Source organism: Notolepis coatsorum (assembly GCF_963971535.1).
Source record: "Notolepis coatsorum genome assembly, chromosome: 8".
In the NCBI taxonomy this organism is placed as follows: domain Eukaryota; kingdom Metazoa; phylum Chordata; class Actinopteri; order Aulopiformes; family Paralepididae; genus Notolepis; species Notolepis coatsorum.
Window position 1 is genome coordinate 59,998,591 of NC_140172.1, and position 72,089 is coordinate 60,070,679.

Consider the following 72,089-nt stretch of genomic DNA (forward strand, 5'->3'; position numbering starts at 1 on the left):
ATGTGGACAAACGTGCACACCACGAGCAGAGTGGTGATGTACAACAAAAAATAGTGTACTGGAGGCGTTTAAACATATCCTTGTACCTTGTACACAAATGAATTGGTCTATATACGATCTTCCTCAAAAACAAACAAGTTAACTGCCTGTCAATCAAGGGAATATTTAATATTACAACTTAAAGTGAAACTTTGGCATATACACGGTTGGCATATATACATTGTGAGAGCAAAGAAAACTGTGAAAATGTAGGCTACTTTGCAAAGGTTATATGAGGTAGGACATTTATCCAGGCATTGTTTATTATGTCATTCTTGTAGTTTCAGCACAGCAGCTACAGTAGGTGTTGTCTGTGCTCCAGATACTGTGGTTCAATAGCAGCACCTATAGGTGTTGTGTCCAGACACTGTGGTTCAGTAGCAGCACCTAGGTGTTGTCTCCAGACACTGTGGTTCAGTAGCAGCAGCTAGGTGTTGTCTGTGCTCCAGACTAGGGCTGCAACGATTAGTCGACATAATCGACGACGTCGATTATAAAAAATCGGCGACGAGAAATTGTTGCGTCGATTAGTAATAAAAAAAAAAAAAAAAAAAACTTTATTTAATTTTTTTTTTGGTGCACTACCTATCTTTGTGAGAGTGGCTTCTCAGGGTTCCAGACAACATCATAACATGATGATCCCATAGCAAATTTTGGACATTGAAAACATTGTTCCCCTGCAGGAGATGATGATCAGACTAGACACACAATACATTACACACGTACTCCTCTCACTCACACACAGCGATCAGAGTAAGACACACACATACACACTCCTCTCACTCACACACAGCGATCAGAGTAAGACACACACACATACACACTCCTCTCACTCACACACAGCGATCAGAGTAAGACACACACACATACACACTCCTCTCACTCACACACAGCGATCAGAGTAAGACACACACACATACACACTCCTCTCACTCACACACAGCGATCAGAGTAAGACACACACACATTCACACTCCTCTCACTCACACACAGCGATCAGAGTAAGACACACACACATACACAAATTACACAGTACACACCTCTCACTCACACAGCGATCAGAGTAAGACACACACACAAATTACACAGTACACACACTCCTCTCACTCACACAGCGATCAGAGTAAGACACACACACATACACACACACACGGACTCCTCTCACACACAGCAAACGAAAGTTATTTAAAGTACACTTCCACTTTAATTTGTATTATTTAATTTATTTATCTTGTTATGAGTGATTGCTGTATTGTTCTTCAAATACATTTTCATTTAAAGTGGCTTAAAGATCCAAATTCAAATGTTTCATGAGTCATTATTTTAATTTGCTATGGGATCATCATGTTATGATGTTGTTGTTTGGTCCTGACAAGAGTCTCAAAGTCTGGGGTGATGGTAGACAAGCAACTCTGAGGTCATGCTCAATGTCCAATCTGTTCCTCTGCTCTGTCTTCAGCTGGACCAGAGCTGAGAAGCCACTTTCACAAAGATAGGTAATTAAAAAAAAAAAAAAAAAATCCTTTTTTTTTTTTTTTTTGGTTTGTTGTTGTTTACATTGGTTTTCGATTAGTCGACTAATCGAAAAAATAATCGGCAGATTAGTCGACTACCAAATTAGTCATTAGTTGCAGCCCTACTCCAGACACTGTGGTCCAGTAGCAGCTAGGTGTTGTATGTGGTTCAGTAGCAGCAGCTAGGTGTTTTATGCCTGTTTTATTACAACACTACTATCACCGACATCTAAGAAGGGAGATCCCCCCTTGAATGGCCCTTCTAAGGTTTCTCTCCTCCAAATTTCTTTTTTTTTTTCAAAAAAAATTTGACTTTATGGTGTTTTTGTTTTGTTCTTGATTTATTGTGATGTTTCTTCTTGACTTGTTTAAAGAAGACGTGTCCGGTCAATGGGGACATTAACGTGTGTTGTCGGGCCTTACAAATACATTTGATTTGATGTCTGTGGTTCAGTAGCAGCAGCTACTGTTGGTGTTGTCTGTGGTTCAGTAGCAGCAGCTAGGTGTTGTCTGTGGTTCAGACACTGGTTCAGTAGCAGCAGCTACTGTTGGTGTTGTCTGTGGTTCAGTAGTAGCAGCACCTAGGTGTTGTCTGTGGTTCAGTAGCAGCTAGGTGTTGTCTGTGCTGCAGACACTGTGGTTCAGTAGCAGCAGCACCTAGATGCACATATATTGCACATATATTTCACAACATATAGACACTAGGGATGGGTACCTTTCACATTTGAACCGATACCGGTACCGGTACCTGTGAATCGATACCGGTACCCAACGGTACCTTTTTTCGGTACTTTAGTCTCAAGAAATTTAATTTACAGTCGTACAAAAAATGTACAGTCGTAAAAAAAAAATCCAAACTTCAAATAACTACAATTTCGACAGTTTTCGGCTTGTCATTGCTCCGACTGCTTTGTTGTTGAATCAAGTCAAATCCTAGGTAAGCATATATTGTGCGTGTGAACGTTGACATGAAAAGAAAAAAGTAAAAAATAAAAAAAAGTAAAAAAAATAAAATTAATTAAAAAAAAAAAAAAAAAAAATGTTTCTCACTTGATTCGATACTCGGTAGTAATGACGTGTTTCGGTTCGGTACTAGGGGTGGGAATCACCAGTTTCATCACGATACGATACGATATCGATTCTTTGGACAACGATACGATATTTGCCGATATCACAAAGTCTGCCACGATACGATACATTTACATTTACATTTACATTTAGTCATTTAGCTGACGCTTTTATCCAAAGCGACTTACAAGTTCTGTGCGACAAGACAGCAAGAAGGGTATAACTCTATCAGCTGAGTAACAATGTTCATCAAAGTGTTGCGTGTTACAGTGTAGGTTAGTTTATTAGGACAAGTGCATGACATTAAGGTTAGTCGGGGTTAGATTTTTTTTTATTTTTATTTTTTTTTATATCATTTCAGATAATGGTTGAAGAAGTGAGTCTTTAGTCGACGGCGAAAGATTGGACGGGATTCGGCTGTCCTAACTGGGATGGGTAGTTCATTCCACCATTGTGGGGCAAGGACTGAGAATAGGCGGCTTCTCTTTGATGACCCTCCGGGAGCTTGGATAGGAGTAGATCTGAGGCGGCCAGAAGATGCAGAGCGTAGGGGTCTTGAGGGTGTGTAGTTAGAGACCATTGACCGGAGGTAGGCGGGAGCGGTTCCCTTTGCCGCACGGTATGCTAGGTCGAGGGCCTTGAAGCGGATACGTGCAGCAATGGGGAGCCAGTGCAGGTCCCTAAGAAGTGGGGTGACATTTCGATACGATTCGATTCAGGTGCCTGCGATCGATATGAGGCGATATTATGTGCCCATTTAACACAATCAGTCACATTTAGATCAACAAAAAAAAGGCTACGGAAATATCAATTGATGTTTTGATTTTTGAGCTCTTCCAGACATTTAAATGAAAAACAATCTATTGTTTTTAATACAAATAGACCTCCTGTTAACTTTTTATATATTGAGCTTTAAACTTTAAGTAAAATGTTTTGGAACTCACAACACGCAAGCTAAAACCCTTTCCTCTCCCAAACTTCCTACAATTGTTTTATGTTGCATGATGATCATGAATACATATATTATGTATTCATGTTTAAATATCAACATTATCTGTCCATCCTCAGTAACACACACACACACACACACAGAATGCCCCTCACGCAACCCAGTCCCCCACAGAAAGGTAGACTGCCCAGTGCCCCCACCCTTGCTCTTTCCCCAAGTCCCCTCTCCTCTCCTCTCATGGTTAGCTGCAGTGCTTAGCATAGTTAGCTCACGCTAACGCAACGTTCATTTCGGTATTTAACGCGACATATACGGGCATTAAGGAATGGAGAGGATGGAAAGCATGTTAGATGCATTTAATCCCTTGTGGGGAAAAAACAACAGGCACTTATTTCGGGCAAAATAGGCGGACTCTGAAGCAATACTAACGTCTACACAGGGAGCTGCGCTGAGCTAATGTTGTTCCGGCCGGGCGGATATGCTCACGAGGGGATTTTCAAAATAAGAGTATCGCAATATGAATCGATCTTTTTACGTTGCATCGATCCTATTTGATTATTGATAATAGATCGATATATCGATCTGGATCGATGTATCGTCCCACCCCTATTCGGTACCTCAAAAGTACCGAATTCGGTACCCATCCCTAATAGACACAATAATGGAGTGATGACTTAACGTTGACCAACTAGGCTGCAGTAAAAAACTTAAAACCAGATTCTCAAACATAAACATAAAGACGGACAACACGCTCATCACAGACAAGCTGGATGTAGCCAATTACTTAAATAATTTCTTCACAAACATAGCCACAACACTGGTAAACAAACTACCCTCCCACTCAGGGCATTATGGGGTAGAACACATAGTAGCATACTACAAGAACCTAGGGGTCCACAAAGACGACTTCAAACTGGAAATGGTAACAACAGATGAGGTACTCAAAAAACTGAGCGCCCTCCAACCTAACAAGGCCACTGGCCATGACAACATCCCCTCCAAATTCCTCAGAGACTCAGCAGCCGCCATCACCCCAGTCATCACACACATAATAAACATCTCCATAAAACAGGGACACGTCCCCAAGGACTTCAAAATTGCGAGAGTAACACCCCTGCACAAAAAAGGCAGTAAATTAGACCCAGGCAACTACCGCCCTGTTTCTATCCTTACCTCCATCTCGAAAGTCATGGAAAAAATTGTATACGAACAGATCGAAAAATCTAATCTACGAATTCCAATCTGGCTTCAGAACATCCCACTCCACTGACACATGCCTTCTCTATTTAAACGACCACATCAAACAAGAGGTGGATGCGGGCAAATACTGCGGCATGGTCATGCTGGACCTACAAAAGGCCTTCGACACTGTCAATCACACCATTCTGATTGACAAGCTAAAAGCAATTGGTTTTGATAGTTTATCAGTGAGCTGGATGCAATCCTACCTGGAGGGGAGAGAGCAGATGGTGGAGGTAAACGGTACCCTATCCCCCCCCCCCCTCACAGTAAGCTGTGGTGTTCCACAAGGAAGCATACTAGGTCCGCTACTGTTCCTAATTTATGCAAATGACATGGCCCCTGTAAATTTCCTAACACAACCCCCTCCAATGTACAGTAAAAATTACCAAGTATGGTCTTGTCTAGGCCTGCCACGATAACACATTTTGCTGGGCGATTAATTGCCCCCGAAAATATCGCGATAAGCGATATTATTGCGACCGGTTAGAGAATTTTTTTTTGAGAAATGTATTTCCCAAAACTTTTATTTTGAAGCCCACCGCTCCGTCTTTTCCGGTTTTAGACTTTTATTTTGAAGCCCACCGACCGGAGCGGAAGTATTGTTGTTATTATCCTAGCAGCATCTCGTCCGGTTCTGTGTTTTTGAGCTAATGATAAAACAAATGTTGAGATTGTTGGTGAGCAACTAACTTTAGGTTAGTTTTAACGTTAGATACTAACGTTAGATGCAGCTACTACAGGCAATCAACGATGAGGAGGAAGCGTCAAAGCCGTATAGAATAGAATAGCCCTGTGGTGCGTAGGCACGGGAGCGCAACTCGATTACCTGTTATAATAAATGTATTCATGTTTAACTTGTCCCCGTGTCCAGTCCTTTGACTAGTCCCACCCGTTCATTGTAAACAATGATGCATGTAATTGTATTAACGTTATTCTGTGTTGTAGCTATGCTATACGTTGTATTTTGTTTGTTAGTTATTTAGCTAATGTTGTTGGCATTGAATGAGCATCAACACTAGATCTTTAATCTTTATTTAGCAGTCCAGTTTCTCCGGGCAGTAGCGAGTAACTACTTGGGTCTAAAAATAGCTAACGTTACACTACAAAGAACGCTATTTGGTTAAAAGGAGCAACACTATTGAGAAATGTAGTTAAGCTATATGTGGCGTTGCTAGTGCCCCACGGAGCTCCCGTGCTGTGCTCTGTAGTAAGGCCAGCGGCCCCCCACACGGAGTGACTGACGAGGGGTACTGGACTGGTTCCGCCTCATTAAAACAAACGCGCAAATAGCAATTAATCGCGCCCGTCAAAATCATTGCATTCATTTTAATTATCGCGGCAATTAATCGATTTATTGCTTATCGCGGCAGGCCTAGTCTTGTCAATATTCCAATGTACAGTTTTGCTTGTACAGTTGTACAGTGTCCCCCACCCACCCCTCCTACCCAACCTCCCCCCCACTCCTACCCAACCTCCCCCCCCCCCACCCACCCAACCACCTCCAATGTAAAGTACCCCCCCACCTACCCAATATGTCAAATGTATACTTTTTCTCTGGACTCTTTTCGTATCACAAACAGTACTATATTTGCAAATCTGGTATGTCATAAATGTATAGATGTAGCAGTACTGTCTATCTGTATGTCATATATGTCATATATGTTACGATGAATTGAAAATGGGGGACCCTGATGTAAACAAGACGAAAGTCTTTCTCTGGTCTGCATCCCCTTAACAATTGTATGTATTGAGCTGTACTGTACTGTACCCATTCTGCAATCTGTTAATAAAGTTTTCAATCAATCAATCAATCAACGTGTACCAGCCCACTAAACTTTCTTTGACTGTCAGACCAAAGGACACATAAGCCAGAGAAGCGGTTAGGTCAGCCAGAGGCAAAGCCCAGTGGAGTCTCTAGATGCTGGTAGATGCTGCTTAATATTTCATAAAGCTGGAACCAAGAGCTGCAGGAGAATTTGGAAAAGGAGATTGGAAAAAAACTTTCCAATGCAAAACAGAATATTTCAATTCATAAAAACCTTTTTTTCTGTTTCTGATTGTTACAGTATATGTAACAGCTGGTAAAAACAAAATACAAATACACCAAAAAAGAGACAATTGAATTGCTAATGAATATTAGGTTAGAAAATACAACATTTGCCTGATTTAACATGACTTTCAGTAGCAAGCCCTTCCCCTATCCTCACTCCACTCCAATCCACAGATCCACAAAATCCACATAAAATGTAAACAAAGTGCAGTTACTTAAGTAGAATTTAGGACTTTTACTTTTACCAGGGTACTATTTCATCTGGGTATTTCTACTTTAATTAAATTAAGTCAAGGAATTCTGCACTCCTTCCACCACTGGGAAAGTGTGCATTCATATTCATCAAATGAATCATAATTTCTTGTGAACACAGAGCAATAATACCGCCGATGGCTACAATTGGGGAAATGGCCCAATTTACAACATCCCAGGCACAATTTAGTGAGTTGTCCTATTGACCTATCCCTAAGTATGGCAAGGAGGGTTTGTCATGTTTACCTCTTGTTCTTTTTCTAGGGCAACAGAAGAGGGACGCTGCTGGAAGGCTTCTGGAAGGCTGCCGCTCTACCCTCTCCCTTCCTTTATGATTCATGTTCCATTAAACTACCTCTGTGAAACATTTATGTCTCGTATCTGCTTTCCCCATTATCGCTGGAGTTCCCTTATCCAACTGCCTTTGTTTGTTCATTTTTTATTATTTTTTTCTAACACTGTTGCTGTGCAGAAATGCCATGTAGAATCCATGTCTTGTTGAATAGGGATTTGAATATATAGGCCTATTCAGAACATACTGTATAGGTTTTGCATTGCTTTGCTCGTATTGCTACTGCTCTGCGATCAACTCCTTCTATGGTGGGTTAATACAGCTACCCCTGAACCCACTGCCCCACCACCTTCCTGCCTACCACTGTGTCCACACCCCCTACCTACCACATACCCTGCACCAAAGCCATCCTGTGATTCCAGCTCCAAGGCAGATGCACTTAGGCTGAATATAGTTGAGGTGACAAATATCCTCAGGAGGGTGGACACTCGCAAAGCAGGATTTGTACTTTACTCGAGTATTATTAGGTTTGTAGGCTACTTGTACTTTTACATTATTACATTTCAGAGAAAAAAAAACATACTTTTTACTCCTTACATTTAAAATGCAGGCCTACAAAGTACAAATCTCACAGGTCCAACTATTTTAATTAGTATATTTGTTTCTCTGGCCGAACTAACGTTAACGTAGGACTGGGCGATATGGAAAAAAATCATATCGCGATAACGATATGATAATTTTATTTTATTTCTCGATATCGATAATTATCGAATTGTTATAAGTATAAAAAAAAATTAAAAAAGAAAAAAAAAAACATTTTTTATTTTTATTTTTTTTTTAACAACAGATGTATGTTTATTTTGCAGCAATTCTTTGTCATTGCCGCCATCTTTAGTGTTACATCCCCTCACACTCCAGTTCTCAGGCTGCAGCTGGTTTAAAAGCTAAAGTAAACCGGCTTCTCTGCTGGCTGTGGCTCCAGAGGAGTTGAACAGTTCTGGCTCTGCTAGTTTATTTTCGATCTTTTGGCGCTTTTTTGGTGGACAAACCACCGCACATGTGCACTGTGACTCGTGACTGGAGTCTAGTTCTGCTAGCACACATAGCCTACTGTGTACAGACGGTTTCAAAATGTATTTTAAATTAGAAAGCAAACAAAATAAATGGACAAGCGAAAAAGAAATCTGAATTTGGTCAGTATTGTCATTTGGACAAGCAAAGCCATTACTTTAAGTTGCAGGCAAGAAAGACAAGTCTGTCCACTGTCTCTGGTTTTAAAACTGCCCTGTTGCAGGTAAAAAAAATAAATAAAAAAAAAAAAACGATTTTTTTTTATTTCGATATTCGATATCGATTATTAAAATATATCGCGATATTTATTGTTATCGTTATATCGCCCAGCCCTACGTTAACGTTATTAATCCTTTGGCCGCACTTTATTTAAAAACAGCCAATCAAATCCCCATCAATGGAAAATGAACCTGCCCATACCCATGCTGATTGGTCCTTGTGCAAGACTAGAAAGCGGGGATCTTTGATTAAACACCTGCTATCAGTAGAATAGACAGTCAGAATTTATATTTTTACTTTTTAGTACTTAAGTACATTTAGACTTTTACTCAAGTGTGTTTTTAGCCAGATACTCTGACGTTTACTTGAGTAAGATTTTGAGACGGTACCCATACTTTAACTTAAGTATAATTTCTGGGTACTTTTTACACCCCTGCTAACAGACATCGTCAACTTCCCCCCTCAGCCTGCGCAGGCTGTTTATCCAGCATGCTGCCTCAAGACGTCCACCATCATCCCTGCCCCCAAAAAGGTCAAAATCTACAGACCTGTAGCGATCATGCCAATCATCATGAAGTGCTTTGAGAGGGTGATCAAAAAACACATCCTACTAGTCACAGTGGGCCCCCCTGCAGTGCACATACCGCACCAACATGCACAAGGCACTGTCCCACCTGGAGGTGAAAGAGGGCAACTATGCGAGAATGCTGTTTATAGATTACAGCTCTGCATTCAACACCATAGTGCCCACCGTTCTCATCTCAGCTCTGATGCTGCCATCATAAACACCACGGACTAGGTGACCAACACGTGACGCCAGGGGAACAACCTGGAGCTTAACGTGAAGAAAACCAAGGAGCTGATCTTGGACCTCAGGAGGAGGGCTGAGAATGTATGTAAGTAGTCCAAAAGAAAGCCTGGCTGTATCAGTATCAGGGCAAGGACTAACCACTTTCTACCCCCAGGACATCCGCATGCTGAGACTCCCCACACCTGCTCAGCTCCACACGACCCTGTCCCCCTAGGCCTAGACCCTGTTTGCATCCATTCATGCCCCCCCCCCCCCAATTACACTGCACATACACAACTCTTCTTAATCCTATTTATTGTTAACGCACTCCCATACATACATATGTGTACATTGTGTGTGTATATGTACAGTATGTATATGCATGTATGTATGTATATATATATATGAGTACTGTGTGTATGTATACTAGTGTGTGTGTATATGTGTATATATATATTTTTGCATGTTCTTGGTATCTAGGGACATCTATGGACCTCAGTGAATGTATTCCCAGTGTATGTAGGAATATTGTTTCTATTACTAGGCTTGCTTAAATTGTGATGAAACAAAGGAGAATATGAATTATGATTTTCCTTTGCATCTTTGACAGTGAATAACACCATGCAAAAAATTACCAGACATGAAAAACTGCCACTGATCTCGTTCAGTACCTTCTTGAGATCACGTGTACAATAAATCTAAGGAAATGAATAAAGGGAAGATGATTAAACAGAAGGTTTTGTAGATACAGTACTGAATTCTCCCATCCGGACCAATGCAATTTGAAATATTATTATAGAATATAGAATAGCAGGCTTATGAATGACCTTATTATAGCCAATTTGCACATTTATGGATTGTGCCAAATCTTATCTTTCAAATGCCTGAGTTCAATTTGGATTTAGTATCACCAGGCGTGCATAAGAACCAGGGGTGTAAAGTACTTGAGTAATTGTACTTGTAATTGTTACAATACTTGTTACAAAGGGTCAGATTAAACCAAATATATATATTTATTACTTGAGATATATTGTATAGTATTTGTATATCGTCTGATATCCCTTGTATATTCTTTGTACATATACACAGAATATCCCTTTACCTAGTACAGGCCAGACCATAATATTCGTTCTCCTATTGGACAGCGATCCCCTAGGCGCCACGGCCATACCCCCCAATGTCTAGTTCAAAGTCACCGCTGAGACATGCCTGGACATGCCCGGTTCTGCGCAAGAATACGAGACAGAAATAAGGCTGGTACTAGATTGTTCACCTTACGTATAAATACGTCGCAGGTGGATACAGCAGTTAGTTACCCAATAAGTTGAAGCCTCACACCACGATACAACGTGCTGTGAAGTGGGCCCGTTTTGCCCCGAAATAGAGCCTTGAGAACGCGTGCGAATTGATAGATTAAGTGTCAGAGTTTAACGCTGTATCGTCGAGTTCGACCTATTCTATTATTAAGTAATAGTCTATTATGTATAGTGTATCGTGTGGCTACCGTTCTACAGTGACCAGCATTACCAACGTTTCATCGTACCGAGCTAGTGTGCTTATCCAGGCTGGGCGGCTTAACCTGGTGCCGTCATCCGAGGAGCCCTAGACGAGAACCGTGTGGATATGTACACTGGATAACCTACCCGACGACTACAGAGCCCTTTTCGGCTGGATTATATTTGCTTTGGTCCTGTAGCTGTTGGAGCGGAGAATCGTCTACACCCACTGTTGTGTGGGATTTACCCTGTGAGGAGCACCGTCGAGCCCGCCTCTAGTACTCTGAGGCTGGCTAGCTTTCCTCCATGCGGCACTGCATACCGGAGAATAGCTGTTGTTCGTCTACGGATCAAGGGATTATTGCACTGTCTCCTGTACCTGGAGTCTCCTTATTCCTCGTTGACCCAGACTTTCTGCTACCGACAAATCCTCTCCCCTGCTGGCTTACAACCGGAGGGACCCCTTTAGTATCTCCAGCTGATCTACTAGTGTACCATATATAATTCTTATGATACAGGTGGTATTAATTATCTCCTGCGTAATATGCTCATGGACTTACGCTCTTGACCTATTCATGCATATTCTTCGCCTTACAAGCGCAACTCTCAATCTTGATAAGTAATGTAAGATAATCTTCGTGCTGCTAATAAATATTCTTCTAAACAGTATTTATTGTGAAGCCGTGTTATTGTGGGTGTGTTCATCTCATATACCTGTGTACTGTATGGCCAGTAGTAATGTACATAACGCAGTAGTGGTTTAATGATACCATACTTATTCAATACAGTCAGGGAATTGTACCCCTCAGTTACAATTGGTCCTTCGAGCCGGAGGGTAATTAGCGTAATATTAATATAATATTAATATTAACATGGCCAATGATGAACACTCCACAAACGGTTCTCCTAAGCTAGATCGCCCGGAGCGCAGACGGCAGCCACCTCGTTACCTAGAGGACTACGCTGCCAGTCTACTACCTAGCTTTATACAGACGTTAAACGCGGAAAAAGCGGATAGTAAAAGTATGTCAAACCCTACCGACCAGGCGACCCCGCCAGTAGAGACCCTAGTGCAGGGGTGGCCAACCCGCGGCTCGCGAGCCTCATGCGGCTCTTTGCCCGTCAATGTGCGGCTCTTCCATCCATAAAAAAATAATAATTTTTTTTTTTTTTTATGTCACTCATTCCATAAGGACGTAGAATAAACATTTACAATTTTTTTTTAAATGGTCCATTTGCATGTTCTTGGTATCTGAATCTAGGGACATATATGGATCAGTGTCAGAAATAGTGTGTCTGTTACTAGGCTTGAGTAAATTGTAATGAACCAAAGGAGAATATCAATTCTATTTAAAAAAAAAATTATCTTTGACTGTAAATAACACCATGCTAAAATTGACCAGACCTGAAAAATCTAAGCAAATGAATAAAGGGAAGATGATTAAACAGAAGGTTTTGTAGATACAGTACTGAATTCTGCCATCTTTTTTATAATGTACATTTCTCCACCATTTTTCATCATATTGCAACACCGTTTTTTGCAAGATGTTCACAGAAAGGTAGAGAAACTAACTGCGTTCTGTTTTATGGCAATAACGTTCAGGTTTGTGGGAGATAATCCCAAAAAATAAGAGAAATTAAAAAGTAAATCCAGAAGTCAGATGATTGACAGGGGCTGGTGTGAGCTGGGTAGGGTAGTTTTTCGAAATTTGAAAGCCCTGAGTCTCTTCCTTCAAAAGACTACACTCACTTTTGGCTGTGCCACTTCCTCCTGTCAATATGCGCCGGTTTCCGACTCAATGCCCTGAGATTTCTATAATCTTATATTTCACTAATAACAGTTAAAATAATTGGTAAACAAACATAATGCTGAAAATATACACTTTTACTGTATATCTCGGGCTTAAGAGGTTAACCCTGTGAGGCCCAAATTAAAAAGAAATTAGCAACTTCAGAGGCCAGAGGGTGGGACATATAAACACATTTACTATCAAATAGCATTGTGAGGCTGAACAACAGGACCAATTGACTATACATGTGCTTAACATTTTTTAAATAAACATTATTTTTTTAAATGGCTAAAAGTGATTTTGTAATTTTGCAACCGTGGGTCTCACAGGGTACTTTTAACCCTGTGAGGCCCAAATAAAAAAGACATTAGCAACTTCAGAGGCCAGAGGGTGAGACCTATAAACACATGAAGGGTGCCGTGACTGAAAAAAAAGGTTGAGAAACGCTGGTATATGGTGTGGCTCTTTGTGGTACCACAGTCATTTTTTTGTGGCTCTTAGTCTCTGACTGGTTGGCCACCCCTGCCCTAGTGGGTTCTAACGTAACTGACCAAGCTCACGGGGGGGACCAGGAGGGACCTGACATGACTTTACCCCCCGCCGACGTCAACGAGGTAGTCCCCGGAGAGCTCCAGGATAAAGAAAGCCCTCCAGGGACGGAACCCGACCCACTACCAGAAGAGACGCACACCCAGGAGATGGACCTCCTCGGAGCGCGACAGGAGGATCGGATCTCCAACGAGCACTGCCAGAAGCCGATCACCTCCGCCGGTGTCTTCCCCCAGCGAAGCGGACAAGATGCTGGTGCAGGCATTCATCGCCACCCTGGCAGCCTCCACCGAACGCGATCGACTTCAAGCGCAACAGACGAGCGAGCGCGAACAAGCTGCAGACCAACGAGAGCGCCTTCATGCGCAACTCCAAGCGCAAGCCCTCAGTGAACGCGAACATTCTGCAACCGAGCGAGAGCGCTTCCAGGCGCAACAAAGGAGTGAAGACGACCGCATAAGACTGGAGACCAGACGCCTTCAGACGGAAGAGAACATTGAAAGAAGCCGCGCCGATGCACAGTGCGCCGCCGCCAATGCACAGCGCGACGCCGCCCATGCCAGCGCCAATGCACAGCGCGACGCCGCCAATGCACAGCGCGACGCCGCCCATGCCAGCGCCAATGCACAGCGCGACGCCGCCAATGCCCAGCGCGAAGCAGTGCGCGACGCCGCCCATGCCCAGCGCGAGGCAGAGCGCGACCGGCTGCAGGCGCAGATGATGGACAAATTGATTGCCATGGCGACACCCCCTCCCTCCGCACGGAGCTCCCGGAGATCATCACGACAAGGGTCTAGGACACATTCCCCTACCCGACCAAGCGACCCGGGACCCCGCCAACAGGAGGATCCTGTCCACGTCTCCGAACCCCCTCCCCGGCCGGTCCATAGGAGACCCAGCAACCGGGAAGAACCGGCCTACGTCGCCGAGAGACTGAACAGAAGACTCCAGGACCTAGCAGAGGAAGAGGAAGAGGAAGAGGAGGAATGTCAAGCCGACCAGCAGCAACGTACTCTGGACCAGGAGGCCCAGTACAGCCCAGACGTCAGCCCCGAGTCACTGCGCTACAAACCCCCGACTCAACTCACGGGTGAGTTTGACGCACCGCCAGCCCCGAGGAACAGCACCTGGGTACCCGGGCTTCGGTACCCACCAAGTACCAGCCCACGACGACACGTACGGGGAGACTCGCCCAGGAGGCCTCTCCCCCAACGCTCACCGATGTGTCAGCCATCCATGGCATCGTACCTTGGCACACCGACGTTCCCGGATTTTACACGCGAGGACAGAGCACAGTACACGGAGCTACGGATGTGCTTAGAGACTATGCTGTCCGACGTCCCAGACGAGACGTACAAATATGCTATCCTCCTCAAGCACCTGAAGGTGCCCAGAGCGCATAATATAGCGCTGGCATATTCCAACTCAAGTACCCCATACACCGCGGCTCTAGTAGCCCTCGACCAACGTTATGGACGCATATGGGACTACGTGATACAAGAGATAAGAGACATCGACCGTCTCCCCCCAGCCAGAGACAACAGAGCATTAGATGACCTCTCTATCAAGGTACAGTCCCTGGTAGGGATGCTGGGGTCCCAAAAGGAAAAGGGGATATACGAACTGTATGCTAACTCTAATGTAGAAAGGATATTAGAGAAGCTCCCTCCCGCCCGACAAGAGCGCTTCAGGCGGCAGAGAGACCACCGCGACCCCAACGGCCCAGAGGCATCCCTCCTAGACCTATCTGAGTTCCTCGCCAGGGAGGTCAGCAGCTTACGACTGGACACGTTCGTATGGAGTGGACCAAGCCCAAGACCAGGACCTCGGGGATCAAATGATAACCGCCGGTCGGTGACCGTTATGCACCAAGCCGAATCAGTACCGCAGCACAAGAACCACAACAACCCCTCGACGAAAGAGGAGTGGAAGATTGAATGCCAGTACTGTGAAGGGGAACATCGGCTGTATCAATGCGACACTTTCGGGAAGCTGACCACGGACGAGGTGAGTCAGTGGATCAAAGACCACCGCCGCTGCTTCCGCTGCGCGCGCAGCCATATGACAGCCGAGTGCCGCTTGAAGAAGAAGTGCAGCAGGTGCGGCGGTGCCCACTTGGAGGTCCTGCATGATATCAACAGGCGTCCGCCAGGACAACAAAGTGGGCCCGTCACGGTAATGTACCAGGCCGAGGCGGTGGCACCAGTACCGAAGATCCACCAGACCGCCCCCTGGTGTCCCGACTGCTACAGCAGACACTGGGAGTCACGGTGCTACTCGGACGACCGCGAGTCGGCACCACTCCAGAAGATCCAAAGCAACCGACCAACAGGAGTGCTCCACATTGACCAGCATAGCGGGACCCCCCGAGTGCTCATCAAAGTGGTCAGAGTGCTCCTGAGCTACGAGGACAAGGTCCTGGACACTTACGCCGTCCTAGACGATGGGTCTGAAAAGACTCTCCTCCTCCCTTCCGCCGCAGCCCAGTTGGGCCTGCGGGGTGCCAAAGGTACCATGACAATACGCACCATCAGAAGAGACCAGAAGACCATAAAGGGTGAAAAGGTCTCCTTCAAGATAGCAGCGGTGGACCAGCCCGAGAAGCAGTATAGTATTACCAACGTCTTCACCAGCCACGACATAGGCCTATCACAGTACACCTACCCCATCCCACAGCTGATGGCGAAGTATGTGCACCTACGTCAACTACCTATACCACTTATCGACGGCGCCACACCGACCCTGCTCATCGGCTCCGACCACGCGGACCTCATTCTCCCAATTGAGGCGGCCCACATCGGACCCAAAGGATGCCCAGTCGCGGTTCAGACCCGACTGGGGTGGACGCTCCAGGGCCCCCTCTACGGACTTGACAGTCAACCCACGTCTACACGCTGCCTACACACAAAGGTGAGCGACACCGGCCCCTCTCCCGTACAGCCCGTTGAGAGGCTATTGACATTAGGCGAGAGGCCTGTGAGAGAACCGTGGGCACAAGAGGGAGTTCCGAACTCCACCCCCCTCAGCTGCGCTCCAGACGTAGCTGACCTCGAACCCAGCACCCCAAGCGACTCCTTGATGGGGCGGCCGGAACCGGCCCCTCCTCAGACGGGGTACAGACCAAACAAGAGAAACAGACGGAGGAGATGGAGGCACAACCAAGCACAGATCAAAGCAGTCTCAGGCCCGCTTCCTCCTAACCCCCCTACCATCCCTTCCAGCCCGTCAGAAGCGGGTCAAGGACGGGGACAACTTAAAAGTGGACACAGTCGTCGTGATCATAGACCAGTCACTACCCCGAGCTGCGTGGCCGGCCGGCCGCGTAAGCAAAGTGATCACTGGTGCCGACGGAAAGGTCAGAGCGGCAGAAGTGCTCGTCCAGGGGCGGACATGCACCCGACCCGTGGCGAGGCTGATAGAGTTGCCAAGGCTCCCCGACTCGCTTAATGACGACCATGACCCACTGACTTTGTGAATTGCCCTACTCCTCACAACGGACATTGAGTAGTGGACAAGACGGTTAATCTGTCTCTGCTTATCTAATTAGGTGCGGACTAATTAGGAGGCGGCTGTTACAAAGGGTCAGATTAAACCGAATATATATATTTATTACTTGAGATATATTGTATAGTATTTGTATATCGTCTGATATCCCTTGTATATTCTTTGTACATATACACGGAATATCCCTTTACCTAGTACAGGCCAAACCATAATATTCATTCTCCTATTGGACAGCGATCCCCTAGGCGCCACGGCCATACCCCCCAATGTCTAGTTCAAAGTCACCGCTGAGACATGCCTGGACATAGGGCTGGGCGATATAACGATAAATATCGCGATATATTTTAATAATCGATATCGAATATCGAAATAAAAAAAAATCGAAAAATCGTTTTTTTTATTTTTTTTATACCTGCAACAGGGCAGTTTTAAAACCAGAGACAGTGGACAGACTTGTCTTTCTTGCCTGCAACTTAAAGTAATGGCTTTGCTTGTCCAAATGACAATACTGACCTAATTCAGATTTCTTTTTCTCTTGTCCATTTATTTTGTTTGCTTTCTAATTTAAAATACATTTTGAAACCGTCTGTACACAGTAGGCTATGTGTGCTAGCAGAACTAGACTCCAGTCACGAGTCACAGTGCACATGTGCGGTGGTTTGTCCACCAAAAAAGCGCCAAAAGATCGAAAATAAACGAGCAGAGCCAGAACTGTTCAACTCCTCTGGAGCCACAGCCAGCAGAGAAGCCGGTTTACTTTAGCTTTTAAACCAGCTGCAGCCTGAGAACTGGAGTGTGAGGGGATGTAACACTAAAGATGGCGGCAATGACAAAGAATTGCTGCAAAATAAACATACATCTGTTGTTAAAAAAAAATATATATATATATATTATTTTTTTTATACTTATAACAATTCGATAATTATCGATATCGAAAAATAAAATAAAATTATCATATCGTTATCGCGATATGATTTTTTTCCATATCGCCCAGCCCTACCTGGACATGCCCGGTTCTGCGCAAGAATACGAGACAGAAATAAGGCTGGTACTAGATTGTTCACCTTACGTATAAATACGTCGCAGGTGGATACAGCAGTTAGTTACCCAATAAGTTGAAGCCTCACACCACGATACAACGTGCTGTGAAGTGGGCCCGTTTTGCCTCGAAATAGAGCCTTGAGACCGTGTGCGAATTGATAGCTTAAGTGTCAGAGTTTAACGCTGTATCGTCGAGTTCGACCTATTCTATTATTAAGTAATAGTCTATTATGTATAGTGTATCGTGCGGCTACCGTTCTACAGTGACCAGCATTACCAACGTTTCATCGTACCGAGCTAGTGTGCTTATCCAGGCTGGGCGGCTTAACCTGGTGCCGTCATCCGAGGAGCCCTAGACGAGAACCGTGTGGATATGTACACTGGATAACCTACCCGACGACTACAGAGCCCTTTTTGGCTGGATTATATTTGCTTTGGTCCTGTAGCTGTTGGAGCGGAGAATCGTCTACACCCACTGTTGTGTGGGATTTACCCTGTGAGGAGCACCGTCGAGCCCGCCTCTAGTACTCTGAGGCTGGCTAGCTTTCCTCCATGCGGCACTGCATACCGGAGAATAGCTGTTGTTCGTCTACGGATCAAGGGATTATTGCACTGTCTCCTGTACCTGGAGTCTCCTTATTCCTCGTTGACCCAGACTTTCTGCTACCGACTAGGGGTGGGACGATACATCGATCCAGATCGATACATCGATGTAATTATCAACGATCGAATCGGATCGATGCGATGTAATAAGATCGATTCATATCGATACTCTTATTTTGAAAATCCTGTGGCGAGTCTCATAACTGATTGTGTTAAATGGGCATATGATATCATCTCATATCGATCGCAGGCACCTGAATCTAATCGTATCGTATTGTATCGTGAGAGACTTTGTGATATCGGCAAATATCGTATCGTTGTCCAAAGAATCAATATAGTATCGTATCATGATGAAACTGGTGATTCCCACCCCTACTACCGACAAATCCTCTCCCCTGCTGGCTTACAACCGGAGGGACCCCTTTAGTATCTCCAGCTGATCTACTAGTGTACCATATATAATTCTTATGATACAGGTGGTATTAATTATCTCCTGCGTAATATGCTCATGGACTTACGCTCTTGACCTATTCATGCACATTCTTCGCCTTACAAGCGCAACTCTCAATCTTGATAAGTAATGTAAGATAATCTTCGTGCTGCTAATAAATATTCTTCTAAACAGTATTTCTTGTGAAGCCGTGTTATTGTGGGTGTGTTCATCTCATATACCTGTGTACTGTATGGCCAGTAGTAATGTACATAACGCAGTAGTGGTTTAATGATACCATACTTATTCAATACAGTCAGGGAATTGTACCCCTCAGTTACAATACTTAAGTACTGTTTTGGGGGATTTGTACTTTACTCAAGTAGTATTAGGTTTGTATACTTGTACTTTTACTCAATTACATTTCAGAGAAAAAAAACATACTTTTTACTCCTTACATTTCAAATGCAGACCTACAAAGTACAAATCTCGCAGGTCCAACTATTTTAATTAGTATATTTGTTTCTCTGGCCGCACTTTATTTAAAAACAGACAATCAAATCCTCATCAATGGAAAATGAACCCGCCCATACCAATGCTGATTGGTCCTTGTGCAAGACTAGAAAGCGGGGATCTTTGATTAAACACCTGCTATCAGAAGAATAGACAGTCAGAGTGACAAGCTACAGAAGATGGCCACAAATGATAGTACGAGTGATGAAGAGGACGAAACGGAACATTTCATTGCCCCCCGGAATAAAAAAGGGTTTTTACTTTTACTTTTTAGTACTTAAGTACATTTTAAAAGTAGAAACTTTTTTACTTTTACTCAAGTGTGTTTTTAGCCAGATACTCTGACTTTTACTTGAGTACGATTTTGAGACGATACCCATACTTTCACTAAGTACTTTTTACACCCCTGATAAGAACAGATAATGAAATCTACTGTATGTACAGTAGGTTTATTATTCTGGCCAGAGTGACGCCATTTTGAAACTGATTTCAAATCTGATTGTTGCTAAATGCTGAAAATAGGGGAGACAAACTAACTGCGCTCCAATATATGCCAATAACGTTACGTTTTGTGGTATATTATCCAGAGTAATTATCCAGAGTAATAAGAGATATTAAAATAATTCATTTTTTTTTTACCTAGAGGCCTCATCGAAACGCTCATCGAAAGCTCTGGATGTCCTCTTCGAAATGGCCACAAGAAAAACTACAATTACCGATGGTAAATCTTTCAAAATGGCTGACATTCACGAACTAAACAGAAAAACTAAAACTAAAATCTATCTAATAACACTTTAATCTATTGGTAAACTAACGTATTGATGATAATATACATTATAACTGCTGTTGTGACATGGTTATGATGTTTATACATGAATACGTTTGACAATAAAAACTAGATTTATGACATGTCGGGCTTAAGAGGTCTTCTAACTGATGAAAACAGTGCTTGCAGTAAAGTCTTCCAACAGATGAAAACATTTCTCTCAGTAAGGTCTTCTAGCACAGCGGTTCTCAACAGGGGTTCCGCGGCACACAGGGGTTCCGCGGAGAGCTGTCAGGGGTTCCGCGAGATGCCTGATGGGAATGTTTCTTTAAGAATATAGAATGACAACTATTAACTAAACAAATAGTCTATCTAGTGCTTCATGTGTATACAATAATTGCCTAATCTAATAACGAACTAAAAAAGAAATCGATCAAAATGTCTTCACACGTTTCGTAAAGTTATTATAGAAACAACTTAACGTCCGCGTCAGGCGTCATTGCTTTTACCAACAGATTTTCCAACGCATTTCCAGAGAAGTCGCATTCGTGTGACGTCACATCGCGGGTCCTATCTCCGTTACAGAGCCGGCTCTGATCCGTTATCAATGAATTGCAAAGCGGGCGGCTGTCGTGATAATAATTACTAAATGCATTCAGTGCTGGATCTAATCAAATGGATTTATCGAGACACGTTATGGAAAGTTCAAGACCGGATCACAAGCGTGCTAATTACACGCTTGGGCTACGGTGATGGGCTACTCGCCAAGTGCAGACAAAGTGAGTGTATCCGCTGCTGTTATTATTATGATACAAAATGTGAATGAATGAATGAAAACTGTATTTAACAGATAAACAGTAAAAGGCACTCTGCAGATTACATTTATATATAGCTGTTTTATACGTCAACATTGTGTCCCTGACCGTCAACAAAGAATGGCAGGATGTGATGTCATAAACAAGCGTCACCTCACTAGAATAATATTTCCAAATGGTCACACTATGTTATTTTTATAGAAAACAGTGCAGCTGCAACAGATAGCACTTTATTGATATTTTTCTGTATTTAAAAAAATAAATACATGATTTTCTGTTTGATAAATGGTCACACTATGTTATTTTTATGGAAAACAGTGCAGCTGCAACAGATAGCACTTTATTGATATTTTTCTGTATTTAAAAAAATAAATACATGATTTTCTGTTTGATAAATGGTCACACTATGTTATTTTTATGGAAAACAGTGCAGCTGCAACAGAGCACTTTGATATTTTTCTGTATTTAAAAATAAAATACATGATTTTCTGTTTGTTTCCCGGTTTCAATGGGTTAAATAAACGTTATTTTGAAAGCAAGCACTTTTGTCATCATTGTAGCAAAAAAGACAGGACCGCAAAAGTCTATATGTAGGGGTGCCCTGGAATATTTTTTTGGACACAGGGGTGCCTTGGCAGCAGAAAGGTTGAGAACCCCTGTTCTAGCAGATACCAATATATTTTCACCTAAAATGTTGTTTATATACTTAACCTTAACCTCAGCTGAGCCCTCATGCCCCACACTAGCCTAAAATCGATTTTTGTGTTCCTTGAGATTTCATTGTGATTTTCCTGGGATTTAAAAATAATAATAATAATAATAATAATAATAATAATAATTATGTACAACTCTTAATTAATAGTAAATGTTGTCAATCACAAGAGCAACTTGATTTCTGTCCCCCTGAGGAATGTGTGGAGTGCAGGGAGAACTTCAGCACTTCCCCAAGGCCTGGGGACGGCAAGCAGCACCACGGACAGCGCCCACTGGCAGGTAGAGTGCAGTTGGAGAATCTTTAGGCCAGTGGTTCTCAAACTTTTTACACCAAGTACCACCTGAGAACGTAGCTGGCTCTCCAAGTACCACCATATGACCGGCGTTAAAATACAGTCTATTCAGCTATGCACAGTTCACACAGGAGGCAAATGTATTCCTAATACCATTATTTATTGTTAACTTTTGTCAGACACAGCCACAATGTACAAAGGGATAGCACTAGAACTAGCAAACGCTTCCACACAACTCATACAATGCAAGGGGCATTGAGAACATAATAACTAACATTCTCACATAGCAAGTGAGAAAATTAAGAACAACTGTATTTCAGCAAATGTACTTAATTCTCTCTCTCACTCTCTCTCACACACACAGCAAGCAATTGTCCGTCATTCTCTCTCACACTCACACACACACACACACACACACAATTATTTTGTTACAAAAACTTAATTTCCTACATTCTGGTGCAGGAATTTTTGAATGTTTACCCTTTAAATGCCAGTGTTTGTGATGGGCATCACAAATTATTGTAAAGAAAAGAAAACACATATTCAATACATTTTTGAATGTTTACCCTTTAAATGCCAGTTTGTGTGATGGCATCACAATTTATTGTTAAAAAAAACACAAAAAGTAAAATATTTACAATATATCAAATGCAAAGTACATTTTTCTGGGGGGGATTATTACAGGCTAGGCATGATTAGCAGCAACACATATTTTGATGGATTTTTTGTAATGTCAGATTTAACACCAACTCTTTTCAGAAAAGTGGGAGTATTTAATTTTGTATCTGACATTACAAGAAATCTTTTGCGGTTTCTGTTCAGACTCTCTCCGTCTAAACGTAGCCTCAGCCTCTTCCCCTGGATGGTGGGAACGCTAGACCCACGGTGTGGTACATACTACACAAGACACCGGGCCTCACCTAATTATTGGAATGCTCTTCTGTCCATTGTCGACTAAAAACCCACTTTTTCAATTAATATCTGAAATGAAGGAGAAAAAAACTCACAAACCTTTGTACATTTACCATTATGCACTTTGCTACTAAGGAATCTACCTTGCTTATATTACTACCTACTATGCTAATATGTCTATACTACTATGCACGACTACAAGACTGTAGCACTCAAGTTCAACACTGACGAACAATCTTACTTACCCTTAGCTACCAGAGTTGTACCCTTCCTGCTGACTTGTTGTACAGAACTACTAAGTCGCTTTGGATAAAAGTGTCAGCTAAATTACTGAATGTAAAATGTTCTGTCTTGAACTGTTGCTGCTATTAGACCATTTTTTCTTTGATGGATGTATGTTTTTGGCGCAAGAGGAGCTAACTAGCAAAGAGCAACTGACCAAAAGGAGGACTGACAAGGGCGTCATTGTTTGTCTCATCTTTGACTCTAGCCGTGTCTCTCCTATCCTGTGTCTCTTTATCTATGCATTGAGTGTGATGTGAACACACAATTTACATTTGTTTTCAACACTGATTTTATTAATTTTTAATTTTTGTTTATTTTATTTCCTTGAAATAGGGTTAGCAGTATGCCAGAAGGATTGGAAAGCTCTTCATGGGTATACTTGCATGGAAAACTGGAAACATAACTTTTAAGTATTTTTGAGTAATGTAGAAGTTTATCATGTATCTGTTACAGTAGAAGTTATACCAGATTGGGGGGGATTTCTCATTTTCCCTCAGTAGTGCCCTATACATGGCCCTAGTGGCTGACTGGAATCCAGCCTTTGAGTTTGTAATGGATGAGGTGGAGAAACCAGTGACGATCTAGTGAGACATGAGACATGTGGAAACCATGACACTGGTATTAGTTCATTTTGAAGGCCCTTATTGGTAAGCTACCTCCTTATACTACATGAATGGAATTTTGAAACCTATGGAACCGGCTCTAGTGACTGGCAGGTCCTTAAGGTCCCCAGAGTTTGCTCGGAACAGGGTAAAACCTTGATCTCCAATCTTTGTCTATCAAGTTGTACGTGTTTTAATTGATTTGTTATCCTTCCTCTTTGCCTCGTCTTGTTTGTCTCTTTGTTATGATTTTATGCTTTTTTTTTTTGCTTATCTCTCTACACTCAACATGACTGTAACCTCAGTTGCCTTTCGAGTTTAAATAAAGGTTTGAATATCATGATATATTAATCAGGAAATTGGAACAATATGGGATCCGGGGGGTAGTATTGGATTGGGTTTGTTTTGTTTGTTTGTTTGTTTGTTTATTAACACAGTTAAACAGAAGTAAAAACAATACATAATAAGTTATAACGATTGTGAAGGAGAAGTTAGAAGCCTAGAGGCTTATCAAGAACGTCCCCTGTTTTATAAAATCAAACATACAAAAATACAAAAATATGCATATTATAAAATACCAGAATACATTAAAAGATTCGTGTTAATACAAATATACATACACACAGTACATACATGCATATACTGTGTACATAATAATATATAACAACCCACCCACCTGCCTACAAACATTTTAAAAATGGTTTGATAGAAACAAATTATTAGGGATGCACCGATATGAAAATTGGCCACCGATACCGATTGTTCAACTAACACAATCGGCCGATACCGATATTTGTGGCAAAAAAAAGTATTTGGAATTTTTTATTTAATTTTTTTATATTATTTCTTTTAAATTTTTTATTTTTTTTTACTGAAACTACTGTATATTTGTATGTGTATGTTTGTATTTGTAGGCCTCTTTACTTACTTAAAAAAAGGAAACATCAAGAAATATGTTTATGGTATTAATTCCACCATGCCATGTAGCACTATCCCTCTCCCAGTATGGTCAGGCGGCCTGCAGATGGATACTATTCTCTCAACCAGAGCTCTCAACCAATGCAATAGAACCATTTTGATTGACAGTCGATTCGGCCAATTACGTCACAACGCTAGCACCCACCTCCTGCTGTTCTTACCACCAATCGGCAAGCGTTTATTCATTTTCTACTTCCGGGCATGCCGCCATTGATCTGCTTGCGAGAACCACAACAAGCTCACCGTAGCTAATACGTTAGCTGCCCGCCGACCAGTGCTCCACAGGATGACCAAACGAGACATAATGATTTTACTGCAACAAATGTTATAATAAAACAAAGCCTTTCTATACATTTGTCTGATTGAAAACTTTATTAACAGATTGCAGAATGGGTAGTTGGGTACAGAATGAGCAACGGAATGGAACTGAGCTATGAACAGAGTAATGCCTTGCTTACTTGCTATGTCCGGGTAAATAATATGCTGATTGAACGTGTAACACTAACTAATATATATAACGTTAATGCCACAAAACGAATGTTTGTGTCATTTTAACAGCAGATACTTTCTTAAATGCCATCTTCCCGAGAGAGGGGTGTTGACGGGGAGCTGTGATGGGTTCGCTTGGTTGTGTTATTAATAGGGATGCACCGAATGGGAAATTCTTGGCCGAAACCGATACCGAAAATAGAAAACAGTTGGCCGAAAACCGAAAGGCCGAAAATGATTCATAGAATAGAATTTTTTTTTACCAATGTTGTGGAACATTATGATTATGGAAAAATATATGATTATGGCAAAACTTAACTTAAATAATAAATAATCACTATTATGGGTCCATAAAACATTTATTCAGCACTTCTGAATGCATACAGTACATTAATTCCATCTTTTCTCTGGCTGCGCAGCGGACATCTGTGCTCTACTGAGCGCACCTTTCTAGTCCCCAGCTGAATGTGCTCGCTTGACTCGGCACAGTAGACGCGCGACAGACAGACAGCGTCAATGTGAGAAACACAATCCCCAAACACAAACGCGTTGCGCGCAGTTTACATAGAAACAGCGCGACTCCCGACAGCACGACATCATCACAACAACACGCGAGGTTGTTTCTGTTTCGGTGATATATTTTCGGTGAAAAAACTCTTTCGGCCAAAAGCCGAAAGGACATTTTTGCCATTTTCGGCCGAAAACTTTCGGTGCCGAAATTTCGGTGCATCCCTAGTTATTAATAGGATTGAACAGCTAACCGAAAGCTAGCGTTAACTAACGTTAAAGGTTTAGCCATAACGTTACCTTGGCTAAAGTTGGGGCTATTCATAATCCAGCAATAATGGCTGCAGACCTGCAAGCAAAGTACAGCAAGTTGGCAAAGAAGTATTCCAACGTAAATCACATTTTCACCAGTAACGTTAGTCTTCCATCTACCGGTAGCTCATGCTAGCTAACCTAGCTCATGTTAGTGTAGTCACTGAGCGACCACCTCGCGTACACAATTAAAGCCATATCGGTGACAATGTTTAGCTTTTAGTGCCAAATGTTAAGAGTCTGAAGCGGAGTCTCAAAAGAGAATGTTGGGGCGGCTACGTGGCGTAGTGGGCAAGGCGCTCGCCACGAATGCGGAGACGCTGGGCTCGCCTGTTCGAGCCCAGCGCTCCACATTGCTTTCAGTTTAGCTGGTCGTTCATACTAATACACATTGGCCGTATTAGGGGGTGGGAAACTGATGGGTGGGGATCGGGCGTTGTGGACAGCGACTCCTACAGGTCGGTTGGTGCGCCTGCGCAGTAGAATCCAGAAATGTCGGGGGCAGCGTGAGCCTCCCACGCGTTACTCCTCGCCACTGAGAGATCGAGCTGCGCAGGTGAAAAGATGCGACTGCTGTTACCTCAAGTACCGGAGGGGACTTGTGCTATGTATGACTTAGTCCACATTGCAGCCGGCTTGTGGGAGGCAAGAAACAGCGTTCGTGACAGGGGAGGGTTGAATTGGATGATACGAAATTGGGATGGGAGAAAATATATAGAAAATGGGAGAAAAAGTGGATAAAAAAAAAAAGAGAATGTTGAATATTTAGTAGTAACTTTGATGCAGTAGCTTGTGTGTGTGTGGGGGACTGGGGGCGGCGGCGTTGTGCAGGACGCGACTGAACTTATCGGCTACTGCCATCGGCACATTCAAGCTTATCGGCCGATAGGCCGATTGCAGTCAACAAGGCACTTATCGGCCGATACCGATACCCGACCGATACATCGGTGCACCCCTAGTAATAATAGACCATAAAATCGACTGGAAACCTCACATAAAACATGTCCAAACTAAACTGTTAAACTGTCAAGAAGCATTTCAGTCATGAGTAAAGTAAAGCACATTCTGGATAGAAAATCACTCTACATTCTCTACTGTTCACTAGTTGTACCATATTTAAATGACTGTGCTGAGGTATGGGGAAACACTTATAATTCTACACTACAACCACTTTTTATACTCCAAAAAAGGGCCATAAGGATAGTTCACATTGCAGGTTATCGTGATCACACAAACATTATTTTTAAAGTAAAAAACATTAAAGTTAAATGATCTTGTGGAATTTAAAACAGCACAATTAATGTATGAAGCAAAAGGTAATGTACTTCCAGGAAACATTCAAGAACTGTTCTTTGATAGAGAGGGGGGTTATAATCTGAGGGGAGAACTCAATTTAGAAGTTCTTAGTGTATGCACTACCATGATTGAGAAGACACTGCATTTCAATATGTGGAGTGAAACTGTGGAACAGTCTGAATGTGGTGCTAAAGCAATGTCCAAATATGAGACATTTCAAACTGAATTATAAGGAAATTATGTTCATGAGGTACAGGGATGAGGAAGGGATTTGACATTCATGGGTGTTTAATTTTTATTTGATTTCTTTCATGTTTTACATATATAGTTTTTGTTTAGCATATATTTGTTTTGTACGGTTTTAGTACACTCATTTGAGTAGTGGAAAAGGGGTAGGATTAAATAAGTGTATACTTCTTCCTACTCCTTTTTGAACATGTAAATTAAATTATGTTTTGCTTTTCTTTATTATTTTTTTTTTTTTTTTTTTACTTTGACCAGTTTTTAACTTTGACTGAGAAAGTACGGCTTGTCCGGGAGTCGAACTCGCTACCCCAGATCCGTGACGCGCACGGTTGTCCCCGACGCCGAAATAGCATTCGAGGTACGCGGTGAGCTACTGGACTTTGACTTTGCAATCAAAAGTTAGGGGGCTAATAACCCTTGCCATAATTTCAGTGCGCCCCTAACTTTTGATTGCAAGGTCTGACATTGACCCCCTTTTCAGGAGTTGACCTAGAGCCCACCAAGGTCATGCATATCAAGTTTGGTCAATGTCAGACCTTGCAATACACTGTAAGGCACTGTAAGGCTCTAACCCTCCCCCACTTCCAGTGATGAAGCTAAGCTATGCTAACGGAGCGTCTATTCCCAAAGCTAAAATGCACGCACAGAGACAAAAAAGGTATGTATCTTCTTGTCTAACTCCAGGGAAGATGTTAAATAAGCTAATTTCCCAAAATGTTGGAGTTCCCCTTTAAGGACTGTTGGAGTTAGGGGCATCATAGCAAAATGCAGATTTACCCTGTTCCGAGCAAACTCAAGGGACCAGCCAGTCACTAGAACGGGTTCCATAGGTTCCAACATTCCATTAAAAAAATGATGTAGGGTGTGGCAGTGGACTAAGCACTCTCATCTGTGTCCTGGTCGTTGTAAACTGCGACTCCTACTGGTCGGTCGGGGCGCCTGTTCAGCAGGGAGGGGATCTGGGGGAAAATAGCGTGAACCTCTGCACGTTACGTTCCCCCAGTGAAACTCCTCGCTGTCAGGTGAAAAGAAGCGGCTGATGACTCCACATGTATTGGAGGAGGCATGTGGTAGTTCTACACCCTCCCCAGGCCGACAGTGGGGCAATGTGCGCAGCGACCAGGAAGGGAATTGGCATAACGACTAAATTGGGATGGGTGAAAAATACAGAAAGCCCAAAAAAGAAATAGAATAAAAGAAATCAGAGGGCCAACCAACCTTCTCATTAATGACAGAGGACACACTCTTACCTCCTCCTTTAACCTCACCATCTCTGATAACATCTCACCAGTCTTCCCTAAGATAAGTGTCTTGACGAGGTCTCACCCTCCACCAGTCCTCTTCACCCAATCAGCTCCTCCCTCCTGTAGAAACCGCTTGACCTGTCTGTCTGTCTGTCTCTCTGTCTGACACTGTAAACATCATCCTCCTTAACCTGTCTGTCTGGTTACATGAAGTTATCTATGTTAAATTATATGTATCTATTAACTAGATCATGATGGATTCCATCGGACAGGGCTGTACAGTGCGATGATATGATCGCAAATTGCCCCCTAATTTGGTCCGTGCGAGTTTAAAATAATATCTGGGGGCAAGCTTGCGAGTGGTGATTTCAACCCTTCATTCGCATTTCACTCCTAAATTAATCCATACAAATTGTAGTAAAACATTAGCCTACAACCAGGGCTGTACAGTGCAATATAATGTTGCGGTTGTAATTTCATTAGACAGACCAGCGCGGACCTTTAATAATAAACGTGCAATTTAATTGACACAAGCAATGAGCTAACGGTAGCTGCTAACCAAGGTGTCCATTAGGATTATGCTAAGCTAACTAGCGATCTCTGCTAACCCTGGAAAACGGTCAAAGCGGACTCCACAAGACTAGTTCCATTCGTGAGGAAAGGGGGTGGGTTATATTGACAACAGAAGTTTAAACATAACTTCATATTTATTGGTTATTCATTTCTGTATATCATTCAATTCCCATCTCCGTGTGTCTCCATCTCCATCTCTTCCTGTTTACATTCGAGTGTGACGTCATCACCTACGGCAGCTTAGACCAGGGGTCGGCAACCTGCGGCCTCGAGGCCGCATGCGGCTCTTTAGCCAATCAGCTGCGGCTCCCTGGCCCAAAAAAAAATTATAATAAATAAAAAAAATACAATTTTTTTTTTTTTTTACTTTTTTTGTCTCTTATTTTGGAGATCGATGTCATACTGTGACACTGAAATGAAAAAATATTTCATCAACTAAGATATTTAGTCAACAAAAGGCTTGCCTGTATGCCTGATATGTGGTGCAAAATTTGCAAACAACGAAAAATGTACTTTTAATTTTATAGATTTTCCACAAATAAGGGAAGGACTCTAATAGAGCTGCATAGTTCAGGGTTTTATTTCAAAGTAGGTCTACACATGGGCGGCTACGTGGCGTAGTGGGCAAGGTGCTTGCCACGAAATGCTGGAGACGCTGGGCTCGTCAGTTCGAGCCCAGCGCTCCACATTTGCTTTCAGTTTAGCTGGTCGTCCGTACTAATACACATTGGCCGTATTAGGGGGTGGGAAACTGATGGGTGGGGATCGGGCGTTGTGGACAGCGACTCCTACAGGTCGGTTGGTGCGCCTGCACAGTAGAATCAGGAAGTGTCGGGGGCAGCGTGAGCCTCCCACACGTTACTCCTCGCCACTGAGAGATCGAGCTGCGCAGGTGAAAAGATGCGACTGCTGTTACCTCAAGTACCGGAGGGGACTTGTATGACTTAGTCCACATTGCAGCCGGCTTGTGGCAGGCAAGAAACAGCGTCCGTGACAGGGGAGGGTTGAATTGGATGATACGAAATTGGGATGGGAGAAAATATAGAAAATGGGATAAAAAAGTGGACTACTTTTTATTTGATAAATGTTCCACAAATAAGGGAAGGACTCAAATATACCTGAATAGTTCAGGGTTTTATTTCAGTCGGTCTACAGACACCAGTGTTTTGTCTCCTCTTCTGTGTTTTATTAAAAAATAGGTCACAGCCAGTATTTTTTCTCCTCTTCATAAGAGTTTGAGGTGTTCCTTTGTTATAACAGGTAAAAACAGCAATTAAAAAGTCAAAATTTTTCTTTTTGTTGCTTTTATAATCCCATTAATGCAACAAACTGTGTGCTATAAGTATAAAGTATAATAAATCGCAAATTACTTTGGGTATGCAATTGTCAGGCATTTTATGCTAAATGTGGGGTATGCTTAGGGATATATAAAATGTTATACACTGTGTTATCTTCATTTTAAGGGTAAATAGGTTGTGCGGCTCCCTGAGCATTTTATTTTGTGGGACGGGGGAAAAGTGGCTCTTTTGATACTAAAGGTTGCTGATAGGGCTGCAACGATTAGTCGACATAATCGACAACGTCGATTATAAAAAATCGTCGACGAGAAATTGTTGCGTCGATTAGTCATTAAAAAATGACTACCTATCTTTGTGAGAGTGGCTTCTCAGGGTTCCAGACAACATCATAACATGATGATCCCATAGCAAATTTTGGACATTGAAAACATTGTTCCCCTGCAGGAGATGATGATCAGACTAGACACAATACATTACACACGCACTCCTCTCACTCACACACAGCGATCAGAGTAAGACACACACATACACACTCCTCTCACTCACACACAGCGATCAGAGTAAGACACACACACATACACACTCCTCTCACTCACACACAGCGATCAGAGTAAGACACACACACATTCACACTCCTCTCTCTCACACACAGCGATCAGAGTAAGACACACACACATTCACACTCCTCTCACTCACACACAGCGATCAGAGTAAGACACACACACATACACAAATTACACAGTACACACCTCTCACTCACACAGCGATCAGAGTAAGACACACACACAAATTACACAGTACACACACTCCTCTCACTCACACAGCGATCAGAGTAAGACACACACACACACACACACACACAGACTCCTCTCACACACAGAAAACAAAAGTTATTTAAAGTACACTTCCACTTTAATTTGTATTATTTAATTTATTTATCTTGTTATGAGTGATTGCTGTATTGTTCTTCAAATACATTTTCATTTAAAGTGGCTTAAAGATCCAAATTCAAATGTTTCATGAGTCATTATTTTAATTTGCTATGGGATCATCATGTTATGATGTTGTTGTTTGGTCCTGACAAGAGTCTCAAAGTCTGGGGTGATGGTAGACAAGCAACTCTGAGGTCATGCTCAATGTCCAATCTGTTCCTCTGCTCTGTCTTCAGCTGGACCAGAGCTGAGAAGCCACTTTCACAAAGATAGGTAATTAAAAAAAAATATATATATATATATATATATACTTTTTTTTTTTTTTTGTTGTTGTTGTTTATATTGGTTTTCGATTAGTCGACTAATCGAAAAAATAATCGGCAGATTAGTCGACTACCAAATTAGTCATTAGTTGCAGCCCTAGTTGCTGACCCCTGGCTTAGACGATCAAAACGCGAACCTAGAACAAAACCCGAAGGGGGGGGCTGGCTCTCTTGTTCGTTCTCGCCCCCTCTCTCTCTCTCTCTCTACATTCAATGATTTAAAGTAGCCAAATGTTACACACAGTATAAATACTAACTCGATAGTTGATGATATAAACATTTAATTTCATTATCTGAAATATTCTAAAATCATTAAGTCTGTGTGATTATTATTTTCTCACAGTAGTGTGTGTGTGTATATATATATGTGTATATATATATATATATATATATATATATATATATATATATATATATATATATATATATATATATAGATATGTGTGTGTGTGTTTGGCTAAAGTGGATAGAAAACACAGTACTGTGTAAAAGGCACCCAAGAGTTTTTATATAAATTGTCTTAGATGTAAATTTTTTTTGTATTAGTGTGTCAGTACTACTCTTAGTACATTTTCATTAAATTATTTTTTAAAGCATCTTCATGGTTTAATAATGCAAACATATGTTGCAGGGACTTATTATAATCATCATATTGGCGTGACTGTATGCATCAAAGGGTTAAATCAAGCATTTTTAAGTGCTTTAGAGGAAATGTCAAAATATCGCGATATCATTTAGAGGCCATATCGCCCAGCCCTACTATAATGGTAAAATAGTTATTTAAAAATGTGCCCCTAAAAAATATTCTTTGCCCCTAAATTTCTCATTTAGGGGCAAGTGTGCCCCTAGTGAAAAAGCTTAGCGTACAGCCCTGTCGGAGCCCATCTATTTGCTTTGTCCAATTGCAATGTGTTATTTTGTTTAGGTGTGTTACTTGTTTTTTTTTTATGTGTTTTGTCAAAATATTGTGATGAGTGAATGTATATTTGTGTGTTGTCACCATGTAAGTTATTGGACCCCAGGAAGAATAGCTGCTACTCTGCAAAATATAATGGGGATCTAAATAAAACAAACAACAAATGCTGCTGTGTGCGTTGTCTTCAACCCAAACCTTTTCAAGTTACTCCCCTCCTGCCCTCGCTCAATGTGACTTATTGTATTGAATTCAAAATCCTGCTATTGACCAACAAGGCTACTAAGTGAGCCTCACCCCGCTACTTCCAGGCAGCTGGTTCAGCTCTACTACATTTACATTTACATTTAGTCATTTAGCTGACGCTTTTATCCAAAGCGACTTACAAGTTCTGTGCGACAAGACAGCAAGAAGGGTATAACTCTATCAGCTGAGTAACAATGTTCATCAAAGTGTTGCGTGTTACAGTGTAGGTTAGTTTATTAGGACAAGTGCATGACATTAAGGTTAGTCGGGGTTAGATTTTTTTTTTCTTTTTTTTTTTTTTTTTATCATTTCAGATAATGGTTGAAGAAGTGAGTCTTTAGTCGACGGCGAAAGATTGGACGGGATTCGGCTGTCCTAACTGGGATGGGTAGTTCATTCCACCATTGTGGGGCAAGGACTGAGAATAGGCGGCTTCTCTTTGATGACCCTCCGGGAGCTTGGATAGGAGTAGATCTGAGGCGGCCAGAAGACGCAGAGCGTAGGGGTCTTGAGGGTGTGTAGTTAGAGACCATTGACCGGAGGTAGGCGGGAGCGGTTCCCTTTGCCGCACGGTATGCTAGGTCGAGGGCCTTGAAGCGGATACGTGCAGCAATGGGGAGCCAGTGCAGGTCCCTAAGAAGTGGGGTGACATGGGCTGACTTCGGTAGGTTTGAGATCAGGCGGGCCGCTGCATTTTGAATGAGTTGAAGAGGCTTGGTGGCAGTGCCGTGCCGTGCACTCTGCCGCTACTGGGCATTACCTTGGTCCATTATGTACACATGTCTTTGTACGTATGCTCTCAAAGTATTAGCCAAAGTACGAAGATCGGTTGTGATGAACGCACCTGGTAATAATGGCCCATAATGTAATGACTAAGAACGTTTCTTGAAGATGTTTGCATAATCACCACAACACTTGGAAAAGCTGTCCCAATAGTATCCGTTTGGAACATTCATGTCACCAACATGTCAAGTCATTCAAGGAGACTGAGTAGTGTCACTTTTGAGTCACAGTAATGATAGAATGGTGATGCAAGGGGGCGGCTGGGTGGCGCAGCGGACATTGCGCTCGACGCAACGCAAGAGACACCAGGTTCGACTCCGGCTGTCAGCGTTGCCTCCGGCTTGGGCCGGCCGTCATACTAACTCAATTGGCAGAGTTAGCGGGTGGAAGTCGATGGGTGGTAATCTGGACGTTGTGGACAGTGACTCCTACAGGTCGGTTGGGGGACGCCTGCACAGCAAAGACAGGAAATGGCAGGGGTAGTGTGAGCCTCCCACACGTTACACCTCGCCAATGAGAGTTTGCGCTGGCCTGGCAGGTGAAAAGATGTGACAGGCTGCCTCCACATGTATCGGAGGGGACATGTGATGCAAGGCTTCTATCCTCCCTACAACCGGCCAGTGGGGGGCATATGCGAGCAACGTTCAAGACAGGGGAGGGGAGAATTGGCACAGCGAAATTGGGATGGGAGAAAAATAGAAAAAGGAGGGGAAAAAAGTGGATAAAAAAAAGAATGTTGATGCATAATATAGGTCATATATGGCCCTGGTCATAATGACATGTCACTGGATAGATGTTCCATCACTATGCCACTTAGTCCAAGTCACCTAATCTTTTAACCCTATATGCGACAAGCCGGCGGCCTATAACCCTCCAGAATTCACCAGGCCATTTTTAACATTGTTAAAATGTTAAAACAACAATGTTTTAAACCCTACAAATCATATCTCTACCCATCCACCTACCCATCCACCCACCCACACACACTGACACACACCATATATAGCTACATTCATACATTCTAAACATATGGCGATTTGACAAGGTGGATTCTTTGAGACCCCAGCCAATAGCTTCAGACATTCTGAAACAAATCAGGTCATATCGCTGCAGGTCATATCGCTGCAGTGTTCTCTGCAACATTCTAAAAGCGTTTAGTCTCGTTGCGAATCATTGGTCTGAACTTCCCTTTATATTGTTGTTTTTACCCGTCAGTCTAACACAAAAGTTTCTAACATTCAATATACTGTAGGTTTGAACCCTGATGTTACTTGTTGATCTGTGAAGCCTGTCAAGGCTACTTGTTGTGATTTTGGGCTTATGATGCCTGGGCTCAGCAATATCAAAGATAATATCACGATAATCATCTGGAATTTCTTCAGAGATCGATATATCACGATATCTATACACATAGAAAATCAGAAGATAAATATTGCTGTTCATCGCATTTAACTGCATGATAATGCAAGTTTGATATCAAGCCAAAGCTCCCCTCAAATATTGAAGTTATTAATTATTAATTGCAAATATTGAACTTTAGTTAATATGTGGTTCTTAATATCATTCATTTAGAGGAATTGTGCACGATATCACAATATAATAATTTCATATAATATTTCAGGATAAGATCTGTGTAAGATGGGCGGCTACGTGGCGTAGTGGGCAAGGCGCTCGCCACGAATGCGGAGACGCTGGGCTCGCCTGTTCGAGCCCAGCGCTCCACATTGCTTTCAGTTTAGCTGGTCGTTCATACTAATACACATTGACCGTATTAGGGGGTGGGAAACTGATGGGTGGGGATCGGGCGTTGTGGACAGCGACTCCTACAGGTCGGTTGGTGCGCCTGCGCAGTAGAATCGGGAAGTGTCGGGGGCAGCGTGAGCCTCCCACGCGTTACTCCTCGCCACTGAGAGATCGAGCTGCGCAGGTGAAAAGATGCGACTGCTGTTACCTCAAGTACCGGAGGGGACTTGTGCTATGTATGACTTAGTCCACATTGCAGCCGGCTTGTGGGAGGCAAGAAACAGCGTTCGTGACAGGGGAGGGTTGAATTGGATGATACGAAATTGGGATGGGAGAAAAATATAGAAAATGGGAGAAAAAGTGGATACAAAAAAAAGATCTGTGTAAGATAAATTATAATATTGAAGTATCGCCAAACCCTATAGGCTACATGCTACAGTATGCTGATGAAGCAAGGATTTACGCTTATGGCATTTCACTGTACTAATTTCCAGTCGCTCTGGATAGGACTGTCTGCACCATGTCTAAATTAAATTGTAAATGTGAACTAATTGATTTAATCTGCTTGAAGCACCAGGAGGCAAATGGTATCAGGACAAAGACAATTTAAATTAAAGTTTATTATTAAATCAGAAAGCATAAATGCAGATAAATGCATAAAAAAGTTACCTATCTAAACCCTCTGGCACTCATTTGTATTGTCCTATGTAGAAAATCCAGAAAAAATAAACAACGCACATCCTCCGTTTGTTGGTGCTGAGCCAAACTGTAAAAACAGTAATACATAAGACAAAGCGGGGCTCGCAACTCATTAGTAGTTCCAAGGTGTTTATTTGACAAAAAGGCAGATGCAACGTTTCGACCCTTCCGGTCTTCTGAAGACCGGAAGGGTCGAAACGTTGCATCTGCCTTTTTGTCAAATAAACACCTTGGAACTACTAATGAGTTGCGAGCCCCGCTTTGTCCTATGTAGAAAATCCCCATGAATCTGGATCCATGCAGAAACTTAAGAGTTATTTGCTATACACACAGGAATACTCAACTAGATTCACAGGGGGGCCACTTTGAAGAATCTATTGTACATCGGGGGACAGAGCGTAGTGACTGGGTGGGGGGTCTGTGTATGTGTGCATATCTTTTAGACCCAAATTGTGCCTTTCCAGTGATTCTGTGGTTCAGTTTATAAACCAGGGTATTTAAACTGCAGTATCAGCTTTACAGGTGTAACCAACTTATGAAAAAAATTATATTAATAATTAAATCTTTGTACAAACACCCTTGATAAAGCTGAGACTCCAATGGTTTCCAATGTTCAGATTCCTCAAGACATCTAGCTTCATATGATGTATCTTTGCTCTAGCTTTAATACTCAGCCCGCTAGGTCCAACGAAAGATGGTGACACACTCGTCTTCAGAGGGTTAAAATTTAATGGTTTTGGAAATGTTAGCTCATGTAATAAATGTCCTTGCGGGCCACAGAAAAAGTTGCTGTGGGCCGGATTTGGCAAGGAAACTATCAAAGAAGGAAGGGTCATCACGTCAGAATACCAGCGTTATAAAAGAAGGAAGGGTTATCACTATAGGGTTGGGTACCGAATGCTGTACTTTTAATGTTACCAACCAAATTACAGTACGTCGGTACAACAGAGTACCGATTCACGTTAGATCAATCGGTGCCACATTTCAGTACCCAAGACCCGCCCAGTTAGAAAATAATCTGAATTCCCATGATGGGCAATTGTCATTTCATAATGGACACAGACCAGCGCGGACCTTCAATTTTAGAAGCTATGACATCTAGCTCTTCAGCCTTGCATTCGAAAGCCCTGTGACAACTCCTCTCATAAGTTACGCTGTTTCTATGTGTATGTATTTTTGTAGAGCCATATGAAATCCGTTTTATTTTTTTCCAAATTCCATTTTATTTTTTTCCAAATTCCGTTTTCTCCGTTTTAATATTCCAGAATTCTGTATTTTGCTTTGTACGCTCATTTTACCATCAGAAATAGTGTCTAATAAGTGGGAATGAATAAATGTCCACAATTTAATAAGATATAACAGTCCATTTAATAGGGCTGTCTTAAATACTTTGAAGCTTCGAAGCTTCGTTCGATGGGCATGGGATTCGAATATGAAAATAAAATTTGATTATTAAAAAAAAAAAAAAAGATTATATATATTTTTGCAAAATCAACTCTGCCTCTCTTTGTTAACTACTGTACAACAAGCAATGCTGTTTGTTATTTAAGATGAGGTCGGACTCGGCACTGACAGATTTGTGTTCATTGTGCTGCTTTTATAAAGCCTCAAATGACGGCTTACAATATTTCATGAAAGCAAAGTGTTTTGTTTGTCTAAGATTTTAAAAGGTTTAAACTTTACAGCACTGACAAAGTTGAACAAAGTGCTGTACAAGTCCCACAACATTAAAAAAAAAAAAAAAAAAAAAAAAAAAAAAAAAAAAAATGTATAGTGGATTCCATTTTTATTGCTCAATTCCGCGATTCCGTCCGCGATTCCGTGATCGCGGATTCCATATGGCTCTATATTTTTGTTATTACAGAGAGAGTAAAGTACGAAAAAATTTACCGTATCGGTTAAAATGTGAATGGTACCCAACCCTAGTCATCACGTCAGAATACCCGCATTCTATAACAAGGAAACAATAAAAGAAGCCAGGGTCATAATACCAGCGTTCTATGCTCTACTTGGTGCCAGACTTTGGTGCCAGTTCTATTGAAGCTATACAGTGATGTGATGAGATGACCCTTACTTCTTTTATAGTTTCCTTGGGTTTTGGTCTGTGGGCTGCAAGTTGAGTATCACCGCTATACAGTTGTATGATGTTAACGTAGCCATGTGTACATCCTTGATAATATGTCTCCCAACTCCACTCTTCTCCTTAACACTTTCTCCCCTCGTTAAGGACTCATATTCAGCTGCTCACATACGATTATCTTCAGGTGTTCCAGGAAATCCCTGGCAAAATATTCACCGCTGTTCAACCAGTCGGGGGTCCCTGCAATTGACTGGTGTAATGAGCTTTATTATGTCAGCTCCTAGTCTGTGTCTGACATGCATCAGTCCCCCACCCACTGCCGTGAGCCTTATGGCCCGGGCAGACCAGACACGATTCAAGGCAGGCGGACGGGCGGGCGACCGCCGCTTCACTTCCGCTCCCATGTTAACGGACATAGCTGTGCCCACTGGCCGCAAGCGGGCGGGCGCGCGACTCGCGGGGCGGAAGCGATCGTTTTCGCTTCAGTTGGATTCAGAGGCGTGCGCCAGGCATGCGCCACCCGTGCGCCACGCGCATTTTCACAGAAATACACTCAATATCTGCATTATTACCACACATATAGATGTTGTTCAACCAGCTAATGTGTCTTTATCTTTCCCAATACAAATAAACCATATTACTATACTTTTTCAGGAGTAGTCACACTGATCATTCTAAAATGAATTCTAACATTCTAATTAATTATATAATAACGGGTTGTATGCAAAATGGACAATAGAACACTGGATCTGGAAATCTTTAACAAATCTTCAATCGGGGACTGACTTCGCAATATAGATAGGCATTTACAGCTGTTCCAATGTAAATGTGCCTTCCTCCGTGCACGCTTCCTCGCGCTCTGAAGTCGGACTCTGTGTGCCAGGCCACGTGCGCAATCTCGCACGGAACCCGCGCGTGACTTCGTGCGCGTCTGGTCTGCCTGCGGCGTTACCCTCTGCCTGTCAAGCATATTTTTTCTACTTTTTCTCCTCCTTTTTTTCTGTGATTTTTCTCCCCATCCCAATTTACCTCTCGTGCCAATTCTCCCTCCCCTGTCCTGATCGTTGCTCGCATATGCCCCCCACTGGCCAGTTGTAGGGCGGATAGAAGCCTTGCATCATATGTCCCCTCCGATACACGTGGAGGCAGCCTGTCACATATTTTCACCTGCCAGCGCGGACTCTCATTTGGCGAGGAGTAACGTGTAGGAGGCTCACACTGCCCCCGCCATTTTCCTGACTTAGCTGTGCAGGCGCCCCAACGGACCTGTAGGAGTCGCTGTTCACAACGACCAGACTACCCCCCTTCGACTTCCCACCCGCTAACTCTGCCAATTGAGTTAGTATGACGGCCGGCCCAAGCCGGAGGCAACGCCGACAGCCGGATTCGAACCCGGTGTCTCTTGCATTGGTGACGAGCGCAATGTCCGCTGCGCCACCCAGCCGCCCTGCCTGTCAAGCATATTCCTCAATCTTTCAATCACAATCAATCGTCTTTGGGATTACGCCCCGAGTGCTTTGTCTGTCTGAATGACTGAATCCTCTCTCTCTCTAGTGAGCTTTTCCTCCTTTCAGTGTGAAGTGCCTTGTGACTTTATTCTTTACTAGTCATCCAATCATGGCCGACCGTGCACCCTGTCGGCATTTGCCGGCATAAACTGAACCCTTGAGATGAACAGCTGTACCATAGAACTCCCTTTTTTTGGTTTTTAGGACAGCATGTGTAATTCACTGGTGCAAAGTCAACCTCCACTCCAAGTCACCTGGAGTGTGAATTTAACCAACCTACATCACACCGAAAGTATGAAATATCTATGAACATGCACAACACTCTACAATGTACCATCTGTAGATCATTTGTTTTCGAAAACATTGTTCATCTGAAAGCTTGATTTATTGTATATACAGTATATATATTATATTATTATATTATAATATATATATTGTCTGTTTCAAGGATTCAATTGATGGTCCTTGATTTTGAAACATAACAGCAAGTAGAGAAAATCTATTTTGTCAAAAGTTCATACTTAAGACAAAAAGAGATTAAAGGGGAAGTTCACCCAATTTTTTTTTTTTTTTTAATAAAAAATAGCGTGCTATCTATACATCTGGATAGTTGTGTGTGTGTGTGAGTTGAAAGGTTTTGGAGATATCTGCCAAACAGATGTCTGGCACTCAAAGCACCAAAGAATATACAATATAGCAATGTCCCTTTCCAGAAATGATGACACAGTTACTCTAAATAATCCACAGACCTTGTTGTGAACAGTTTAATTGGGAATTTGGGAATTGGGAATAGATAACATTCAGCCACTAGATGTCACACTAGAGCACCAGCATATCATTTATCCAATCAGGTGCATTCCACATGGGGAAACAGGAAGTAGAGAGGGGATACATGCACGCAACATGTAAACAACAACAATCATTTTGAACCCGGAAAAAAAAATTCTATGATAAATTCAATATTTTCTTTTAGGGGAAAGCAATACTTTTATTCTGCACTTTTCTAAAAGCTCTGTGGATGTTTTATTTAAAGAAAATGCTTTAAAATGTATCTATAACACCTAGTAAGTACACCCACCATAATAGCTCTTAACCCTTTTTCCGCCAATAACGTCATACGACGGGTTTCAAGTTCATGCGAATTCTGTCAATAACGGCGTACGACGTGTTTCAAGTTCATATTTCATAATGAAATCGCACAGTGAGGTCTGTGGATTATCTTGGGTAGCCATGCCATAGTTTCTGGAAAGGAAACGTTGTCACTTTAAAAGCCACAAACACAATGCCATTGAGCTCAATTGTACTGGAGTGACGGCAGACATCTTTAAGGCAGATATCTCCCAAATTCGGCAAATCACAACGAAAGTAAACTATCAGGATGGATAGATAGCACTCCCGGTAAGAGGGAAAAACTGCCTATTTTTTAAGTCAAAATTCCTAAAAGGAACGACTAGTGAATAGTATAAAGTTATATAGTGAAATCAAACATATTGCCACTGCACCTCATAACTGAAAACCAGACTCTTTGAGATTGCATTCTGACTGACCGACCACTAGGAGTTGCTATACACTGCACAGTGTATGCTGTCACTGTTGTGGAATGAGTTTAGGATCATCAGGTTAGGATGACAATTAAATGTTGTTTACTGTGAGTCCACTAAAGACATTAATTGCATTAATTTAAAAAAATAAAATAAACAAGTGTGATTATTAAGTGTGGCTGAAATAATTTCTCACTGACAGAAAGGTCACACACAAATCATAACACAGTTAAGTGTTCATTCTAGGAGCCTTCCCAGACCCTTGCTCTTTTTTTGTGGGAAAGATTCTGCAAATCTAGTACCCCATTCCAAAAATATAACAGCATAATAATAATAATAATAATAATAATAATAATAATAATAATAATAATAATAATAATAATAATAATAATAATAATAATAATAATAATAATAATGTATGTACATTTATATTCAATATGATATATAATGGCATTGCAATGAAGAATCCATAGAAAGCTCATTAAAACCATTATTGCTTTTGGAGATTAAAAAAATACAGTATCAGTGGCGTGTGCGTCTGAAGTGGATGTCACACCCGGAAAAACACTCTGTAATGTTATTCACAATAATCATTTTGCAACGTTTTCAAGATAGTATCATGTTATGTCAGACGTTAGCCTTCTACAACACTGTGCTAAACATCTCGTATGTGTTTATTTCCCCCCTCTTCTCTTTACAAATGGTAGCTTGCAGCCAGACGACATCTCCAATCAAAGACGCGCGGTGCCATCCTCACTCATCTGCACGGACGCGGCTCTACATTCTCACGTTTATGGCCCCTAGACAAGGCCTTCAATCCCTAGACGAGACACAACCTTGTATCATTCTAATAAATAATTAGAAAACACTAAGATGTTTTAGTTTTTTTTATCATGACCTTGCACGAGGGCTTTACTGTGACACGGCTCGCCGCCATGGAGACCATATGATTAACAATACCGTGCATGCCCCGGCATCACAAGTCAGCTGATGTCTTGTTTTTCTCTGAAATATTTATGAGCGCTTGTCACGACTAAACTTACTTAACACATAGGATGTGTGGGTATTGCACGGTGCGTGCTGCTGGCTATATGTAAGCATACCTCCGCAGCTGTAATTGCCTCGATTCTCAGTGGAGGTATTATGCATTTGCCAATGTAGGCTAAACTGTGGCTTGACAAGGTAATTTGGGTTATCAATTATTGGGCTGCAGGGCTAATACCAACCTGATTCCTCAGGCCTACGTGTAATGCATCATCACACAGACTATTATCAATGATGCTGTTTAATCAGACCTGCCATGCATTGTGGTTAGGCCGATGGGTTCTACTATGCAAATAACAGGTAACTGACATGGCGTATTTTTTGACCAAAACATAACACCAATGCAATGGAGGCGGAGTACCTACCTTAGTGACTAGGTAGCCTATGGCTTGGCGCAGAGGTAGACGACTATGCCGATATATCCAGTGGCCTAGGCTTGTAAAACCACCAGACAACAACAACACCACGCCGGTAGCCTATGTTGATGACACACACAAGCAAGAAAATCCCTTTTCCAGATGTGTCGAGGAGCATGGAGATATACAATCAATAAACCAGACGAATGCCACGAGATTGCTTTCTCCTCTATACATAAACAAGAGCTTCCATGTCTATATTTAAACGCGCACCGGACTAGTGGTCGTGGTACCCCCGCCGGTATTAGATCTGATTGAAATCCATGATGCAATTCATTGCGACGTTACACAAAAATGTTCCTCTCCAAACACAGAGACAGCGAAGCGACATTCTCTCATAAAACAACCTAACGGAGCGCACTCGACCCTCGACAACATGGTTTAACTTGAACCCCCCCTCCCAAAAGGAAAAACAAAAACAAAAAATGCCCCCAAAACGCGCAAATAACACCGCACAACTGGTTCAAGCGGTGGGCACCCTGGAAGTCTATTTGCATTCATATTCATACAGTCGTTTTTCTGAGCAGGCTATTGGTTGTTAAAAAATAGCAACCGAGGTCGCTTGATTCCATAAGCGTGTCGCTCTCAGTAGATGTGACGCTGTATCATTAGCTGTTTAGCTACAATAGAGGAGAGACGTCTTGCATGATGACCGATTTTCAACAATAATGAGAAAATCCACGATTTTACCGTTTCGAAATTTTAGTAAAGAACAAACCAGTAGGCATATACATGAAATTACATTCTACTAGCTCCCCAGTCGTTTTCAATGCAGACTACAATTTTGTAAATAATTCTTGGACAGAATTTAATTGAATGTCTTGACTGAAAATGTACAGAGATGGCAGCCAAATAGCCATGCTGGACAGTACCCGAAAATCTTTTATTTCTAAATTGTCTATTTTTATTCGTATCTTTGGGAGAGGTACTATATTTGGTAGTAAGGAGTAAACTCCGTGCCCACTTTTCTAATGTTCACCACCCCGCTCACGAAAATGGACATGGCCAATGTGAGATTGACACGCCCCCACTAGAGCGCATCAGGGACGTGCAGATACATTTTGTGAGGCAGGTGCTCAACGAAAATGAAAAGGCACAAGTGGAAAACATTTTTGGCGTGTTTTTGATGTGCTGTCTGTCTGGCACTTTACCTCATAATCAGCTTCTCTCCCTTACTCTCCTTTCAAGTCAAGTCAAGAGTTTTATTTGTCACGGCATACAAGCATACAGTGAAATGCGGGGGGTCTTGCCCGCAACGATTGTGCAATAATACAATAATGCAATAATACAATAATAAGAATCCAATAGGATGAGAATAAGACATGTGTGCAGTGCAATAATACAAGTAGGCTAATAAGAATAAGACATAACAGGTATATGTACATGAAGTTTACAAAAAGCATGGTAAGACATGCTGGTCCTGCGATAGTGCAATACACTGTTAGCTATACGGATGAGGCACTGGGTCTTATGTACACTACTATACAATGCTATACTATACAATCTACAGTTATACTATGTGTCCTTAATGCTAGCTTGCTATCCATCTGTTTACTATACAAGAACCACTCCCGTTCTTGTTTTTAAAGTGACCTTTCATTGTGTAAAGTGACCATGAGTGTGAGCGTGTGCAGCATGTGTGTGTGTGTGTGTGTGTTCATGCTAAAGTGACTGCTAGTGTGTGAGCGTATACAGTGTGTGTGTTGTGTGTGTGCTCATGTGTGCTTGTGTGTGGAGAGTTCAGTGTTCAAGACTCTGATGGCCTGGGGGAAGAAGCTGAGCCGAAGTCTCTCTGTCCTAGTTGCTGGTGTTCGCAGGCGTTTGCCTGACCGCAGCAGCTTGAACAGGCTGTTGTTGGGGTGGTGAGGGTCTTTCATTATTCTGCAGGCTCTGGATTTGCACCTCTTGTTATATAAGACCTGCAGGGGTGGTAGTGCAATACCCGCAGTACGCTCAGCTGAGCGCACCACTCTCTGTAGGGCCTTCTTGTCCTGTGCCGTGCTGTTTCCATACCAGATAGTGATGTTTCCAGTCAAGATGCTCTCTACAGCTCCGGAGTAGAAGGACTGGAGTATCTTACCCGATACTCTGAACTTCCTTAACTGTCTCAGGTGGTAGAGGTGCTGCTTCGCCTTCTTTACGACTGAGTCTATGTGTGTTGTCCATGTCAGATCCTCTGAGATGTGGACCCCCAGGTACTTGAAGCTGCTCACCCTGTCCACGGACCCACGGTAGCCCCGTTTATCCTCAGTGGTGTGTGTGTCCCCTGCTGTGTTCTCCTAAAATCCATGATCAGCTCCTTGGTTTTACCAATGTTCAGGAGCAGGCTGTTGTCCTGGCACCAGCGTTCCAGTACCTCAACCTCCTCCCGGTAGGCCTTCTCATCGTTGTCAGAGATCAGCCCCACCACCACTGTGTCGTCCGCAAACTTCACTATGGAGTTGGAGCTGAACTTTGCAACTTTACTCTCCTTTGCAATTGTCTTGCAGTGTTGAGCCCTCAATGTCTAAATTATGGTAAAAAAAAACATGACATGTGGAGACAACAAACTGCATATGAGTTCAGTTGCATAAAGAAATCAATAACTTAACAATATAAAAGTCGGCACCCCAGCAACAGGCGCACTTACAGGGTTTCATTAACACTTTGGTTGCCAGCCGCTTTAGCCATCTTTGTATTAAGTGTGCCACGGCTGTAAAGTATAGGGATTTTCACTGTGCATTGCGGTGTTTGCAGGGCTATATCTATATTCTATATTATAGCTATGGAGACAATACTATGGCTCATTTGACAATAACTATCCATTGTTCAACATGTGAAAAAGAATTAATCTTTTCATGTATACGTTTGCGTGTTATACCGTGGTGAATATAGTTTCAGAGTGATCCTGGCTAATTCCTGGTAATGTGTTATGGAGCAATACGTGAATTCTGCTCAAAGCGTTCGGGTTGCTCGCCTGGACACGCTACTATTTCCAATTCAAAGGTATATAATAGGTATTATGTTTCATCATGAATGCATGAAAGGGGGGGGGGGTCGTTTTTTGATGCTTTGATCGCCAGTAACGGCATTTGTTTTGAATACTACATACGTTGATTGGCCTGATCGATATGAAATCATTGTAGGATCAAGGTGGAATTGATGTCATATAGTCCTTACCTTTACTAGGAGGTATCCCAAAAAGAATATTCCAATTGTCTGATCGCGATTTCCAGTATTGATGTCGATCGGGTCCCTGACACGAAGTGGCACAGGATATGCCTCAAGTGTGCTGAACGCGTTTCGAAGTGGTCAGATGAAGCGATTCACTTGGTCTAAATTCTCCGCCCGGACCATACGATGTAACACAGAGTGTGAAATAAGGTTTCAAAGGGTGGGCGATACTGCCACCTAGCAGGATGTGGCCGGTATTGCACTTTTGGAATCTCAGAATGATTTCCTATGGTAACACCGAGGTCCGTGAACCTGTAATGAATAAAAAAATCGAATAAAAGAAAAAAACGACCAAAACCCAAGAAATCTCGGGTCTGGCACTCAACCGCTGGCGAGTTAACCTGAGAAATCTCGGGTCTGGCAGCCAATGTGTTAAACAATTTCATCAATAAATTGCCAAGCAATAGAGAAGTCAGCACTCCAACAAGAAGCACACTTACATATTTTGTATTTATCAAGATGAATAGGTCACCCAACAGCACTGCAGGCACACGTACAAGCCTGCACACTCATGACACCAACACTTAAACACTGGTCTTATCATGTGTCACATGGATGCAGGTTATGACAAAATACAGTATGCAATATTAATGTCATCATGGCAGGTGAAAAAATAGCCAAGCTTGCAGTGAGTCAAGTTCCTCTCCATTTCTCTCCCAATTACGGGAGAGAAGAGGAAGAAATAGAACTACACAAACATTCAGTGCAAGGCAGTGCAAAGAGTTGTGTCGGATACATCAGTGCTTTCATCGCAGGGCAAATGTTATCCACCATCTTCAGTACAAAAGTCTTTAACAAATTCGCCCTCAGCAAAAGGCTTTCTGTTTTTTGCATAGCAACTTCATAACTAGACCTGGTAGTGTTTTCTTTTGACTCCTTCACCATGCGTAAAAAGCCGATGCGGGGAAGCTAGGCTAGCTTTTAGCTGTTTCACTTTCTCCACCCGTTCACTGCAGGACAAGCTCTGGTATGAATTATGCTTCTCATAATATTTCTTCACATTGAACTCTTTCATAACAGCGACAGTCTCTTGGCAAATGAGATAAACACAACTTGTTGACAGAGTCACTTATGGGGTGACAATAAGTTGGTCATGACGACAAGGTCTTCTCACTTAGCCATTAATCTGCATGGTTTATTATCACATTGCATACTAGCAGTACATGAGACCTTCTCTCAGTGAGAGGTAGATGGGAAAGAGACAGAGGGGGAGTTAACATCTCCTTTTATACCTCTTACCTGGCACCAGCATTAATAGCTCCGCCTATAGCGCCCTCTTGTGGAAACAGTTAGACAGTTACATGCAATCGCACACATCACATAACTTTAACACTCCCACTTACGGCTGTCTTGTATACTGTACAACTTTTTCAAAAACAATTCTTCAAAGAAAATAATACAGTTCAGAGCATCAAAAAGAATATGGCAGTCAATACTACATAACAGTCAATATTTACACACCAAACATGACCTCTGCAAATCTTCTCAATTTCAGTTTGGAAACAGGCTTCGTCATAGCGTCTGCTACCATGTCGTCTGTCAGACAATAAATCAGTGTCATCCTTTCTTCCCTGATGACAGATCTGATGAATGTACAGCCCCCACCCAGACGAAAGTCTTTCTCTGGTCTGCATCCCCTTAACAATTGTATGTATTGAGCTGTACTGTACTGTACCCATTCTGCAATCTGTTAATAAACTTTTCAATCAATTAATCAATTCATAAACAACAGTTTTCTTATATACATAGGTATCCATTCCTTCGAGCAGTTGTTCTAGATAAATAGATTCCTGTATTGTCATAGCTAGAGCCATGTATTCGGCTTCACAAGTTGATAGTGCCACTGTAGCTAAGGGGCTACATGACCCTGACTGTATTTAAAGGATAGGTTAGACCACTACTAAATATTAATTAGCCAGACATTAAATGTACACAAAATGGCGGACACTCTATTAACTGCGAGGGGACAGTGATACCAAGTTCAAATAATCACTTTAATATTAAAGTCAAACATACATATTATATAGCACAGATCTCCTGTTAGTAAGATAATGTCAATGCAACAATGTCTGAGGTAAGCATAGTTCCTAAACTACTGGTACCAGACCGTTGGAGCTCTGAATGGAGGGAGCCGGAGTGAACAGCACGGGGGAAGCAAGAGAAGGATGGAGACGATATTCTCTGAAGTTCCTACTCCAGAGAGCTGCAGACCAACGTGGTATAATCCTGTCGTCGCTGGATAGGGGGTCTCATACGGACCTGGTTCCTGTATTCCAAACGCCCAATGGCAGGATTAATAGCTAATATTCCAAACACCCGATGGCATGGTCACTAGCTAGTTAGCCCTTTTATGCTAAGGCTAACACGCATGTAGTCCGTAGTAGTTAGTTGAATCCAGAACGCCACTGGGTTCAGCTAGAAGTCTCTCAACGTTACTTTATTATTTGCCCGTCTGCAAATCTATAGAGATTGTTATTTACTTCACTTCGCTCAAACAAGTCACTCTGCTCTGCCAATGGTGGCTCGACAATATTATGGTTGTATCTAATTAGCCGTCCAGCTCTCTATCAAGATACGTTGCTTGCGGTCTGTTTACTGCTGCGCCAAAACGTTTTCTCTCTCTCACACTATGCCCGGGCATGTTCTAAAACCCTGCGCATGCGCTCACGCTGTCTACAGGTGCATGCGCGCGCGCCTACGGCGTTAAGAATGGAACATATGCAAAGAGGCGAATCATAAAATACTGTTAGGTAAATAGACGACGTGAAATATATATCTTATATACATAAACAATATATAAGGTATACAAAATAATAAACGTGGACTTCATGTGTTAATCTGGACCTTCAGAACAGCCACTGTGGGCTGCTTCTTTGTTTTCCACGAAACCAGTGAGCTGTTTGTGTTCAAACTCACACAATACCCTGTGGTACTTCTTCTGTCTGTAGTGTCTGCCGCCCAATCTGCATCACTGTAGGCTTTAAGCCCTAAGCCCTTGCTGCTCTTTCTGAAACAAAGCTGCTTATCTGCTGTACCTTTGAGATAACGAAAAACATGTTTTGCTGTAATCCAGTGCTCCTCTGTGGGGTCAGCAAAATGCTGTGACAATTTACTCACTACAAAACATAGGTCAGGGCGAGTACATGTTGTCAAATAAATGAGGCTACCTACAGCTTCTCTGTACATTTTTACATCTGTCAATTTCTGAGCATCCTCTTGGTAGTCTAGTTTTTGATCACATGGTGTTTCCCTTGTTCTACATTCTTGCATGTCAAAACGTTTCAGGATCTTCTACACATATCTCTTCTGGGATATTTTTACACAACTGGCAGACTGTTCGAAGTCCATGCCTAGAAAATGCTTTAACATCCACTTCTGTATTTAAACATAGAATCCACTTCTGTATTTAAACATGGAATCCACTCCTGTATTTAAACATGGAATCCACTCCTTCTGTATTTAAACATGGAGTATCCTCCTTCTGTATTTAAACATGTAGCCACCCTCCTTCTGTATTTAAACATGGAGTACCCTCCTTCTGTATTTAAACATTTAGCTACGAACCTGGCTTTGTACTTGTCGTGGCCTTCAATACCCTCCTTGATTGAGTACACCCATTTTCCTCCCACTGTCTGTCTGCCCTCTGGTAACTTGGTTAGAGTAAAGGTGTGGTTGTCCTCTAGGGACCTCATCTCCTCATCCATTGCTCTCTCCCATTTACTTGATTCAGCGGACACTATGGCCTCTTTAAAGGTCTGAGGTACTCCACTCACTACTCTGTAGCAGTAATCAATGCTGGTAAGTGTACTGTCATCCTCGTCACTTTCTCTCCGGGCATAGTCTTTCAGATACTTTGGGGGTTTGTGTTCCCGTGAGGGATACCTCCCACTGCATGGGGCACGTGACGTCACCCTCGGGTGCTCCTCGTCATCGTCCTCTGGGGGTTGCTGACTGTCTGTCTGCACGACTGTGCTAAGTACACTAGGCTGAGGTGTCTCTGTTTCTTCACAACTTACTCTGGAGTCCAGCTCTGGCTCCTCTGTCTGTGTCTCGTTCTCACATGTTGTCTTTGTGACAAATTTGACTAGCCTGTGTCTGCACTTTCCCTTTACTGGGATAATAGACTAGGAAAGCGGGGCTTCCTTTGTCGTGCCCTACAAAGAGTCCTTTTTCACATCTGGACTCGAGCTTTCCTCCGTCCTGCTGGTAAGCATAACACACTGATCCAAATTTTCGCATTCTAGCTAGATTACATTTCTTTCCTGTCAGTGCTGTATACAGGGTGGTGCCCGTGTGCTTATTAAAGCACCTGTTTCTGGTGTAAGCGGCTTCTTGTACCGCATAATGCCATAGGCTCTTAGGTAAGTTACCAGCTATTAGCTTACACCTAACCATTTCGAAAAGAGTACGTCCTTCCCTCTCTGCCACTCCGTTCTGGTGTGGGGAGTACGGACATGACGTCTCGTGTCTTATCTTGTTCCTTCTCAACAGTGATTGGAACTCTCTATTTGTGAACTCGGTTCCGTTGTCGGACCTCAAGCATCTTATGTTGCCATAAGGGGCTACATCTGCCAGGAATTTCTCTGTGGCCTGGAGTGTGTCACTCTTTGCTTTGAGAAAGTAAACAAACACTGCCCCTGTACACACATCTGTAAAAGACTGTACATATCTAAAGCCTCCTATGGACTTGTTGCTTACTGGACCGGCTAGATCTGTGTTAACTAGCGCAAGTGGTACCTTTACTTTTTCTGTGGGATTTCTGTTTCTCGATTGAGTGAACTTCCCCTTTATGCACACTACACATTCTTTGTCAGGTCTACGCTTTTCACCTTCAATGTGCATGCCTTCTGTCACTGCTTGCAGTTTCAGTAAATCCTCGTAATTACAATGACCCATGATCTCATGCCATGTCTGAATATCGTGACTGACAGTCACATTACACATATCATTATTATTACACTTGTCGTTGTCATTACACTCTGTTTGTAGATAATACATTCTCTTGTACACCTCTATGTTAAATCGCGTACCGTCAGGCTCTACAAGAACATTTTTACCTTCATTGAAGAACACGTTGGCACCGTTCGCAGTAGTAGATTTTACAGAGAATAGTTTTTGTGGAAAAGAGGGTATGTAGAGAGCGTTCTTTAACGTCACTGTACACCGGCGCCCCTCACTGTCTATGAGGCATACCTGTGCGTCTCCTCTTCCTTGCGCCAACCCGTAGGTGCGCTTCCCGTCTGCCAGCTCCATGCTGTGTCTCTCCGGGTCGAAGGTGTTGTCAAAGTTCTTGAATCGATTCCTGTCGTTGATGACGTGGGACGACGCACCTGTGTCCACGATCAGTCCGCTTAACCGTGTGTTACCAGTAGTGTGAACGGTTTGTACAGCTCCGGTAGTCCTCTCATAACCATCGCCATCATTAGTCCATCGCTTGGTGCTTCTCCTGCACTCTTAAGTGCCGTAATGATCTGCTCAGCTCTGATGACGTATTCGGTCACAGTCTCGGTGTGCCCCTTCTTCAGCGCTGTTAGTGTTATGTAGAGGGATACGATTCGGGGTCTTCCTTGTCCGATATAATGTTCTCTCAACACTTTCAGGCTTTCTCTGCCTTTGTCCTTAATGTCGCGGAATATCAGCCCCAAGCTTGTGTCGTCTAGCAGTGGTGCTAACTCACAGTATGCGTCGGCATTATGCTTGTTGTCCAGGGCTCGCGCAGCCGCCGTTACTTCTCCCATGGGGGCCGTCAAGATCGTTGTCTTCAGTCCCACACCGTGCATGCAGCACAACATGCGCTCTTCCCAGAGCTCATAGTCCTCTGCTCTTCCGTTGAACGAGGGCCATTTGCTCTTTCCTTTAGTCGTAGCTTTAGCTCCTGTTGGCCTAGCCATTAGCCACGCGGTGCTCCCAGTGCTAACCTAGCCTATACTTCAGCTAAACTTACTATCCTTATTATTTCGCCCCTGCGTGATCTGGGCCCATAACCTGTTGACAGATTCACTTATGGGGCGACAATAAGTTGGTCATGACGACAAGGTCTTCTCACTTAGCCATTAATCGGCGTGGTTTATTATCACATTGCATACTAGCAGTACATGAGACCTTCTCTCAGTGAGAGGTAGATGGGAAAGAGACAGAGGGGGAGTTACCATCTCCTTTTATACCTCTTACCTGGCGCCAGCATTAATAGCTCCGCCTATAGCGCCCTCTTGTGGAAACAGTTAGACAGTTACATGCAATCGTACACATAACATAACTTTAACACAACTGTTTCCGGCTTTCATTGAAAAATTATTCAACCCGCTGTAGACCACGTTTCTTTGCTGCGGCTATATCTTCTGCATAGCAGGAAATGTCTGTTGCTAGGTTACTATAATTACTATAATTGTATTACTGGTCATTAATTTAACAGCTAATGGGAATTCTAATAAATAATTTTTTTTTTTATCAATTTTTTTTTTTTTTTATCCAACATGAAACAAAACATATATCACAAACAATACAATAATAATACATAAAAAGACTTCCCAAGACAATAACTTAACACCACATGACAAGACAATAACTGATACAGACTGTACAGTGATCATCCTACATGGACACTCGCTCACCCTCCCCCCCCTGCTCACCCAAGGACCTCAACATGAGTCACACTCACAATACATTATTCAGTAAAAAAAAACTAAAATCAAAACAAATCAGAACAAAACAAATTCCCAAACTTATATGCGTTCTTTTAACTTTGCCACTGCAGCCAACCAAATTGCGATATTAGATTCCTTAACCCCTACAACACGTGCCGTGGATATCTCCAAATAGATCACATCAAGGTAGGTGAGAAACCATACCTTCGGGCAGAGTTTGTCTGGGTGAAACCAACGTGAGGCAATAAATTTTTTTGCGGCTGTGAGGCCGGCCAAAATTAGTCTTTTCACCTGTATAGAGGTCGGTAATTGAGAGAGATCATTCAATAACAATACAGAAGGAGATACAGGTATGGTTAAAGAGAAAATGTCCGAGAGCTGATATGTAACATTTTCCCAAAAACTCACAACAGGGGGGCATTCCCAGTACATATGCATAAATGTACCTGTGGCGCCGTTTGGACACAAGGTACATAAAGAGTCAGGTCTGAGACCCATTGAATTCAATCGTCTAGGGGTTAAATAAGTCCTGTGAATAAAATTTAGGTGAATCTGTTGGTGATCTGGGTTGTGTGAGGATAACTGAACATTTTCCCAGACTGCATCCCAATCAAAATCTATATCCAACTCCGGGACATCCTTTCTCCAAATCGTATACAGGGGAAGGTCTTTATACGAGGACATGAGTAAATGGCGATATAAGTCAGAAACGAAGCCTCTCGATGTCTCTTTGTCATAAAAGAATTTGTGAAAGCGGTGATGCACTAGTGGAGCGTCCCATGGCACTCCATGAGCCTTCAGAGCTGCTCTTATTTGTAAATAAAAGAAAAAGGAGGTTCCGGGGAGATCATATCCGTTGGATATATCCTGAAAAGAGCGGAGACCAGAGTTATCGAAGATATCCCCCAATGTGTGTATGTCTTTCTTTTCCCATCTAGGGTATCTAATAGGTTGTTGTCCAATAAGGAGAAGATTGTTATTAAATAGAGGGGAATGCGTGTGCCATTGATGGCGTTTTTTACCCCCTTTCTGAGTGTCACGCCAAGTCTGGATCACATGTATGATAAGAGGGCCAAATCGTAATTTACATTGTTTAATTGATATTTAAGCATTACATCACACGCAGGAGTGGTTTGTGACCAATAAACCATGCCTAGGGGTGGTTGTTAGGCCCGAGGCGCAGCCGAGGGTCGTTAGACCCCCCTAGGCATGGTTTATTGGTCACAAATCACGACTGCACGTGGTGTAAAGCTTTTATACAACTGCCAGATTCATCCAACCTTATTTCTATACAATAAACACACATTAATCGAAGATTTATTGAAAAAACCATCCGCCAGAAAAAGTAGTTCCCACAACTCCATGTGGAAGCAGCTTGAAGTGCATCCAACCAAACTAACACATCCAACTGTGTATTATTGGAATGATTGAGAGAAGTTGCCTCATGTGGAAGCAGCTTGAAGTGCATCCAACCAACTAACACATCCAACTGTGTATTATTGGAATGATTGATTGAAAATTTATTAAAACGTTTTCTTTGCCCTATAGGAAAAAAACGTTTTCTTCGCCCTATTTTTTTATTTATTTCTTTTAGCCTAAACTTAACCAGTTGGAAACCAGGGGTACAGTAATAAAATTAGCAATCAACCAATCAATCAATTCAATAGACCATGCTCACTTAAAACAGCGCTGCTTCTCTCTCAGTCTGACTCCCCCGCTGTTGCAGACAGGAGTGTGTGTGTGTGTGTGTGCGTGTGTGTGTGTGTGTGTGTGTGTGTGTGTGTGTGTGTGTCACAGTGTGTGTGTGCGTGTGTGTGTGTGTGTGTGTATGTGTGTGTGTGTGTGTGTGTGTGTGTGTGTGTATGTGTGTGTTTGTGGGTACGCCAGCGTCGGACAGTGTGAGAGAGAACGCTGCAGTCGGAAAGTAGGAAGGAAGAAATTTAAATCAATCAATTAATCTATCAATCAATCCGCGATTTTTCTTTTGTTCTAGATTGAGTCAAGACCCATCAATTACATCATCCAACATTGTTTAAAATACTAACACATTCCCCTTGACAGAATCGCTTCATATTTAGTCGTTATGGTGCTTTCAACATAACCATTTGTTCTCCGCGATCCTGTTTTCTCCCGGAGTGAGCCGGGGAGGGTTATGTGATTTGGTTGTGGGCGGGTCCTGAGCCCAGGACCGTGGATTGTTACCAATAAAGACGTGTGAATGGCCAATCAGAATCGAGAAATTTGCATGCCGTTGTATAAGTTGGTATACACAATATCCTGAAGTCTATATGGGGACACCAACTTCTCCTCCAATGGTCGCCAAGATACAGCTGCTTGAGCGTCAAACCAAGTGATCAAAGGTCTCAGAGAGAAAGCTTGAAAATAATATTTAAAGTCTGGAAATGCTAAGCCCCCATCGAGTTTACTCCTTTGGGCAGTTGATCTCTTCAAGCGCGGGCGTTTATTGTTCCAAACAAATTTATATGAGGCAGAGTGCAATTTCTGCCATTAACCAGCAGGAGGAGGTAACGGGAGCATGGAGCTGATAAAGTTAATTCTAGGTAAAATATTAATTTTAATTATTGACGCACGGGCCTGTAATGATTTTTTTAATTTGGACCATCTGTTAAAGTCATTCGTAATCCTGTCACCCAAGCTGGAGTAATTATACCTTACCGTCTGGCTAATAGTGGGGAATATTTCAATCCCGAGACATTTAAAGTGCTCCACCATAAGTATGTTTGCCGGTAGGATGGTAGCCTTCGCAGGATCATTAAGTGGAAGAAAGGCAGATTTTGGCCAGTTGATCTTAAAGCCGGACAGGCTGCCAAATTCATCTATCACGCCGAGCAGATGAGGTAGAGAAACGGAGGGATTCTGCATAAACAGGAGTACATCATCCGAGTATAAGCTAATATGGTGATGTGTGCCCTGAATTGAAATAGGAGATATAATTTGGGATTGTCTTATATATTGAGCTAGAGGTTCGAGGGATAAAGCGAAGAGTCCGAGACTAAGAGGACAACCCTGTCTAGAAGAGCGCGAGACAGAGAAGAGTGGTGAACATAACTTTCCCGTTAAGATCATGGCCGAAGGCCCAGTATATAGAACTTTGATCATATGAATGAAGCCCTCACCCAACCCCATCCTTCTGAGAACTGCCCATAAATAAGACCACTCCAATCTGTCAAATGCCTTCATTGCGTCCAAGGACATGACCGCTGTAGGGACTGCAATATCCTTGCTGGCATTAATCACATGCAGTAACCGTCTGATGTTGTCAGTAACCAGGCGGCCTCTTATGAAGCCGGTCTGATCAGGGTGAACTAGAGATGTCATGTGCTTTTGAAGACGGGTGGCTAGAACCTTGGCATATAGCTTAAGATCGGCTCCGAGGAGACTTAGGGGCCTGTAGCTGCCACATTCGGTGGGGTCCTTATCCTTCTTAAGTAAAACAGATATAAGCGCCATATTGACATCTCTAGAAAAATTGCCCTCTTTGATTGAGTGTAAAATCATTGAGAGTAATAAGGGACAGAGTACATCCCAAAATGCAAGATAGAGTTCCGGTGGAATGCCGTCCCATCCGGGAGCCTTGCCCCGTTGCATATTCGCAATCGCCTCTCTAAGTTCAACCAGTGTGATTGGTGCGGCTAACAACCTAGCACTTTCTTCCGAGATCTGTGGTAGGTTTATTTGATCAAGAAAATCCTCCAGCTTGGTATGATCAAAGACCACCTCTGACTTGTACAAGTTGGAATAAAAAGAGCGAAATGTATCATTAATCTTTTTGGGGTCGGTGGTTACCTCCCCCTGTTGGTTCTTAATGGAAGGGATATCCGCAAATTGCTCACTGGCACGTATCTTCATAGCTAGTAGGTGACTAGGCCTGGAGCCGTGAAAGTAGTAGTGCTGTCTTGTTCTGTGCATCTGAAATTCAGATTGTTGTCTTAAAATGGAGTTAATCTCTTTTTTCACTACCTTAATTTGAAGCTCCAGTCGACTAGAGTAGTTGTGCTGCAAGGAAGAGATCAACATGGCTTGAAGCTTTTCCAGTTCCTCCAGCTTGGAGAGACGTCCCTTGCGAAGATTGGATGCAAAGAGAGTAGTGTTACTTCTGATAAAACCCTTAACCGAATTCCATAGAATTCTGGGGTCCTGTACAGAGCCAACATTAAACTGCAGGAATTCAGTGAGCTTCTCTTTAAATTGCAAGTTAAACTCTCCGTTTTTCAGAAGTGTTGAGTGAAAACGCCATCTAGGGGCACAGGATGTTATTTTACTGAGTGAACCTTTGAGGAGGATACCTTTGTGGTCTGAAAGTGCTATGGGCAATAAGTCAACATCAAAGCTATCAAAGAGATGTGGGGAAGAAAAAACATAATCAATTCTGGAAGAGGTCTTATGTCTCGACGAGAAGAAGGAGTAATCCCTCGCGGATGGGTTGAGCGACCGCCACATATCAATTACCCCTGTGTCCTTAGACCAGGCCTGTAGGGCTGTGGTAGCTTGCTTCTGATCAGAGTTTTCCGTGTGATTGGATCTATCAATCGATGGATCCCAAACTGCATTAAAATCAGCTCCTACTATTAAAGAGTAATCAGGTAGTTTCAACATAGCTGAAGTTAGTACAGCATAAAAGTTAGCATCATACAAATTAGGGGCGTATGCAGAAATCAGCGCAATTTTTCAGTTAGAGCATTCTATTTTAGCAATAGTGATTCGACCATTTGCATCAGACCACACATCTAACAGTTTAATATTCAAATTTTTCTTCGCTATTATGGCTACCCCTCTGGCCTTGGTGCTAAAAGAAGAAGAACTTATGTTATGATCAAATGTATTTGCCAATTTTGCGTTATCCGCCAATAAAAGATGCGTTTCGCTCAGTAAAGCCAGATCCACTTGCTTCCTTTTTAGCCACGTTAGTACACTTGTGCGTTTATATGGTATATTGAGACCCCCTGTATTCCAGATCAGGATATTCAAATTAGCCATAGTCTAAAAAGGATGCAGTCTGATTGAATGTAATTCGTTTGGAGTAGAAAACTATAATAGATACATATTCACTTGTTAAGGTTCCATTCAGTACCGAGCGTGAATGAATGAATGAATGAAAACTTTATTAACAGATTGCAGAATGGGTACAGTACAGTACAGCAGGGGGGGGGGGGGTTGGGTAGGAGGGGTGGGTGGGGGACACTGTACAACTGTACAAACAACACTGTACATTGGATTATTGACAAGACCATACTTGGTAATTTACTGTACATTGGAGGGGGTTGTGTTCGGACATTTACAGGGGCCAGTACACTCTGTTTGACTAGTTGTTCAGAGGCAACATCTCAGATGACCTGAGGGTGAAACGTGTGCTGACAGAGAGGGCATAGAAGCTCGGTTTGGAGGTTACAGGTAGAGGGTGTGTATTGAGTTACCAGTTGGGTAGTCTTGCATAGCCATACCTCTCTCCACAATATGTTGTAACAGTATGATTGGTTGCTTGGGGTGCCATTTAGGTCAGGGCCTAACAATATTTTCTATCAGGGTTAGTGAGTCAATATTATAATTTGAATTAGCCAACCACACACAGGACTCAAGCATAGAGCAGAGCAGTATCATCAACAACACACCTGTCTTGAACCCTCAAGAACACATACCCTCAAGAACACATACCCAAAAGCAAAACTAATATAGTATTAGGCCACAAACAATAAAATACCAACAACAGATCTCAATTCACTATGTGTACCTCTCTTGGAAGTAGCTGTTCAGTGTTCTCTTGGATGTGGACCTGAGACTGCAGTACCGTCTGCCAGACGGCATGAGCTCAAACAGTTTATGGTTTGGGTGGCTGGGGTCTTTCAGGATCCTGTGTGCCTTGGGGAGAACATGCAAACTCCACACAGAAAGGCCTGGGAGATACCCCACCTGGGTACCTGGCATCGCGGAAACCTGGTCCCAGTGGGAATCAAACCCTGGACCTTCTTGCTGTGAGGCGACAGTGTTAACCACTACACCACCATGTCACCAGTATACTCTCCGTGGTGCCTCTGTAGAAGGCCCTCAGGATGTGTGGCCCCATGCCGAATCTTTTTAGTCTCCTGAGGTGGTAGAGGTGTTGCTGGGCCTTTTTTACCACATGGCCGGTGTGCACTCCCCAGTCCAGCTATACTAAACGACATGGCCCCCCTAAGAACCACGAGGGTAAAACTGAGCCATGGATGCACTCCGAAATATTAGGGATGCTCGATATTGGCTTTTTTACCGATACCGATATTCCGATATTGTCCAACTCTTAATTTCCGATACCGATATCAACCGATACTGATATATGCAGGGTTTCCCCGTCCAAAAAACTGAATAATTTCAGGTAACTAATAATTTCACTGGATATATATATATAACAAATATTGTTATTGTTTTTTTTTGTTTTTAAACCGATACCGATATTTTCCGATATCACATTTTACTGCCGATATCGGCCGATAATATCGGTCGGCCGATAATATCGGACATCCCTACGAAATATTAACCACTATGAAAACCAGAGACATGCTCTGAGTTTCGTAAAAGTCAGTCAAAGCTTACCAAAAGCTTGAGCAGTGAACTCCAAGCCCACGTGACTGAACTCAAACTGCAAAGAAACAGACTAAGAAATGACGTAAACTCCATGATCAAAACTGCAAATATTTTTTTATCAATGACAAAACGGAGGAAAACAAAAATAAACCCTGTGAACTTTGGAAATTACTCAATAATCAACTACGCTGTAGTAAAAAACTTAAAACCAGATTTTCAAACATAAACATAAAGACAGATAACACGCTCATCACAGACAAGCTGGATGTGGCCAATTACTTAAACATTTTCTTCACAAACATAGCCACAACACTGGTAAATAAACTACCCTCCCACTCAGGGCATTTTGGGGTAGAACACATCATAGCCTACTACAATAACCTAGGGGTCCGCAAAGACGATTTCAAACTAGAAATGGTAACAACAGCTGAGGTACACAAAAAACTGAGCGCCCTCCAACCTAACAAGGCCACGACAATATCCCCTCCAAATTCCTCAGAGACTCAGAAGCCGCCATCACCCCAGTCATCACACACATAATAAACGTCTCCATAAAACAGGGACACGTACCCAAAGATTTCAAAATTGCGAGAGTAACCCCCCTGCACAAACAGGGCAGCAAATTGGACCCAGGCAACTACCGCCCTGTTTCTATTCTTACCTCCATCTCAAAAGTCATGGAAAAAATAGTATACGAACAGGTCGAAAAGTACCTAAAAAAAATGCGCCTAAAAAAATCTAATCTACGAATTCCAATCTGGTTTCAGAACATCCCACTCCACTGACACATGCCTTCTCTATTTGAATGACCACATCAAACAAGAGCAGTGGTGATTTCATAAGGGGTTGCATGACGTCACATGCACGTGCGCATGCGCATAAATGTTCCCTCGACTGTGCACAGAACAGCTCCGACCAGCATTATGATTATTATGTGCATAAATAGTAGGAAACATGTTTGTATAGGAAATTACTAGTTTTAGTTTAGTTTTTGTAAATATTGCCTTGAAATAGAGAAGCTGAAAAAGGTAGCAGGATGTAGCCTTCAATATAAAGAAATTATATTGTCAACAGGAAAAACAAACAATGTTTTAAATGTAATTGTAGTTACATTGTAGTTACAATTTCTTTAATTGAATTAACTTAAACTAGAAAAGTAAATACAAACTAAATTAACAATGTAACTTGTAATTTGTTTCACAACAGAGTGGTTTCAAAACAGTCAAGCAAGCCCCCACCAATGGGTACAGTAAGACCTGCTTTATCAAAGCTATTGAATCTATTTAATCAATATTTGCCTTTGTTGAAAATGTTAGCCCTCTGTACAACACCCTTATCTTCCAGAGGAGGACAGTTTCCTTCTGAAGCACAACATAAGAAATGTCTCATCCTTCCAGTCGGGACCATTTGTCACATAGTGAGAGGTTCCACAGCTCAAGCAAACACCCACCAATTGGTACAGGGCTTGCATTTTGGTTTTGCTCTTCTCGTTCTTTGTTATGCTATTGTTATGCTATTGTTATGCAAAGACAAGTAGCCAGGTACTTGGTGCACGGCACGACGAGTCGAGTGAAAGTTGTGGAACGCATTTTTGTGTGCATGTGTGTGCGCATGCTTCTGCTCAAGGAGGTGGAATGGCGTGCTACCGCGTCCCATGAGCACTGCACCACTGAACAAGAGGTGGACGCGGGCAAATACTGCGGCATGGACCTACAAAAGGCCTTCGAATCACTCCATTCTGAATGACAAGCTAAAAGCAATTGGTTTTGATAGTCTATCAGTGAGCTGGATGCAATCCTACCTGGAGGGGAGAGAACAGATGGTGGAGGTAAACGGTACCCTATCCCCCCCCCCCCCCCTCCCAGTGAGCTGTGGTGTTCCACAAGGAAGCATACTAGGACCGTTACTGTTCCTAATTTATACAAATTACATGTCGTCAGCTTGTGACTGCAACTTGTTCCTGTTTACGGATGACTCAGCCCTGCTGGTCTCTGACAAGAACACTGTTAACCATACTATTCTACTCCAAAAGCTGGTAAATTTCAACTTCTCCATAGAGTTCCTCAACCTCTTCAAATCATACCTTTCATTCCGTTCCCAACTTGTCAAAATTGAAAATCATAAATCTACTCCCATCTGTATGTCAACTGGTGTCCCGCAGGGCTCTGTCTTGGGTCCAATCCTGTTCAGCATGTACATTAACGATTTGCCTTCTGTGTGTGGCCAATGTGATGTACTGATGTATGCTGATGATACAGTGATCTTTACACACGGTAAAACCACAGAAGAGGTTGCAACAAAATGGTCTAATGTCATGGTGAATGTCACATCCTGGCTTAAGAACAGCTGTTTACAATTGAATGTCTCTAAGACTGTCTGTATGTTCTTCTCCAAGGGCCACAGAGAAGTTGCAGAGAAGGATATCTTCATCTCCGGTCAGAAATTACAGGTAGTATCAGAATATAAGTATTTAGGATTACACATAGACCCAAACCTTAGCTTAAAAAATCACATAAAAAAAGTCTGCAATAAGGTAAAGTTCAGCCTATCAAACTTCAGGTACATAAGAAACTTCCTTTAAACAGAGGCAGCAAAGCTATATTTTCTGTAACGTCCCTAGGGCATGAAAGGAACAGTGAACATTTCCTCCCTCCTAACATTGGTCTTTAATAGTTGTCATACAGAAGTACAGAATACTTTTATACAAAATGCTTCTTACTGTTACGCTCCAGAGACTGTGCAAGACAAGATAAGTATGAAATAAAATAACATAGTATAGCATGTAAATTAGAAGTAAAAAAAAATGAGGTCACAGTGTTCAGTATAGACATATGTACAATGTTCGATGCAGAATAGACGTAACTGAGTTACCATATAATATACAATACTGTGCAGTGTACTAATATACAATACTATATAGTGCAAGGCAGAAATGGGATGAGGTGCAATTTAGGTACAATTTACAGTAGGTGTACGAGTTGTAGTGCAAATCCTTTATCAATAAATATAAAGTGTGTTTGTGTGATCTAAAGTGTGGAGAGTGGGTGCTGCAGTGTGTTGTTTGTTTAAGTGAGTGTGTGCGTGTGCTGTGTGCATTTGATGGTTGTTGCATAGTGTTTATTGTTCGTTTAGCAGCCTGATGGCCTGGGGATAGAAGCTTCTTCTGAGTCTTTCTGTGCTCGCCTTAAGACTCCGGTATCGCTTGCCTGACCGCAGCAGTTCAAAGAGGCAGTTGTTCGGGTGGCTCAAGTCCTTAATAATTCTCTTAGCCTTCCCCTTGCACCGCTTGTTGTAAATGTTCTGGAGGGTGGGAAGCCCCCCTCCAATTGTGCGTTCGGCTGAACGTGTCACTCTTTGTAGTCTGCTACGGTCTTGTGCAGTGCTATTCCCAAACCAGGAGGTGATGTTGCCAGTCAGGATGCTCTCTATTGTACATGAGTAGACGTTCCTAAGGATCTTCTGACTGACTTGGAACTTCCTTAGGCGCCTGAGGAAGTAGAGGCGTTGTCGTGCCTTCTTCACAACACTGTCAATGTGTGTGGTCCATGTCAAATCCTCGGATATGTGGGCTCCGAGGTACTTGAAACTGTTCACTCTCTCAACCGGTGCCCCGTCGATGCTGAGGGGGCTGTAGTCCTTGACCCCCGACCTCCTGAAGTCCACAATCATCTCTTTTGTTTTGCTGACGTTCAGGGAGAGGCAGTTCTCCTGACACCACTGTGACAGGTTCTCTACCTCTTCCAGGTAGGCCCTTTCGTCGTTGGCAGAGATCAGGCCCACCACTACTGTGTCATCAGCAAATTTGATGATGGTGTTGTTGTTCCGCTGTGCTACGCAGTCATGTGTGTACAGGGAGTAGAGGAGGGGGCTCAGAACACAGCCCTGGGGGGCCCCTATGTTGAGCGTGATGGATGAGGAGGTGCAGTTGCCTGCTCTTACCACCTGGGGTCTGCCCGTCAGGAAGTCCAAGACCCACTGGCAGAGGTCATAGTTCAAGCCCAGGTCCCTGAGCTTGGCTATGAGTTTGGAGGGGACTATGGTATTGAATGCTGAGCTGTAGTCGATGAACAGCATTCTCACATAGTTCCCCTGCCTCTTGTCCAGGTGTGATGCTGCTGTGTGCAGCACATGGGCTATGGCGTCCTCCGTGGACCTGTTGGGGCGATATTGCAAATTGCACCTGGTCTCCTACCTCCTAGTGGTCACCATCAGATGGGCCAGATGAGACAAGCCACCATTTTGTATTTCTTTGTTATTGTTGATTTGATTGCTTCATGTTTGCTGTCCTTGCATTTTCCTTTCCTTGTGTAATGGTCTTCCCCTTGTCTGGTTGTGGTTTGTGATATTGCCCTTGTTATTGTTGTGTATTGATTTAGTCTAGTTTGTGGTTTATTGTTTCTGTATGTTTGGACTGGCCTCACCAGGTGTTGTCACTTATAATTAGCATAGTATTTAAGTATGTCGTCTTCCTCTGTTCTGTGTGGCGACATACTTCCTGTTCCTCCCCGTTCCTGCCCTCGTCATGTTGCACTGTGTTGTCATTCTGAGTAAGTGTAGTGTTTTGTTGTTTACTGTTATTTTCCGTATTCTCAAGTTTTGTTTCACTAGTACCAGCACTGCTGCACCGTTTATGTTCTGTTATTTGTAGTTTAGTCTTGCTCTCTCTCAGTTCTAAATAAATAGAACACTTCCTTTTGTGAAGAGCAACCACCGTCTCGTTCTCTGTCATTTTGTAGCTCTGGGGCTCCTCCATCCTTCTGCTTACTGGGTTCTGTTCTCCCCCCTAATCGTAACAATTTTCATTCAATGGTTCTTTCCCACATCACATACTGTTTGATAACCTGGTCCAATTCACATTCCACCATTCTGAAACCACTTCAATCACTTTACAAACGAGCAATAAAAATTCTAGACAAGAAACCATTCAGGTACCATCATTGTCACATTCTAAAAAAATATAATCTACTCAGTTGGGAAAACCTGACCCTATATCAAAATGTCTGTCTAGTTTTTAAAATAAAGTGTGGATTGGCTCCTCCTCCTTTGTCCGAGATGCTTCCAGCTGCAGCTCCGGAGACCAGCGCTTACAAGCCCCGCACATACAAGCCCGCACATAGCAACCCCTCGCTTCCATTGGCTGATTTTGGTCACGTGATTTGGGTCCCACCCAATGGCTGAAGTTCTGCAGACGCCTCTCTGATTGGTTGGGCTCCATTTCTGCAGCCCCCTCTTTGATTGGTTGAGCGAAGCCCCTCTCTGATTGGTTTAGCTCGCCATGCGGTAAAATGCGGATGTTAATGTTATCATCTCAAGAAGATACAAATAAATATACTACCAGATTCGCGTTTATAACGTTATTTCGCGTGACTTCGCGGTTTATTCATAACGTTATGCACATTTCACAACACAGCCAGCTGTCAGAAACTGTACATTGTAACGTTATATGTTTATTCACGTAACGTTATTTCACGTGACGCGTTCAACTTGTTTACACTCCCCACTTACTGAAACTGTACCATGACGCACTCCCCACTTAACCCAGTTAATGCCTTAACTAGACAGTTAACAATATAACATTTAGATTAATTAACCCAGTTAATGCCTTAACTAGACAGTTAACAATATAACATTTAGATTAACACAGTTAATGCCTAACTAGACAGTTAACAATATAACATTTAGATAGAGAGGCTGGTGGTCAAGTCAAGAGTTTTATTTGTCACAAGTTGTTTATTTGCATACACGTTTATGGGACAGTTTTCTACACCTGACTGAACGGTCTGGGGACAAATGATTAAGGTGGGGTTACAATGATATCAAGGATGAATATGAAAAAGGGGATCTGATCTGATGGTACTTGTACTTTATAATGTGTTATATATGTATGTACATGGATTTTATGTCCGGATGGTATATCTATGGAATGGTCACTGTCTCTATCACACTCTCATATGTGCATGTTTAGCCGCATACAAGTATCTAGGATACACATATTCGTATGTGTACATAATAGGTTTACACACACTCATATGCACAAGGCTAAGTTATACATGTCAGGGGCACACATACATGCACATACTCACTTATAGGAAATAGGCATACACACACCTACATATACACATAGTTGAGGTATAGGCTCTCACTGACACATATGGGGGATATACATGTACATAGGAGACACACACATACGTAGCTGAGACGCACATATATATGCACACCTGAGATATACACTCACATAGGGGGCGGAGGCACACATGGATACGAGACACACACAAGAGATAGGAGTACAGTCGCATACCTGGAAGATGCACACACACACACATGTGAGGCATGTACACATGCTTACGTACACAGCCCTCACCCAACCCACCCAACCCCACCCCACCAACCTCCTCCAATGTACAGTTTCTACGCCAAATGTATATACACTCCTTTTCTGGACACTTTTGTATCACAAACAGTACTGTATTTGCAAATCTGATATGTCATAAATGTATAGATGTAGCAGTACTGTCTATCTGTATGTCATGTATGTCATATATGTTATGATGAATTGAAAATGGGGGACCCTGATGTAAACAAGATGAAAGTCTTTCTCTGGTCTGCATCCCCTTAACAATTGTATGTATTGAGATGTACTGTACTGTACCCATTCTGCAATCTGTTAATAAACTTTTCAATCAATCAATCAATCAATTCAATCAATCAATCAATACACGTACCCACATACATATGTTGGAGACACACATGCATGCATGCTATCATGCACACCTACATGTGTCTGGGACGCTTTCTCTCACATGCAATATGGAGAAGGGTGGCATCCCGATAGAGGATGCAGCACATACCTGCTCGCAGGTAGATCGGTCTACATGCAAAGTATATATATCAGGGATGTATACGCACAATGTATAGTATAGTATTTTTCTTTTTTTCGTAAGTCTTTTTTATTTTCCATGTCAGTTGTACCCATTCTGCAATCTGTTAATAAACTTTTCAATCAATCAATCAATCAATTCAATCAATCAATCAATCAATACACGTACCCACATACATATGTTGGAGACACACATGCATGCATGCTATCATGCACACCTACATGTGTCTGGGACGCTTACCGAACACTGTGACCTCATTTTCTTCTTCTAAATTCATGCTATATTATGTTATTATGTTATTTGATACTATCTTGTCTAGCACAGTCTCTGGAGCGTAACAGTAAGAAGCATTTTGTATGAAAGTATTCTGTACTTCTGTATGACAACTATTAAAGAACTTGAACTTGAACTTGAGTTGTTAATGTATTTGTATGAGTCCTTTACATGTTTTGTATGTTCTTACAAAAAAGAAAAAGGCAAATCTTGGAAGTTGCATATGGTGATGTGGAAAGAGATGTTTTGAATATTGGAGAGATTTGTGCAAAAAATATCAAAAAAAAAAAGAAATTAAATGCGGGTGGTCGTGCCCGCAAAGATGTGCATAATACAATAGTAATAACATATAATAGAATCCAATAGAACGACATTGTGCAATAAAACAAGTAAACAGAGTAGGGCATATCGGTATATGTACATAAGTTATTTACAGAGCATGGTAGGACATGCTAGGTCCTGTGGTAGTGCAATATTAGCTACGGATGAGGCACTGGGTCTTTATGTACATGCTATATTGGTGGTCAATGTCACTTCGGATTGCTACGACACATCTCTACTGCTTGTGACAGGCTGTGGTGCGTTCCAGACTTTACTCCTGTTGGGAAACTATAGCGATGGTCTGTGCTCACCACACTTTTCTTCGGCCTCCCCGCAGCGAGCCGTCGTCGACCCCCGAGCTTCATTTTACGACGGGCAACAGAGGTGGGTTGAGCCGCTATACTTGGCCCAGCACGGTTAGCGACTCGCCTGAGTGCGTGTGCACGTTTTGATGCATGGCTGATACCAGAGCGGCCGAAGGTGTGTAGCGCTGACAGCAGCTTGGAGGGATTCCCCTTCAGCTGATTGAAGGTCTTTATCATGGCTTTATCATCACCACCCTCTGTAGAGCCTCTTGCTCTGCCTTTGTGCAGCTGGAGAACCACACAGACTTCACACAGACTGTCTGTACAATACTGCTGTAGGCCTATAATACTTATGTAAATAAGTAAGGCAATTGAAATATATCTGCAGTACAGCTCAATACACACAATTGTTAAGGGGATGCAGACCAGAGAAAGACTTCCGTCTTGTTTACATCAGGGTCCCCCATTTTCAATTCATCATAAATGTACAGTTCCCTCCCCCTTGTATATATTTACTGTATGTCACAAATGTAACAGTACTGCATGGTCTGCATCCCCTTAACAATTGTGTGTATTGAGCTGTACTGCATTCTGCAATCTGTTAATAAAGTTTTCAATCAATCAATCAATAAATCAATCAATCAATCAATCGGTCACTGTACCCATTCTGCAATCTGTTAATAAAGTTTTCAATCAATCAATCAATCAATCAATCAATCGGTCAGGTCACGTGTACCCATTCTACAATCTGTTAATAAAGTTTTCAATCAATCAATCAGGGCCTGTGGTCACGTGTACCCATTCGGCAATCTGTTAATAAAGTTTTCAATCAATCAATCAATCTGTTAATAAAGTTTTCAATCAATGAATCAATGAATCAATGAATCAATGAATCAATCAATCAATCAATCAATCAATCCCGCAGTGCAACGTGACCCAAATCATACGGCAATCTGTTAATAAAGTTTTCAATCAATCAATCAATCAATCCCGCAGTGCAACGTGACCCAAAATCACGTGACCAAAATCAGCCAATGGAAGCGAGGGGTTGCTATGTGCGGGCTTGTATGTGCGGGGCTTGTAAGCGCTGGTCTCCGGAGCTGCAGCTGGGTACTATTGGGTTTCATCAACCTCAAGTCTGCCTCAACCAGGAACACTAGAGGTGCGGCAAGGGGGGACTGTACAATCCCTTTCAAAAAAGGTGTATTTGGCCAGGCCGTCTTCTCATACAGAGCATCCCACCACATCATACCATTCATTCAAGTGCAGGGTTAGGGAATGTATTTATCTTGATTTTATTCTTGGTTTTATTGCTAACCCTTTTTTTACACAGGATTTTAGCCTGTACCTTCTGGCAGGGGGACTGCCAATGGAAATTTGCCTTTTGGCTAAAATTGGGTGCATTTACATTTGTAAAATGTTTTATTAATGTACACTGTCCCCCTTGAACAAATAAAGTAAACCTAACCTAAGTTACAGCTTGAAAAAACCCTCAGCTCAGAACTCGGCAGAATCTGCACCTGGCTCGCTGATAACAAACTATCATTACACCTGGGTAAAACAGAGTCCATTCTCATCGGTTCAAATAACAAACTCCGCAAGACCGACGGCTTCTCAGTTACAGTGGGTGAAAATATTGTCACAAGGAAAGATGAAATTACATACCTGGGTTCCATCCTAAAGGCAAATCTTTCCTGTGACAAAATGGCATCCAATGTAATCAAAAAAGTCAACCAACGAACTAGATTCTTGTACCGGATCTCCTCTCTGGTAAACAAGAATACCCCGAAGACTCTGGCAGGAGCACTCATTCAAGGGTACTACGACTATGCTTGCACCTCATGGTACCAAAGCACCTCAAAGGCACTAAAAACAAAATTACAAACATCACAAAACAAACTGGTCAGACTACTGCTTGACCTTACTCCTAGAACCCACCTCACCCCTGCCCACTTTGACAACCTAGGATGGCTTAGAGTAGACGACAGAGTACAGCAACTTGCAATGGGCCTGGTCTACAAGATACACTACACCACTCAGGTACCCATGTACATGTCAAAATACTTCCCAAAGGTCAGTGAATACCACAACCACAACACCAGAGGGAGCTCCACAAATCATGTTAAACCCAGATTCGGCTCAAACAAGGGACTAAACACGTTTTGTAATTATGCCACATCAATGTGGAACGCCCTACCCACAGCTGTAAAGGAATGCAAATCACTACCCACTTTCAAAACCACTCTCAAAGAGCACCTACGGCACTCATATCTGTCCTCCTTAAAAAAGACAAAGACCCCACCGAATGTGGTAGTTATAGACCCTTAAGCCTCCTCGGAACCGATCTCAAGCTGTATGCTAAGGTACTAGCTATCAGACTTCAAAAGCATATGACATCTTTAGTTCATCCTGATCAGACAGGCTTCATAAGAGGCCGCCTGATCACGGATAATATTAGACGGTTACTACATGTGATAGACGCCAGCAAGGATGCCGTGCCTCCTACAGCTATATTATCCTTGGATGCGATGAAGGCCTTTGATAGGTTGGAATGGTCTTATTTATGGGCAGTACTCGGAAGGATGGGGTTAGGTACTATACACAGAGCCATCGGCCATGGTTATAACAGGTAAATTCACCTCCCCTCTCTTTCCTGTTTCGCGCTCGTCCAGACAGGGTTGTCCTCTTAGTCCCGGACTATTTGCTCTATCCTTAGAACCTTTAGCACAGTATATAAGACAATCCGAATCCATAGAGCCAATCTCAATTAGGGGCACACAGCATCATATTAGTTTATATGCGGACGATGTAATATTGTTCATGCAAAACCCTACCACCTCACTGCCTCATCTTCTCAAGCTGATAGATGATTTTGGCAATCTATCGGGATTTAGGATAAACTGGCCAAAATCGGCCTTCCTTCCACTTAATGTCACTGCGAAGGCTACCTTCCTTCCAGAAAATATACAAATGGTAGAACACTTTAGATGTCTTGGAGTTGAAATATTCCCCACTATATGCCAAACAGTGAAGTTACCCCCCCCCCCCCCTGCTGGTTACTGGAAATAATTTCACTCCACCGCATATAAATATAAAACAAACCTCCCGGCCACTGCCACCAAGCCTCTTCAACTCATTCAAAATGCAGCGGCCCGCCTGATCTCAAACCTACCGAAGTCAGCCCATGTCACCCCACTTCTTAGGGACCTGCACTGGCTCCCCATTGCTGCACGTATCCGCTTCAAGGCCCTCGACCTAGCATACCGTGCGGCAAAGGGAACCGCTCCCGCCTACCTCCGGTCAATGGTCTCTAACTACACACCCTCAAGACCCCTACGCTCTGCGTCTTCTGGCCGCCTCAGATCTACTCCTATCCAAGCTCCCGGAGGGTCATCAAAGAGAAGCCGCCTATTCTCAGTCCTTGCCCCACAATGGTGGAATGAACTACCCATCCCAGTTAGGACAGCCGAATCCCGTCCAATCTTTCGCCGTCGACTAAAGACTCACTTCTTCAACCATTATCTGAAATGATAAAAAAAAAAAAAAAAAAAAAAAATCTAACCCTGACTAACCTTAATGTCATGCACTTGTCCTAATAAACTAACCTACACTGTAACACGCAACACTTTGATGAACATTGTTACTCAGCTGATAGAGTTATACCCTTCTTGCTGTCTTGTCGCACAGAACTTGTAAGTCGCTTTGGATAAAAGCGTCAGCTAAATGACTAAATGTAAATGTAAATGTGAATTAAAAGATCCACCGCACAGAGAAACAAAGCCGACGGAGGTTTAGCATTTCCAGACTTCTACCACTATTTTTCAAGCATACTCTTTAAGACCACTGATCACCTGGTTTGATTCTCAAGCATCTGTATCCTGGAGAACATTAGAAGAAAACATAGTGGCACCACAGAGACTGCAGGATGTAGTATACACCAACTTATCAATTAAGCAATGCAACTTGAAATTTGGCCCTCTTATTACACATGGGATCCGGATATGGCGTGACACACAGAAAAAATTTACTAACCTACATAAATGGCATAGCCATTCTCCCATATTTAATAACAATGCACTCCTTATTGCACAACAACCTATCAGATTTCCCAAATGGGAAAAGAAGGGCATACATACTTTGGGAGATATCTTCAATGGCCGGGGTTTCTGTAGCTATCAAAATAATTTATAATTTAGGACCTGCTCCGAGGTCATCAATTGGCACACATGCGATGCATGCATGCAATTCGTATCTGCGATTAACCCATCCCGTCGTCCTTCCCCCCCAAGGGCAGCCGGGAGCAGACAGGCGTCAACGTGAGCCGCGCCAGGGGACCAATCCAAGTGCTCCTGTCCGTCTTCGTCAAGGACGCCACAGCGTTAGCGATCTTGTTGTTGTGCATGTTTTTCCATTGGGTTTATCTTATCGGGGGGGAAACCCTTGCGAGCACGGGGAGAACATGCAAACTCCACACAGAAAGGCCTGGGAGATACCCCACCTGGGTAACTGGCATCATGGAAACCTGGTCCCCAAGCGGGAATCAAACCCTGGACCTTCTTGCTGTGAGGCGACAGTGTTAACCACTACACCACCACATAACAAATTTAACCTCACCAGCTCCACATATTATTTCTATCTACAGTTATTAGCAACTTTGAAGGCTCATGGAGTCCCATTAAAGATACCACTTGAGCACCACAGATATCACAAATTATTTTATGAAAAGGAGACAGCGAGAGGTTTCGTCTCTGACTTTTATCGTCACTTACTTACGTCTTCGTATGAAGTCCTTCCCCTAGACTTAGTTTGGAGGAAGGATATACCAGACTTGGAAGTAGATTTTGATTGGGCTGAAGTCTGGGCAAACGTTCGGCTATCGTCACGCAACCCGGATCATCAACAGATT

General features: G+C 42.6%; 1 long non-coding RNA gene across 1 annotated transcript; it reads left to right on the forward strand.

Annotated features, from left to right (window-relative positions):
• Window positions 1–20,734: 20,734 nt before the first annotated feature.
• On the forward strand, window positions 20,735–42,267 carry LOC311232780. The gene is made up of 3 exons (XR_014619976.1): window positions 20,735–20,957; window positions 21,902–21,986; window positions 42,218–42,267. It is a non-coding gene; the product is annotated as an uncharacterized lncRNA (long non-coding RNA).
• Window positions 42,268–72,089: the final 29,822 nt, after the last annotated feature.